Genomic DNA, 62107 nt, shown 5'->3' on the forward strand with positions numbered 1-62107 from the left:
GTGTGTGTGTGTGTGTGTGTGTGTGTGTGTGTGTGTGTGTGTGTGTGTGTTTTAGTACATTTCAATGCCACAGGCGTTGCAATGTATATTTGTTAACGGCTAGCTCAGGTTACAATATTCAACCACGGATTTAAACACAGAAGCAGTTGGAGGGTTGATGATGGAGGTGGGCAGGTGATTTCATTATTTGGCTGTCTACGACATGAAATAATCGGAAAAGAAGTTCACTTCAAAATTATGATGGTGACTAGTACGATCAGACAAATGAGAAGAGTTCGTTATTGAGGTGTGGATGATGAAAAATCATATAAAGTAATGATAACCAGGACACTTTGCAGAGGAGAGAAAAATTAGGAAGTTGCAGAGTGTGTTTCATGATGACACACTCAAACAGCGGGAATAATTAGATAAAATGAAACGCATCCTACGGTTTTGAACCAATTAGAATTGGTTAATAAGGAATTGTTAAGTTGGACCCCCTAAAGCACAGTCAAATGCAAGCTTATACCTTACGATAGATGATGGCGGTCAGTCTCAGTTGATGACGTGCTGATGAAATGTACGGGCAATTTATATAATAATGATAATAATTGTTGTGGTCTAACGTTTCAAAATTACTATATTATTACTGGAGCGGTCTCAGGCGTCAGATCTGAGGCGTCTGCAGACCCGCACATTTGACAATCGCCGACACCTGCATAGACTGTGTCCCTCGCTCCACCCGTCACCCGGCTGTCCGTGGTGCGGGCACGACACAGCCGACATGGCACATATATTTTGGGAGTGTGAGTGCAGAGTTCGCCGCCACTACTCGGACGAGTACCCCAGGACGACTGGCTGACCGGTGGCGAGCCGCCCTTCTCAGTCCACGTGCAGTGGACCAAATCTGGGCTGTCCAGGGCTATCGCCGAGGACAGCACACGATGCTCCGCGCACGACGGCTCCTGGAGGCTCGTCCGGGCCAGTGATTCCTCATTGGATCCTAATAAGAGAGAGAGAATAAAATGACGGAAAGGCAGGGAGGTTAACCAGAAAATGGAGCATCCGGTTTGCTACCCTGCACCAGGGGAAGGGGGAATGGGGAAGAAAGATAGGAAAGAAAGTGAAGAGGGAAATATACGCGCGCAAAAAAAAAGGGGGGGGGGTGGGAGGCTGGGGGGCTATAGTCTATACAATAGGCCACTGCCACGCAAAAAGTTCAGTAAGGCCTTCACTGATTTTCTGTGAGCACACAAATCATGTCGCCTTTCAAGCACTGATTGTTCAGACAAAGGTCTGTCGTCAAGGCGAGCTAACGCAGCAGCTAGTTGCCGTCTTTGCACGCTGTAACGAGGGCTCCGAAAATTTTGACCACCCGGTGCTCTTTAACGGGCGCCTAAATCTAAGTATATGGGCCTCAAGCATTTTCACCTTAATCGCAAGTGCAGCCGCCACTGCCGGGATTTGACCCCGTGACGTGTGGTTCAGCAGTCAAGCGCCGTAACCAATGGACAATCATGACGGCTTGATGATTACCATAAGCAAGATAATTATCTCGGGAGACTTACGTCGAATGCATGCTTTTGATATATTGTTTTGTCGTAAACGTCATTGCACTTTTATTCATGTACCTGACGGTACATTACAAGCTGCAGTGACGATTGACTCTATGTTTTTTTTTTTGCATATATCTGTTGCTATTCCATATTACATGTAAGGTTGCTGTGTGTTCGTCCTGATTCTCACAAACTCAAACAAAACGTCTCATCTCTGGAAATTAGAAAAATATGTAATTGTCAATGTAAATTCACCTTTACAACTGTGAATTCATTCGTCTTTATAATTATTTTAGGCTATTCTTATTGGGCATAGATTTCCATCATGCCAAATACTTAAAGTATTTTGCCTTTCTTAAATATCACCCCTCCCCAGTTAGCCGGCGTGTGTGTCGCACACATTTGTAGCGACGCAAACAACGCAACCTCGCACGCCTCAATGTTTACGATGTTTTCTGGCAGAGGCAGACCGTCATGGACTGAGTAACGAGCCGAAATCAAGTTAGTTATTAGCAGCAAAGTCTCAATTAAGCATGCCGAAATGCTGACTTATCGCTTGTAATGATGATACCACGGCACTGTCTGTCGCGTCCTCGTCAATTCCGAAAATGCAGTCCGCTCTCAGCGCCCTTGACCCGCTGCCTTAGCCAAAAAGCGCCTTTTGCCTCACTTGACGCTTTGTTGCCCCCAAGTTACCCCGAGCTTCAAGCAACTACATCCAGCATCAATTCGATGGTTGCAACATTCCTCCACTACCTGCACGCAAATTAGCCAACGCCTCCTCTAAACAATGCCTGGGGAATGGCTCGCGCTCCCAAAGGAGCTGGCCTGCCTTCAGTTTTGAGCAAGCGCCGCGCGGTGGCGCTCGCGACCGAGACCTTTTTTCTGCGTCGGGCTGTCAAGGTGGATGGACGTGTTTTTTGAGCGCTCCTGATCGACTGCGCAGATAAGTGTTTTTGCATGTTTTGAGCTTGTCTTTATAATTATAAGGCAGCGGTTGAAATCTTCGTAGCGCTTATTTTATGGTACGGCTTTTTCGGGGGCCAGACACCAGGTATTTATTAGTTAGTGCGGGTGTGTGTGTTTGAAACTTTTTTGTTGTTTTTTTTTCTTTTGCCACCCCGTTGGGGAGGTGCGCGTACATTGAACACGCAAATTTTTGTAGTAGAGCATAGACTTTCTTTTTTTTCGAAGTGCAGGGCTCGAGTTTAGTAATTATCGAGTATAGGGACAATTGGTGTCAGAAAGGCATGGTTAAAAAGACTGTAAAGTGTTCAGGATGTGGAGTGGGTTTGAAAGTGGACCCAAGCGTAGAAGCGGATGGAGAAGAGGCTGACGCGAAGTGTAGGCAATATGAGGTCGAGGAAAAAATGGAGAAAATGATGGTTGCCCAGAGTGAACTGCTGGTGAGAATCGCCGAGCTCGAGACTGCGTTGGCGACAGAGCAAGAGAAAACGAGGGCAATGGGAGAACGACTGAAGTCCGCCGAGGAAGCGCTAGCGAAGCTGAACAAAGAAGCGACCTACCGAGAGAACAGTAGGGAACCGGCAAACAGAACGGTGGAGAAGGAAAAGCAAGCAAGTTTGGAAAAAACAGGTTTAGCCGGTTCAACTGTCGCAAGGCCCAGCTTCAGCGAGGTAGTGGTGGGGCAGGGAGGGAACAAAGCAGCCAGCGTCACAGGTGCAAGTAGCCCCCAGGTGCAGAACGATCCAGCTGAAAAGTCACAGCATGTGATAATCGCCGGGGACTCGAATTTAAATCGATGCACAGAAGCCATCAAAGAGAGGGTAAGAGGTGACAAGAGGGTTGCAGTAGGGGCGTTCCCAGGACGCAAGCTGGAAGCAGTCATGAGGCAAGCGAGCGCAAAGCTCAAAACGACAGCTGATAGACGAAACCTCGTGATAATTTCAGGCGGTTTAAACGATGTCCTCAATGAAGATGCAGCAGGACTAGCAGCCACACTGGCGAAAGGCGTCGATGACATGCGCGCCACTTCTCCTAAGGTACAGGTAGTGATATGCACGATACCAGAGGTACCGGTGCGTGATAGCAACCTTCAAAGAGCGGTGGTCAACGCAAACCAAGAGATATGGCGGATGAGTCGAGAGAAAGGTTTTGAGGTGGTGGAAATAAACAGAGAGGTGCATAGGTGGGAGGGGTTTTCAACGAGACAGAATTCACTTCGATGGGCGGCTAGGTCATGAGGTGGGTTGGCGACTTGCAGGACGCGCAGTAGCTTTTTTGGGGGGCAAGCGAGCCCTTCGGGGTGCAGGATAGCTAGTAACGAGGAAAACAACCAGGGAGACTCTTCGACAGGTGGTATGGACAGATACGATTCCAAAGTGGCACCAATATCTAAGAAAGGTAGAGTCCGGGGCATAAATAGACGTAGCCACGAGCGCCGAGCCAATTCAGACATAGAGTATATTAACATGCAGGGTGGTAGGAACAGGCTGAAGTGGGAAGAGATAGAAGAACAGCTAAGAGAAGAGAGGCCGATGGTATACGGTTTTGTAGAAACACATCTCAGGGACATAAAACAACCTCCGAATAATCCGGACTACGCGTGGGAATATTGTAATAGAACAGAAGGCAGCAGAAAGGGGGGTGGTATTGGGGCATTCATTCATAAAAGTACAGACTGGTAAAGGGTCAAGCAGGAGTGCAAGGAACATTTATGGCTAAAAGGGAAAGTGGCAGGTCAAATGACACTCCTTGGTTTCGTGTACTTGTGGACGGGAGCAAAGGCCAGAGAGGAAAACCAGGCAATGGTAGAGTGTATATCAAAGGACATTCAGGAGTTAGGAAGAGAGTGCGAGATAATTATACTAGGAGACATGAATGCGCACATAGAAGATATAGATGGGTATACCGACCCGACAGGCAAAATGATCATGGGTATGTGTGAAAGGCTTGATTTGATCATTTGCAACAGTACCGAGAAGTGCGAAGGGCAAATAACATGGGAGGTAGGAAGGCTTCAGTCGACGATATATTATGCACTGATGTCACATAGGATGTATGATAAGCTCAGGGGAATGCACATAGATGAAGGGGGCTCCAGAAGTCTGGGTAGCGATCACAAACGTATCAAGCTAAGTTTTGGAAGAGCAGTGAAAGTTGGAAGGAGACAAGATGAGCAACTACAGGAAAATTTTTATTGAGAAATGCAAATTGAAATAGCCACTAAACAAATTGAGAAAGTAATCACGGAGGATAATAAGACAGTGTGGACATACACGAATCTAATTAGACTCTTTGAGTTAGAGCTTGCTAAGACGCGTGAGAAGTCACCCCGGAAAAGAAGACACAAACCCAAAAGTTGGTGGGATGAGGAAGTTAAGAGAGCCATAGCAAAACGTCAGGAAGCCTCTAGGGAACACAGACATGCTAAGCAGCGGGGTGAACCGACAGATGAAGTTGAAAGAAAATGGGCAACCTTTCTAAGCTGTAGAAGGGATGCATCCCTTCTGATCAATGAAAAGATTAGAAGGAAGGGAGCTCAGTGGCTGGCAGAAGTACATAAAAAAGATAGAAAGGCAGCTGCGAAATTTTGGAACCATCTAAACTCCCTAAAAAATGAGACGAGCCTAGAGCAGAGTTTTATAACTGCAGCCCAAGGTGCTAGGCTAGAAGGGGACGAAGCTATTGAATATATAAGAACAAGGGTGACAGAAAAATTTCAACAAAGTACTTTATGCATCACAATAGACAAGGACGAATCAAGTGGTGCAATGGCTCCATTTTCACAACAAGAGTGGGAAAGGGCTGAGAAAAGGGTCCCTAGTAGTACATCAACAGGCCCAGATGGCATTCTAATTAGGCTGATAAACACATTAGGTCCGAAGTCTAAGCAGGCTTTGAGAGTAGTACATCAACAGGCCCAGACGGCATTCCAATTATGCTGATAAAGACATTAGGTCCGAAGTCTAAGCAAGCTTTGAGAGAGGCAGTGAGCAAAATAATAATAGATGGTTGAAGTCCCTGATGGATGGAAACTTAGCAGGATGAGCATGATTCATAAAGAAAAGGGGGACAAAGATGACATAAACAACTACCGTCCTATAACAGTGACATCAGTGGTCTACAGGCTGGCGATGCAGATTATAAAGGAAAGACTGCAGGCGTGGATAGATGATTAGGGTGTGCTGGGGGAACTGCAGAATGGGTTTCGGAAACACAGGAGGTTGGAAGACAATCTGTTCTCACTGACGCAGTGCATCGAAATAGCAGAAAAGGAACACAGGCCTCTGTGGCTAGCATTTTTGGATATCAAGGGAGCGTATGATAGCGTGGTTCAAGAGGAATTGGGGGGAATACTGGACACACTAGGCGTGGAACATGTAGTCACTAATCTTTTAAAGGGTATCTATAAAGGTAACAAGGTAGTTATAAAGTGGGAAAAACAGGTATCCAAGCCTGCAGAGGTAAAACGGGGGCTTAGGCAGGGGTGCCCCCTGTCACCCTTAATATTCATGATGTACCTACAAGGATTAGAAGCAAAATTAGAGGGAAGTGGGCTGGGCTTCAACCTCTCTTTAGTCAAAAAAGGAAAACTTATTGATCAGGCACTACCAGCATTAATGTACGCAGATGATATAGTGCTAATGGCCAACAACAAGGAAGATTTGCAGAGATTGATGGACATCTGCGGTAATGAGGGAGATATGTTAGATTTTAGATTCAGTAAGGAAAAATCAGCAGTCATGATTTTCAATGACAACGAAGGTAGTGAGCTTAGAATACAGGAGGTCACGCTAGAGATAACACATAAATACAAATATCTTGGCGTATGGATAAGCAATGGGACCGAGTATCTGAGGGAACACGAAATATACGTGACGACTAAAAGTAACAGGAATGCAGCAGTCATGAAAAGTAGGGCACTGTGGAATTACAATAGGTATGATGTTGTGAGAGGAATATGAAAAGGGGTCATGGTTCCTGGGCTGACGTTCGGCAATGCGGTCTTGTGCATGAGATCAGAAGTTCAAGCAAGATTAGAAATTAAGCAACGGGGAATAGGTAGGCTTGCTTTAGGAGCTCACGGGAATACACCAAATCAGGGAGTACAAGGTGATATGGGATGGACATCATTTGAGGGCAGGGAAGCTAGCAGCAAGATAAAATTTGAGAAACGATTGAGAGAAATGGGGGAAGAGCGTTGGGCTAGGAAGGTTTTCAGCTACTTGTACATGAAGAATGTCGATACGAAATGGAGGAAGCGAACCAGGAAGTTGACTGGTAAATACTTGGAAAACAGCAGGTGGCCAGACCAAAAAGAACTATCGGTTAAGAAGAAAGTGGAGGAAACTGAGACTGACATGTGGAGAATGGGCATGATTAAGAAGTCCGCACTAGAGACCTATCGAACCTTTAAGCAGGAAATTGCCAGGGAAAGGATCTATGATAATACTCGGGGTAGTTCTCTACTGTTTGAGGCCCGGACGGGAGTACTGCGAACCAAGACATATCGGGCCAAATACGAAGGGTAGACACAGTATGCAGTGCGTGTGGAGAGGAAGAAGAAACTGCCGAACACTTGATAATGTTCTGTAAAGGGCTTCACCCTATAGTTCAGGATGATGGCGCTGCGTTTTTCAAAGCACTGGGGTTTAGGGACCGGGAGGGCAAAATAGACTTTAAGCGGGTAGACTTAACTAGAAGGAGGTTATCTGATTGGTGGCTAAAGTCGAGGCACGAGTGAGAATTGAACTCTTCACTGCAAAGTACGAATCCTCAAACTCACTTTTTAAGAAAAAATAAATAAATATGGTTTTTGGTTCATTAGGTATTGCGGCTTGGTGGCGCTGGCCGCCGCCCGATCTAAAGGGTACAGCCATATCCATCCATCCATTCATTATCACGCAGCGGGCGGTACCAGCTAAGCGTTCTTCATCTGCGGCCCATAGGGGCGCGGCAGTCGAAAGTTATTCGAGACCTGCAACTGTGCATTACTGTTTTGGAGGCTATGCAAAGTGTTGCGTTGTTGCACCGTCCGCCACAAGTGACGCTAGCAACTGAGAACATTCTAAAATAAAGGAGAAAAGGGGTTTGGCAGCTGTTTTTTTTTTTTCATGCGGCAGGCATCTTCTAGAGGAGTCGTTGAATTAGCACAGCCTTTGAGAGTATTGAGCAGATGGTAATCTTGAAGGCTTGTTTTGGTCGCATGGTGACGCGGTCAGTTCACCACATAAAAATGATTTTGTTTCTAGCAAGTCTTTACAAAATATAGATATTTGTCCTCGCTAATAACTTTTATGCTGAATTATGGCACATTTTTTATTGAATGCCACTCACCCTCGGCCGGGACGTAGCAGACGACAGTGCGTTTTGACGACGCCATTTTTTCTTCTCCTTGTCTGTGTCGATGGTCGATGTGAGAGGCGCTTGCTGTAACTCGTTTCATAAAGTTCAGTCATGAGCGCAAACAGCATCACAGCTCCAGGAAGGCCTCCATACACAAAGGTTCCCAATGTCACACCCTCGTCTTCGTCCCTGAACTTGAACTCAATATTTGACACCAGCAGCAGGAGCGGGTGAGTTTTCTGGAAGTCACTATTCAGGTGTTCTTCTTATTTGTGTATAGATTTTAGTAATGTAGTCTGCGGCACTCAGATGATGCCTCAGTAGCCACGAAACACTGCGACCTACTCAAGCTTGTCTGAAGCGTGATGAAGCACTGGCTTTCGCAGCAGCACACGACCTTTAATACATTTTGTGTAAGCATAAGTGTCCCAAAACATATGCGCATTGTGGAACATGTCGACACGAGCCTTCATGAGAACAAAGCGCGAGATGTTAATTACGCAAATTCAATAAATGTAATTTCACGCTGAGACAAAATACCATGAAAAGCGTGAAAGCGTCAAAGTCACGCACATCGCTGGAGGGCCTCGAGCATGGCCTTCGAGATTACATTCGCTAGTGCGGCACGCTGCCAAAGCTAATCTTAAAGGCCACCCTCGCGCGTAGAGTTTTATGCTAATACAAAATCGGGTGCTGTGATGGTTCAACCATCATTGTTTACAACTAACGTTACTAAGTCATTGTCTACGGCCTCAGAGAATTTTTGTTTCTTTGTTGGGCAACATCTTCATTAAATGTTGTAATCTATGACATGCTATGACCTCTGACCTCTTCACATATATTGAGGTTGCCGTGGCAGAAAAGCGTGAGGTGGCGCGACGAACACCTACGTAATTAGTATTTAACTTTAGGGCTAGGTGGCGTGAGCCGCCGCCCGATCTAAATGCACAGCCTGACACATTCATCCACCTATTCTGACTATTCATCCGATTTACTGCGCGACCACTTTGAGAAACTGTGGGTAGCAGTGTGGGTTTAGACCCCTTACTTCTTTATGTGTAGTGACGGGACTCTCTTATTGTGCGTTATCAATTGATAGCCTTGTTTAATGAAAAGTATCGATGTGGCGCACAATGCGTTTTGTGGACTAGCGAGCAACACATGAAAGGAAGTTTCAAACTTGCCGCCATTTTTAAGACTTCCTCAGACACGCTGTTTTCGGATTTGGGATCTTTGTGCAGCTATCTCTGGGGTTCGTCAGGTGTGCGGGGTAGACTGTTGTTGGTGTCGCGCGCCTGCACCGCTTCATCGTGATTTCGCGCAAAGATACCTGAAGCATCGGAGCAAGCCCGAAGTGCTTTGACAGGCTGAACAGCGTTGAGACTGCATTTGACGGGGTACAATTCCTTTCAATTTCCTTTTAAGTGCTTGCAGAAACGTCCAGTTTCCGTCGTCTTCTTTGCTGTGTTTAGCAATCGCATTCGATGAAGTATTGTAACGGTACCTATCATTTGCTCTCTCTGTGAAAGCATTTGTTTGTGGCCCTGCATGTTCTTGTGGTTACATTTGCCTGAGCATCTTTGTACAGCTGACACATTAATAAGGTTATCAACCAATGTTCACGTGAGGACCCAGATAATCATGCCTTTCATTGCCCAAGCCTTCGTATTGGCTTGTTTGTTTGGTTTGTTTGTTTGTTTGTTTGTTTTCGGTATGATGTGCTTCCCGAAGCTACTTACTTGGAATTTTCGATGGAGTGGTTGCGATACACAAACCATTCGAAGTATTGGTAACACAGGAATTTTAGGGAATATAGATCTTGCCTGAGCAGGTTTTTTAATTATTTTTATTAATAGTAGTACACATCTTGACGAGAGTGCATAACCTGTCAAAAACAAGTCTCCATGAACCTGTTGGATGTTTGGCATGTCTGTCATTTCAAAATAGTTGTGCAGTCTTGAAGCACCATGTGTCTTTTTTCTATTGAGACTTGCTCACTTCATTCAAGTTTCTGGGTCACAATGCAAAACCTGCATGCAACTCTGGAGGGTGTACCCTTTTAACTCATCGGCTATTGACTTGCTGTCATGATGGCCTGGTACAGATGGCTTCAAATGGCATCGTTGCATTGCAAGCTCAATGTAGGACCGGCAACTGTGTTATTATGGTACAACACCATTCTTAAAAATTATTTTCCTATCACGTCGGCACAAAGTTGCTACAACAGAAACACTGAGATGCTGCAAATGTACTTTCCTGTCACTTCTGTACACAGCAAAATATGGCAGTCACAGCGCCGATATGTTAAGTGACATAGTAGCCAAAGCCCTTTTTGTGCAATATTATTGTGGCTTGACTAATGCCCACTTTCCTATCCTTTGCTTGGTACAGGATAATTCAATAAGCTCACAAGTTACTATATATACACTCTTTTCGTTTATTAAAAGTTTACAGTTCCAGGGCTTCTCTTGGACAAGTTGGTGCTTAGACTCCTTAGGTATGCTTGATTGCAGTGCAAGATATATTTTATGAAAATGGAAATAGAAAAGGGAGAAGTTAAGTGAAGTACCATCTTTCTTCTCTTTTCTATTCCCATCTTTATAAAATGTACATTTCACCACACTCAAATATACCCAAGTTTACAGTTGTTAGCTAAGTACTTTCCTATCTGTTCAGCGAACTGGGAGCGCGGGAGGAACACAGACAGAAAGCAACGAGGATGCACAAAGCATGAGCGCTCCTGCTGTGTGCCTCTTCTTTGCTTCGTGTCTTTGTTCCTCCCGTGCTACCAGTTCGCAGAACAATCATGAATTACCAACTTGCCCACCTTTCCATCCTATTGCAATATTTTCCTGTCTTCCTTTGTTTACCTTTTAAGTCTGAGTTGGCTTGCTGCAAGACTCGCTCGAACACAAACCTAAACCAACTAACCTGTCCAGCCATCCCATATCACTGTCTAGCTCTGTCTAGGTTCTGCCTTCAATCACACATTTCCTTTGTTTCCAAAGTGGTTCTCGTGCAGCCCTGGTTACACCTGCACCGCCGAGACGCCCCCTCTACAATGGGCGAACCACAAACTCGTCTTCGGCTGCCAGGCACAGGCCAACGCCCGGCACAGCCAGCACGGACCCGCTCTCCAAATCCATGGTTGTCGGTGAGCCCTTGTCTTGTCGTGGCTGATGTGTGCACAAACACACAGAATGCTTAATCTCCATTTTTTGTCCCTTTTCTTGCCTCTACTGCCTGTGTCAACAGCAGCCAGCCTCATAGTTGTGCATTTACTTCATTTTTCAGCTGAACTTGTGATGAGATCATAACAGTCAATTTTGGAGGCATTGTTGTCTGCCAGTAATGTCCGTACCTGATGTCATACAACATGAGAAAATACGGTCTAGGATCGAGGGGTATTCGAGCCCAGGCCTGGCAGTCGAGTATTCCATCACAGAGGCATGCCAGTGCTTGAAAAACTCTTGACAAAAGGTCATATACAGGCAGTATGCCTTGCAAGAAACCATGTCAATAGTGGAGTGAAAGTGTAAAATGACAGCAAGCTTCACAAGATGTGAATTGGGCCACGAGCGGGCGATTTAAAGCATCCCACGCATTACAAAGAGCTCGGCTATTATTCTTCATTGTCATCAGTCACAGCATCATCTGAGTGCTCACAATGCCTTGCAAATGTGTAGCAGGTACCCAGCTTCCCTGCCGAGTAATGATTAATGGCATGGAGGTTACTTCTCTACATTACAAAATTATAATTCATGGCATAGTAGGTACTCTGCATCTGTACTTGCAGTAGTCAATTCAAGAAAGTTTACAATGGGGTCTCGAAAGGCCACTCATTCAGCTTTCGCTGTGACTTTGTTGTAGGCATTGCGCAGACCTGGCGTTTTTTTTTTTAACTATTATGAATATTAACAATCATCTCGCTCAAATGTGTGGCTCTGCGACACTTTCAGCGCTCGTCGAGGGACGCGGACAGGCCAGAGGCGAGATCGGCATGGCATCGTTCGACATCAGGAATCCAGAGTTGGTCTTGGCACAGTTCCCGGACAACAAGATGTACAACAACACCCTCGTGAAGCTTAAAGTGCTCGATCCCCACGAGGTATTGTACTGAACGGAATGGTCATTCGGCCATGTCACTTTGTTCTTAATGATGCATGCTCTGAAAGCCTGATACTGTGTCTCATGAACCATAATATGATTAGTTAAATGTTACGGGTTTGACTCCTGGCTGCTATCATTCATTATAAAAGCAATCTATGAGCTTTGGGGCATAGAATGTCTTTAGCGTGTGTAGGTGAGAATTTGAGAACACAAGGTGTCGCTGGAGCTGGCGTTTCGACAAGCGGACTCGTCGAAACATCTGGTCCAGCAACACCTTGTATATTCTCATGTTCTCATTTCTTCAAGCATCCATCTTCTTCTGAACACTTGCATTCTGTTTTGGATTTAGAGTGTGCAGTCACACAACACATTTATAATGATAATATGCCACAGGTATTTTCCTGCAACGATTATACATTATATAGCTTGCTTGTGTTGGCATTGTTTGTACTGAAAGCATGTCACTGTTGTGACATATGAGGACAAACACAGTAAAATCACTGAAGTCCGACAATTTTTTATTGTATTGTTTTTTTTTTTCTTCTTGGACAGAATCTTCAGTGTCTTATTTCACACCCTTTGTGTGATGTGGTATGAGGTTGTTCACGATATTCCTTACTAAAAGTGAAGTGTTGACCCAGCTGTGCTAATACAGCCTAAATGTGTGTCGCCAGAAGTCATGTGGCTGTCCAGAAGTTGTATAACCCTAGTGAGAGATGATCCATATGTCGCGTAATGCGAGCGAAGCGGGACATCATTAGTGAGAAATCTAGTGTCATCTTCAGTCAACTTCAATCTTCCTTCCTTCCGAATTTCCTTCCACTCTTCCAAGACATTCTTGTTCGCATTCTTCCACGTTGCAATATCACCCTCTCTCACCTCCAGATTCTCCTTCCCAAGACACTATTCGAGGCCAACTCAATGCCCCAGCTCGTAAGCTATCTGAAGCAGTTCATGCCATCCACTACCATCACCAGACTACCACGCAAGCTCTTTAATGAGAACCTGGGCATCCAGTACGTCCGGCAGCTTTGTGTTCCTGAGTACAGCTCGGTGGAGACCGAAGTCGTCAATAAGTGAGTCAGCACGTGAGAACTGTGCTGTATTTTTGCTCTTCTAGTTGTTTTCATACAAGTGACTGTAATGATTCCTTTTTTTCATGCTGTTAATGTTATTTAGGACTAGAAGAAGACAGTCTTTAAAATAAATGTCAAGGCTAAAACTCGTAAACCAGTTAGCATTCACAAACTGTGCTGGTTGTGCTTCTTCAGCTGTTCCATTGCTTTCAACTGCCAAGCAGCCGTGCTAACCACAACTTCAGGAGAAAAGTAGTAGGCAGTAGCAAGAACTATGGCTTAGTTGGCATCGGAAGCATACCTATTTTTCCAAATCAAATGCCGACATTTGTATGACCAGCCTTCATGAGCTTCCAGGTATGATTTCATGCAAGGTTACATTTTGATATGCGTGAACATTACGTCGCACCTTCTCCCTAATGCCAAAATGAGCTGAAAGTGCACATGTAGACCAAATCGTATAAATATCAGTGGGCTGGGTGTGTTTTGTGTGGGTGTGTGTGTGTTTTTCTTTTCTTTGGCATTCACACTTAACGTTGCACTTAGCTACTGTGGTTGCAAACTGGGCAACCATAACACTTTTCTGTTACTTAAACATGGTTTAAAAATTAATGAAAGGCAAAGTGTAAGTGACATCTGTATTTGCCATTCTGCTCTTTTTGTTTCGGCCAAGAGGAGTAGAGATTCCACCATCAACGCACAACCGGGATAGAGTGGAAACAAAGTGTGGGCTTTACAAAAACACCTGTAGCTTAGAACCTATTCCTGAGAACTGACTTGTAGCTATTGTTACCTCCATAACTTTTCTTTGTGATTGATTGGGGTAAAGTACTGTCACTCTCGGTGAGTTCTGAAAGTTATGTACTTGCACATTTTTTAATGGCTGGCACGAATTGACGAAATCACGCAGGTACTATGCCCTGTCTGCCACAGCCGCGCTGGTCCACTACGTGGAGGTGATGCAAAATGTCACTTGCACGGGTCACTCCATCAAGGTCATCTTTAGCACCGGCGAGGGAGTTGCTCGGATCGGTAGATCCACGGCGGGTTTTCCTTCTTTTAGTGCATAGTTGATAAGCTCATGACATGATGAAGTCATATCTAAGGGACAGGTACCTTTGTTCTGTATCTGATAGTTGTCGTAAATGTGTAATATACATGTATACAGTTATATTGTGGGCGTTCGTTATTTACATCGTTCTCGTCCCTGCATAATCATGATCACCATCATTCGCTTCTCTCTTTGTCCTCATGGCCACTCTGTGTCACCATCATCGTCTGTGTGCAGACTCTGCCCGTTGGTATTGCGAGATCTTCCCTCGAGTAAACGCTGTCGCAACCAAGATGTCACACGTGATGGAGGTGGATTTTCGGTCCTCTATCCTCTTGCAGCCCGCTCTACTACCTGGAGCTTCTTTCAGGCCGCCGCTTGCACCCACTGTCCAGCAGCATGTCGCAGGTCGAGCCTGCCGGCGTTGATGTCATCAACCACGCACCGCCGCAAGCCGCCCCTCCTGTTTTTATAACCAGTCTTCGTGGAGAAGACGTAGAAGACTGGCTTGATTACTATATATGACCGAGTAAGGGTCGCCAATCGGTAGGACGAGGCCGCCAATCGGTAGGACGAGGCCGCCAAACTGCGTTACATCCCTTTTTGTCTGACCGGAGTCGCGAAGACACGGTATTTCAACCACGTCAGGGACTTACCCGACTGGGCAACCTTCCAGCAGCAGCTGCGACACCTTTTTGGGACACCTACCATATGATTCGCCGTTGCAAAGAGGACCCTCAATACTCGCCGACAACATCCCGGCAAATCATACACTTCCTACATCGAGAATGTCCTCGCACACTGCCGGCGTGTCGATTCATTCATGCTGGAATCGGACAAAGTACACCACATTTTGAAAGGCATTGGACCTGTTGCTTTTAATGCCCTCGCTGTGCAATACCTAGCTACCATCACTGATGTCGTCGCGACATGCCAGCACCTTGATGCGCTACACTCTGTTCGTCTCTAACTGGACATTGGCGACCACTACTTTACGTCTCATGACCACCTGCGTGATCTCATCCAGGACATTATACGCGAAGAATTGCGGTCTATGGGCTTCACGCATCCTTCACCGCGTCACACATCCTTCACCGTGACATCATCAGTGAGGATTTTACATCCCTCACCGGCCCTGCGCCAGTACAGCCACATGCTTCTTGCCCCATATCCCTCTAAGCTCAAGTTACTGCCGTGCCTCCCAGCGATGTACACACAACATTGCCGCTACCATCTTACGCGTCGGTTGCTGCCACTCCCCCTAGTGAACTACCGTTCGATGCCCCCTGACCATTCTTCGGCTCACCTCACCGTGCTATTTCTATGTGCCCCGATTGCCTTCTACTCCCCACCCTAGCGCTCATCCCACCCTGTCTGCTATTACTGCCGCTATCGTGGCCACATAACTCGTTTCTGCCAAAAGCGCCAGCAAGATGAGCATCGTAACAACATGCGCGAATGGGATTTGTCTAGTGGGGCCTCTTGACAAAGTCGGCGTTATTCGTCTTCTCTGCACCGGTCTCCATCTCCTCCAGCATTGAATGCTGCGGACCAGCCGAAACACGAGACACCTGTCGACCCTTTGCCCTTCCGCCGTTCTACTTCTCCACTTCGGCCCACCTCATTCTCCTCTGATAGTCATACGGAAAACTCAATGATGCAGTTTGTGGAGAAAAAACTGCATTCGGAATTAGAACTGAAATTCCTCCATCAGGTCCGTGTAACATGGTTTCTGTGGAAGTGCAAGGAGTGCGTGTCGACGCTTTGGTGGACACGGGTGCGACATTGTCTGTTATACGTGCTGATTTGTGAGAACATCTAAAGAAAGTGATGACATCTTCCGATGGTCCCACGTTAATTGCTGCCCAGGGGAACATTATTCGCCCTTCCGCGTTTTGTACTGTATCGTACACCGCCAACTCTATCACGTGTCTCTAGCTGAAAGGAAGATTATAGAATAAAACGTTGCTGACATGCTTAAACGGGAAGTCATCTGTCTGTCATCTAGCCCTTGGTTGTCTCCTATTGTTTTGATCCACAAAAAAGGATGGCTCTGTGCGTTATTGCGTAAACTATCGGGCACTCGATAAAATCACGTGCAAGGACGTGTACCCTATGCCACGCATTGACGAGGCCCTTGATTTTCTACAAGGTGCAGAATTCTTTTCAAGCATCGACTTGCGTTCTGGGTACTGGCAGATTCCCATGCATGAAGACGATAAGAAAAAAACAGCGTTCGCAACCCCCGATGGGCTATACAAATTTAATGTGATGCCTTTCAAGCTCTGCAATGCGCCCGCGACTTTTGAGCGCATGATGTACACCGTGCTGCGGAGCCTGAAATGGAAAAGTTGCCTTTGCTACCTGGACGACATTGTCATCTTTTTGTCAACATTTCCTGAACACCTAGAATGATTGGATCAAGTTTTGACGTGCCTTGCCGGTGCCGGTCTCCAAATAAACACTAAAAAATGCTCTTTAGTTGCAAATCTATCAAGGTCTTAGGACACGTTGTTAGCAAAGATGGAATTCGGCCCGACCCTGACAAGATTTCTGCAGTCCTTCACTTTCCGCGTCCTGAAAAACCGAAGGAGCTTTGCAGTTTCCTTGGCCTCGCCTCCTATTTTTGCCGGTTTATCAAGAACTTCGCCTCCATAGCTACTCCGTTACACCAGCTACTTGCTTCCAGTGTCCCCTTTCTTTGGTCTCAAGCATGTCAAACAGCATTCGACCTGTTAAACGGTTCCCTCACGTCTGAACCTGTGCTCTGCCACTTTGACGAAGCCGCACCGACTATCCTCCATACCGTTGCTAGCGGCCTTCGTATAGGAGCCGTCCTTCTGCCGCGTCACAAGTCTTCCCTAGAGAAAGTTGTTGTGTATGCCAGTCGCGTTCTCACCGCCGCCGAAAAGAACTACACGATAACTGAGCAAGAGTGTTTGGCTGTGGATTGGTCGGTGCAGAAGTTCCGTCCTTATCTCTTTTAGGCCGTCACTTCACAATCGTTACGGATCACCACATCTTATGCTGGCTTTCTACCCTGAAAAACTTGTCCGGACGCTTGGGTCAGTGGATACTACACTTGCAGGAGTACGACTTTGACATAACTTACAAGTCTGATTGAAAACATCAAGACGCCGACGCTTTATCTCATTGCCCACTTCCTTCTCCCCATATCAGCATTGCTGAGAACTCGACCGCCGCATCTGCCGCAGTTCATACGCTCGCATCAATAGGCCAACCCTTTTAGGACGACGAGCCAATATTTATCTCCTGCCAGCAGTCCGATTCATACCACAAACGCATTATGGACCACCTTTCGGGAGCTTTTCATCCACCTGATGCGCGACTTTGTCGTCAACTCCGGCACATTAAGCTGCACAATGGGGTTCTCTACCGCCACATTTACCATCCTGACGGTCAGCGCTGGGTTCTTGTGCTGCCACGCTCTCTTCGACTTCAGGTGCTCGAAGCCTTCCACGATGACTTGACTGCTGGCCACCTTGGTTTTCAAAAAACTTTTGACTGCATTTGGTGTCGTTATTACTGGCTTGGCCTTTCTTCTAGCTTAGCACGGTACCTCGGTTCCTGCTTCTCCCCATGCCATTGTCATAAACTCCCGACGTCTGCACTTGCTGAACCTCTAAAGCCAATTTCGTGCGCTTCAATGCCATTTGAGGTTGTAGGTGTCGACCTTTACGGGCCTTTCCCTGTCACATCTGCCAGCAAACGATGGATAGTGACCGCCGTGGATCACCTGACACTCTACGTTAAGATGTCCTCTGTCATTAGAGGCTCAGCTGCGGAAGTTGCTGACTTTATTCTTCACGCCATAATTCTGTGCCATGGGGCTCTTCGTGTACTGCTTAGTGACCGTGGCAAAGTGTTCCTGTCACAAATAATAAATGAAGTACTGCACGCTTCTGGAACTACTCACAAGACAGCTTAAAGCTACCACCCTCAGACAAATAGTCTCTCAGAAAGATTTTATCAAACCCTTGCTGACATGATAGCCGTTTACATCCAATCCGACCACAAAAACTGGGATACTCTTCTACCATTCCTGGCCTTCACCTACAACACCGCCGTTCAGCGAACAACTGGCTACTCACCGTTTTACCTCGTTTGGGACGTACCTCTACTACCTTTCTCAACGTCTCTTTCTTTAACAGCACTGGCAATTCACGTCAGTCTTCTAGCGATGAATACATTTCCCGCATGGCTCAGTCTTCCCATCAGGCTCGCATCAATACTGAAGCGAGACAGCACGAGCGGAAGATCATCAATGGCACATCCCATCGCGTTGTGTCCTTCCGACCTGGAGACGAGCTGCTGCTTTTGACATTTATTCGCACTCCTGGTCTCTGTGAGACAAATTCCAGTTGCGCTTCATCGGGCTATACATAGTTTTAGAACAGAATTCGCCGGTCGATTATCGTGTGACACCACTTGTTGCCCCGACAGACTGCCGTTATTGCAACACCGAGATTGTCCACATTTCTCGGATGATACATTTCATGCGACGTTCCTCGTCACTTTGACTTGCGGCGGCCAGGGTGTCCACTTCCAAGGGGGGGAATTAGTGTGGGCATTTGTTATTTACATCGTTCTCATCCCTGCATAATCATAATCACCATCATTTGCTTGTCTCTTTGTCCTCATGGCCACTCTGCGTCGTCGTCATCGTCATCGTCTGTGTGCAGGTTCTGCCCGTTAATTTTGCGAGGTCTTCCCTCGTATAGACGCTGTCGCAACCAAGATGTCATAATATGTATATTAGGTCTATTTGTCAAGCCTAAATGTGTATATTAGGTCTATTTGTCAAGCTTAAATGTGTATATTAGGTCTATTTGTCAAGCTTAAATAGAAAAAAACTCTAAAAATTATAGTGAACAGTTTTGATGGGGCAGATTGAATTAGTACACTCAAACCTCATAATAAAGTTGCATCTTACTGCAAAATAAGTTTGTTATATCCAAAATTTGTTGTAAAGGTTTATTTCTAACACTATATCTAGACTACTTTTATTTATTTCGTTATAACCAATATTTCTTTATATCCGGGTTGGTTATATCAAAGTTTGAGTTGCATATATAGTATAGGTAAGTTGTCAGCATCAAAACTTGTAGAAAGTGCATTTTGGAAAATATTTTTTGAAATGATAGCAATTGAATTGAAGTGCAGTAGTGTCAAAGAATGCAATGATAGCATAGAAGCATCTTCGGTGGGCAAATGTAGACCAGCAAGTGATAAAAGAAGGAGTGTATCATATCTGCAGTTAAGGATATTACTTGTGTACGTTTTGTGATGCACTTTGCGTAAACTGTGCAGAAACTATTTAAACTAGTACTACCAACTATACAGAAGATATATTCAGCAAAGTATGGCAGCTACAGGTATGACTCTGCAAAAAGACAAAACAGTGAAAAACAAGCATGGCACTATACCACTCTTATCTTATACTGCCTGTATTTCATTATTAAAGGGGCACAAATTGGTACATCAAATCAGGTTACATCGATAAATCATTTGATAGCACTAATGCCATTAATTTTGCAACTGTAGGTTTATTGTTGTAAGGGAAAAGAAAAGCGAGAGTGCCGTTTCTGGATTTTACAGCAAAACCATAACAGCAGTACCATGTCATGTATTTCAATTTATTTGTTGTACTTTGGCTGCATTGACTAAATAATAGATCCTGAAAATTGCTTTGTTAACTCTGTGACTTCTTCAGAACACAATGTAGTCAATTTTCACCAATGAATAGTCATATAAGCTCTGGCAGACACCATTACAATCAGAAACATTTGGTTAAACCAATGCACGAACTTCAAGGCGATGCTGGCACCGGCATTCTCGCATGTTTTCTGGCTTGTAAACTGTAGTTTGCCGATAAAAGTGACACCCTTTTTTTTCTGTAGCGTCTTTTTGATAATAGCATGATAAGCACGGATGGAATTGAAAAACATACAACACAAAAATGCAGAGTGCCAATTTTGCCTGTTTCACACTGTGATAGTATACTGACCATTTCCTCGCTAGGTCCAGATATCGCATCCTTCATTAACAAAAGTGCACTTGTCTGACCAACAACGTTTTTTTTTTTATTGAATTTTATTGGTCACACTTTTTACAAAAAATTTTTTTTGCATACACTGCGTGGACCCATGGCCATAGGCTAGTTCGGGTCCAAAAAAGAAAGATTTTATAAAGACACTTTGAAAAAGTGTAACTAAGAAAGTTATACAATATCAATAATGAATAACTATAAAGTTTTTACAATCTAATGTAATAAAGAATCGGCAAAGAAACATTACATTGCATGAAATAACCGCACTAAACCGTTACAATGCACGAGAGAACGAAAACGGAATAAACACCTACCTACATATTGAAATCTAGACAGTCATGAGACGAATTATGACAGGACATTGATAAATCAGTACATTCTTCTGAATAGTGTTTTTCTAGTGCCTTAGTGAAATTGGAACACATATTTATTTCAAAAGGAATAACATTCCAGATTTTAATACCAACAAACTGTAAAAGCCGTTCGTCATATACGTTGTTAGTTCGTGGAATATTCCATTTACCAAAGGTTAGTTGTCTAGTAGAACGAGAAGTGGCGGAAAACATCGACACATGAAAAGGGTGGTTGTAACTAATAAATGTGTGTACGCATCTGGCTAGTTTTAATTTCTATAGCTTGTCGAATGGCAAAATAAGTAATCTGGAAAACAAAGGTTTGCTGGGGTCGTTATACTTGGAATGAGTAATGATTCTTACAGCCCGTTTTTGAAGTCGTCTAACCTGGTCCAGGTAAGCTGTGTACGTGCCGCCCCAAGACTTAATGCAATATGAGATATGACAATGAATGAAAGCATAATAAAGCATTCATAGAGTAGTGGTATTGACGAGCCTGAGTAAGTGCATGACACCCTGAGGCTAATTTGGAACACACATTTTGAATCTGCATCTGCCAATGTAAGTTGTTATCTATAGTGACACCGAGATATTTAATTGTGGTTACTTGCTCGATCACGGAATCGTCAATTTTTATGTGTATGTCATTAGCATTAATGAATCTTAACTGAGAGCGAAATGTGATGCATTTAGTCTTATCGGTATTTATAGATAATTTATTATTCGATAACCAATGAGCGACCTTTTCTAGTTCTATATTGGACTTCGATTCAAGATCAGTTAGATTTTTACCTGTTACTATGACACAAGTATCGTCAGCATACATCAGTATGTTAGAAGGCTGTAATATCTGCGGAAGGTCATTAATATACAAGGAGAAGAGCAATGGTCCCAGCACCGAGCCCTGGGGAACACTAGTACTCAAGTGGCTCATAGAAGACATGAAATCATTAATTACTACAGCCTGTTGACGATCTTTCAGGTAATCTGAAAGAAGTTGATATATGGTTCCACGTAAACCATAATGTGGTAATTTACTTAGCAGTATGCTATGATCTACGGTGTCAAAGGCTTTTTTGAGGTCCAGAAAGATAACTGTTACTAATTTATTTTCATTCAATGTAGTGTTTATTGCTTGAGTAAGGGTCATAACGGCGGCGGAGGTAGAATAATTTGGTCTAAATCCGTGTTGCTGATGGGAGAGCAAGTTATATTTTGTAACGAATTTATAGAAACGATTGGCAAGAATTTTTTCGAAGATATTGTTAATTATACCCAAAACTGAGATTGGTCGGTAGTTTGACGGTTGAGAGTGATCGCCACTTTTATGTATCGGAATAAATTTTGCAATTTTTAATCAAGAAGGGTACATGGTTGCTCTCACAGAATGGTTAAGTAGTCGACATAAAACCGGTCCGAGGACGTCTAAGTGTTCTTTCAGAAGCCTTACAGTTATCCCATCTAGGCCTGCCGATTTATTCATTGGCATTCCTGACACAATTGATATGATTTCCTCAACGATGATGTCATTCATGACAAAAGAATTAGGATTGGAATCTGCGAGACCATGTTCTTGGTTGGGTTCCTTGAATTTTTTAGCTAGTGTTGGACCAATGGAGGCAAAATAAGTGTTAAACGATTCAACCGTATTGGAGTCGATGACATCAGGAAACACCTTAGAAGCGAGAGGGTTTCCGACAACGTCATTTATAATTTGCCAAAGTTTTACCGAATTACCGTTCGCCTGCTCTATTTGTCGTGCATAATAATCCTTTTTACTCATCCTCATCAAGGCAACTGATTTATTACGCATTGTTTTAAACTGGCGCAAATAAAACTCGTTATGCTTGCGCCGTTTCCATTTGTCATGCCAGTAATCTTTGCTTCTTATGACTTCCAAGATTTCTTTATCTTTTTCTGCTATCATCTTCTTTTTTCCAAAAACTTGACGCAGACTCGACCACAATGCACGACCTGGAGCTACTGACCAACACTGCAGATCCCAGGAGCTCGGTGTCGCTTTTTGGTGTCCTGAACCACGCCAAGACACCCGGCGGCTCACGGCTCCTGCGTGTAAACATGCTTCAGCCTCCGTGCGACCTAGAGACCATCGTGCTGCGTCAGAATGCTGTGCAGCAGATCCTTGACAGCGAAGAGTGTTTCTACAGTTTTCAGGTTTGTGATTTTTTTCTGCATGCTGAACATGATACTTGTGATCACACTGTGACTGTGTGTTTATTAGATTAAATTGGCTACAGTAACAGACAATCACTCTCCTTTAATTAATCGAAGAGTCACTCCATCAGTTAATCAAAATCTGTGGCAATTTCACTCTGGCCTTCAGGACGTATACTTTATTACATCGCCCTTTTGGCAGTCATCTCTGAGCCTTTTACTACATGCCTGCTGTGGTGTTCTAGTAGTTATAGGGCTCGACTGCTGACTAGAAATCTGTGGAATCAAATGCCACCCACTGCAGCCACACTTTGGTGGAGGCAGAATATTAGAGTCTTGTGTGCTTAGATTTAGGCGTACGCTAAGGAACCCCTGGTGGTTAAACTTCCCATAGTTCTCCACAAAGGCATTCCTCGTAATCATATTGTTGTTCTGCGGACATGATACCCCTAACAGTTATACCCCCAATCAGTATATCAATCAGTCACCAGTTGACTGAGACCTCTTGGTGGTCAACCATTCAACTGGGCCACTGGATCTGTTAGCTGGCCTCTGAAACAGTTTTAGGGTCAAAGCACCTTAAAGGAGCACTGACATCCAATTTACTCATGTCAAGATTTTTGCGTCAAGGAGTAGCTATCGACCCCCTAGTCGCGATTTGTGACCTAAAATGCATCTGAGGTATGAATGAATATCTGTAATATTGATTAATATATCCACTATCAAACATGGTTCAAAATGGGTCGAAAGCCCGCCAAATTGTAGTGCTCTCAGTGCTACCTCATGGCCACGTCGAGGCCGCTGCGCAGCCGATGCTCCTCTCACAAAAAATAGTGACATCACGCACACTGGCATTTCATCTGCTAGGAGCGCACGTGCAGTCAGTTAATCTGTATCTCTGATGATGTAGACAAAAGCCCCCCCCATGAGTTTTCCGCCGGCTAGGTTAAATAGCGCCAATTCGTTCTTACCCTCTCCCTTTAGTCCCAGCCTCTGGAAGGGGCCTCGTACTGCCAGTGCAACCCAACTCGTTCGCCAACACAGGATTTACCCTGCAGCAGCTCAGTGCAAAGTGAAGCGAGCAAATGCGGCTGTTCTTCTTAGACGTCCAGTCCCTCTGTTCATCGGCGCATGCGAAGTCAACACAGTGACTGCGTTGAGGTTCGTGGCTTGGAAAAGCATGAAACTCCACGCACTTTCCGCTTTTTCCACGCCTCGACATGCAGGTTCTCACTGCGCAGCGGTTCTCTGTCATTCTGGCACGTATTGTCACTCTGAATGTGTAGTCACGCTGTGGAGCACATGTCAAATCAGTCGATGCGACACGATGAATCGCACGCACGCTTCAACACAGCAAGTAGAACCGTTAGGGAGAGCATGGCCGGGAGTCGGCTACAAACAACACTCAGATTGTCGACGTCATTGTTATTAGCGTATCGTCACTCAGGATGGTATTTGTGGAATGTATCACACCGAACACGTAGCACTAGTGTCGATGTTGCAGGGTTGTCTATTTTCAGTTTTTTCTCCTTACCTTTTCTGCGTTGTTGGACATCGAATTAAAATACAGTAAAAGCTCATTCATTTGAAGTCACTCGGACCAAGAAAAATCTTCAAATTAAGCAGGTTTTTGAATTAACAGAACATATAAAATGTGGATTGCAAGGAACTTGAAATTATTCAAATTAATCAGGGGTAGTCATTTGCTGTGCCGGCTAGTTTGTGGCTCTAATGGTCATGTTTTCCAGCAATACCTGGTCACAAATTCACCGCAAACAAGGGGTAATTCCATGCCTAACTGCTGTCACCGAAAAAAAAAAAAAGAAAAAACGTGACCAACTGAAGTTTGCGTTTGCGAAAAACAACACATCTTCACTGCAACACAGTAGTGACAAGCGGGCAGCATGTTGCCTGCTCCTCGCTGCGTCAGCACGTCATGATGCGACCATTCGCCCGTTTTTTCTTGTAAAATGAATAATTTAATAATGGATATTGTGACGAAATTCGCGGTGGGTTTCTTTAACCCACCGCGAATTTCTTTAAATTCCCAGAAAAAAATGGATAAATCGTCATGCGCTGACGTTGCAAAAAACATGCGACATGCTGCCCGCACGTCACTAGTGTATTGCAGTGAAGCACGTCTTCTTTTCTACAAGCACATAGTTTAGTTGATCACGAGATCGTTATTTGTTTTATATAATTTTATTTTATTCTAATAAGCTACCGCTCATTAGTATCGCTAAAGTTTATTGCCTAGTGGCTCTTGAGGTCCGTCGTTTTTGCGGATTTGCGGCGAAATCGGAATCAGGTATGGGCACACTGCAGCCAAAGTTTTCGAATTAACCAGACTTGTGCTGACCGCCGCTTCAAATTATCCGCTCAAACTAACATTGTGAAATACGGGCCCGTGGAAATACTTCCAATTAAGTGAAATTTTGAAATAATCGAGTTCGAATTAATTAGGTTTTGCTGCAACTTCGACGCGATGGATGCCATTCAAATTTGGCCAATAAGACCTATTCATAGCAAGCGATCGAGTGATGGGCACATCTCAATATTTAAATTAGATGTTAGTGCTCCTTTAAGATCACGCAATGTCTCTCCATTCATAAACTACTGTAGGGTGTCTACAACAGACAGGTGCATGTAAACAAACCGTAAAATCTGTGAACAACAAAAAGGTTAACAAAAGGCTGTTAACAAGAACAAACAAAATAAAAGCCCCAACAGGATAAAAACATAGGCATTTGACCACCTGTCATTCAAAGCATATGACAGAAATTCAAAGCATATGACAGAACAAAAGGTTAACAAAAACAAAATAGAAGGCTCTTCACCAGAACAAAATAGAAGGCCGCAACATCATAAAAGCGGCAAAGCAACAACACCAACAACAAGCTATCCTGGAATTGAAGGTGCAGCAAGCGACTGCTTGATTAATGCCAGAAACGTTGTCTACAGGAGGCGAAGGCTCATCTACATGCTCAAGTGGGTAATTTACAATAACACCGAATGATCCCCAGTGCCTTGCTCACTCGTTATGATTCACTTCGTGGAGATGGGTGGATTTTTTTTTATTAGCAGTAATAAATTCACTTCAGCTATCAACTAGTCAATAAGTTGTTTGGTTGCTCATTTTCTTTAAGTTGAGAGTCATTTTTCCGACAGTCAATCAGTCATTCAGACAGTTAGTTTCTCATTTAGTCTCCAGCAAGATAATTCGGCTAATAAATTCATTTATCAGACAATCGATCAGTCAAGCAGCCAACCTACTGATCGACCGATCCACCTATCAGACATTCGAACTTTGTCACAGTGCTTCTGCCTCGAAGGTCAGTGTCGGCTGTCCTTCTGTGCAGTTCCTACTGGCCAAGTTTGCAGACATGGAGGCCCTCCTGGCGGCACTGGTGCAGGTGCCGCGCGTTGAGACCCTGCGCACCATGGAGGCAGCCGTGCACAACTGCGTCTGCCTCAAGCACATACTCGAGCACGTCGAGCCACTGCGCATTGTGCTCAACAAGTGCGAGGACTCCTTACTGGGGTCGTACGCGTCGGTGAGCAGACAAGTAACGCTGAGTTGACATGGCCGAGAGAAAGGGAAAAAAGATAAGAATGAGAGAAAGAATAAAAGCAAAGGTAGCGAAAGAAACTCCGAAGAGAGAGAATGAAAAAAAATAAATCAAGAGTGAGAGAAACAGAAGGGGAAAGAAAGCATATAGCATCACATACACAACAGTATAGCAAGGGAGCAGGAAAATAAAGTGAGGTTGAAGAGGAGAGAATAGAAAAGGGGAAGGGCACCAGCTACACTGTTTGCTTAGTCCTTGCACCACTAACGTATAGCTTTTTTCTTTCATTTATTTTGTCATACCAAGCTCCAAACCATAAACTAAAATAGAATTTCAGTTAGGCTAAATCTGCTATGGGCTTCAGTATTTATGTATGGGTAACCCCAGGGACTCTAGGCATGCTACACAAGCTCAAGTTAGGAAATTGTAGATAAGATAGAGCGCACACTGTCTCTTTCCTGAGATCGAGAAGCTGATGTATAGGCACGCCTATCACAAGCACCATCCGCAGGCGTCCAACACCAATCTTTCAACGTAATCATCGCAAGGTGCCCACAGTGTAACTGTAAAACATACGCTACTTTTTTATGAAATGCAATGGTTATTTTTCTACGGAAGAAAATCATTGTACTGCTCATGCCTCGGCTTTTGCCTCTTTTTCTTTTTGCGTAATGCAGCATATCACAGATTCCCGGTACAGTGAAATGCACAAGGGCATATGCACAGTGGTAAGGGAAGACGTTGTTTACCAGAAAGGAGTGTGGAACCGTGTCTTGCAGCTCTGCTTCAGCATAAAGGTTGGTGTAACTATGTTGTAAACCCCTGAACAGGACTGATTGGTGTAGGTTCTTCAATGTATTGCACTTTTAAGGGACTGACTACCAATTTCAATGGCACCTAGCGCAACAAAAAGTAATGCAGAAAATGTTGCGAAACATTAAAAATAAAATTTTCTCATCTATGCAAGATGTTTAAGTCACATGCTATTGTACCATAATTTCCACATCTGATAAGTGTGGCGTTAGGGATATTGGTCTAACTTTTTTTTATATTTAAGCCAAATTGGCTTAAGGGGGGACACGGGTCTTAGAAGGCCGAAAATCGCAAAAAAATTGACTTTTTCAAGCTGACATTTTCGGAATCTATATCTATTTTTGCACAAATCTGCTAAGTTTCTAGCTTATATTGTCATTATTTTCGCCGTAAAATCAATTTGTAACACCAATATGAGGTGTGTATGAGCGCAAATTGACGCTAAAATCGCGTTTTTTCCGTGCCGAACCGTTGCCGGTACACAAGGGCTATCGTGGCCATCTCGATCTCGTTTGGAAGAGCCGTTCTTCATCTTCAATTTCCCGCCACCACAAGCTCGCTTTGCTCATTGGTTTTCTAGCAAAAGCGCGTCATCGAGAGGTACAAGCGCGCGATTCTATTGGCTGCTTGGGGCACGTGACAAAATTTAGGCATCCGATTGGCCAAGCGGCGTTTCTGGCGTCTGCTTCACCGCAGAGACGCGCGTGAGCGTGCGCCATTTTGCCTTGGTGTTGTCAACTGCCTACAGCTATGGGTCGTGCCATCAAGAAGTTCCGCACCAAACACAAATTTGGAAAGCGGGTGAGGCGATCGCTAGCCGAGAACTTCAGGAAGCGCCCCGCAACGACCCAGGACAACGAGGATGGCGAACTCGCAGCGGCCAGCGGAGCGGTCGTCGACGCCAGCGCGGCAGGCCTAACGGACACTAGTCCTACGAGCCCGTCAGTTGCCGACAACGTCGCGGAAAGCGGCCGTGTGCGTCACGACACGCAAATTCTGCAGCCACAACAGATATAGGATAAAAAGAAGAAGGCAGAAGAGAAGGTGCGAGAGATTTCATCTGTTGCGGCGACGGAGCGGAAGCGCAGCCTTATCGCTAAACGTGCCGACGCTGTGGGTCCCCCACCCGATGAAACGACTTTCACCATCCTGGACTTGGAGGCGGTAAATGCTTTGATAATATTGCATTTAAAGTGCAAAATTTGCAACGGAGACGCGGAGATCAGGAGAGGCGAGCGGGAATACGGCCTTGCCGTCAAGCTTGAGCTAGTGTGTGTGAACTGCGGTGACGGGTCGTCAAAGTGGAGTTCGCCGCGCGTCGACGGACAGCAGAAAATAAATCCATTCACAGTGAACGTGCTCGCCACCCGCGCAATGCAGGCAACTGGCAACAGGCAGACTGCTTTTAACGACATATTTGCAATGATGAACATATCGCGTCGCGGCCTCCACACGAAAACGTGGCAGGCGTACGTGAAGAAGAAGCTAACACCTGCCGCTACTCTTGCTGCCTCGAAACTTATGAGTGAGTGCGCGAGTTCGGTTCGCGACATCTACGCGGAACTCAATGTGGACAACCCGGGAAACATCGCCGTGTCATACGACGGATCGTGGATGACGCGCGGACACTCGTCGCATATTGGCGTCGGTACCGTCATTGAACTGATAAGCGGCCTCGTTCTTGACTACGTTGTCCTGAGCAACTTTTGTGCCGGGTGTGAGTCGGGCCCGAAGGAGGGGGACCCCGCTTACGAAGAGTGGAAAGAGAACCATGTGTGCCAGCGAAACACAACAAAGAAAGCTGGGGAAATGGAGGTGGAGGCTGGCCTCATTTTATTCAAAAGGTCACTAGAGCGGCATAGTGTCAGGTACACAACCGTGCTTTCAGATGGCGATAGCCGGACGTACCTGGCGCTACAAGAAGAGAACGTGTATGGGTACATTCCCATCACCAAGGAAGACTGCGTGAATCACGTGAAGAAGCGGATGGGTACAGCCTTGCGCAATTTGGTGGACAAGCACAAGAAAAGCACTGGCCTGGAGAGCCTTTCCGGAAAAGGCCGGTTGACTGGGGATCTCATCAACAAGTTGAGTTCATATTATGGATGGGCCCTGAAATCTCATGACGATGTGGATGCCATGCAAAGGGCAGTGATGGCCACTTATTACCATGTGACATCAAACGATGAAGTGGCCAACCACACATTTTGCCCAACAGGGACCAACTCATGGTGTCGGCAAAATGCTGCAGACGCTAAGGGCGAGCCTGCACCCAAGCATCCGCGCAGCTTGCCTCCTCATGTCTGTGAGGCATTATTGCCTATTTATCAGAGGCTTTCTGACAAGAAGCTACTGCAACGATGCCAACGGGGCAAAACACAAAACAGCAACGAGTGCTTACACTCCATGATATGGGCACTTGCGCCGAAGGACCGACATGCTTCATTGTTCACTGTTGAAGCAGCAGTAGCCGAAGCAGTCATGAAGTTTAACGCTGGTAATGAGAGAAGCTCTGCAGGCATACTGAAAGAGCTTGGCCTCAACCCTGGCATCCACAGTTCCAAGCGCATGGCCGAAAAGGATTGCCGTCGTTCCGTGGCGTCAGCAAGCAAACGCTCGTCGGCTGACAACTTACAGCGGAACTTGAAAAAAAGGCATGCTCATGCTAACAATCCATCTGATTATATGCCTGGTGCATATTAACTCGCTAAAATTATGTCTGCCTGTGATGTTTTACATTCTGTAACGCTAAATAAAGTTTTAACCTGTTTTGCTCATTTTCTCAGAACATGGATTTTGGCCACTTCCCTTGTTTGCTTCTTCTCTAAAAGTCGACCCAGGACAGCTAGAGCTACAATTCTTTTTGCACAATGTAGCTAAATGTGCATAGAAAGCAACGCTGCAAGCAAATTTTCAATCTGCAGTTCAAAATTTTTTTTATATTAATTTAAAATTTTTTTGTTTTTGGCTAGGTGTAGACCATGAACTCATTAGTGCTGTAAATTGAGAAGTAGTTGTTCAATTTCCAATCAGCTTGCAGCGTTGCTCTCCTTCGGCTTTCTTGTATCCATATATGTGTTTAAAATGATGTTATGTTGCATAGATAATACTTTATTGTTTCGGCAAACAATAGAATGAGAGTACTAATTACCTCTGGAAATAATTGACCTGTGTAAAATATAACTGGATAGTTAAATAAAGCTAAAGAAACTGAACAAAGCAGTGCAGTTTCATCTACTTTGGCCAAGAAATAACCTATGTTATCTCTAAAAACCATGTCCCCCCTTAATAGGGCTTTCTGAAACATGTCTTAGTAAGTGGCAGCCTTAGGCCACAGGGCAGTTCAATTTTACTATCGATAAATAATTGTGTAGGGCCGCACAGAAGTCGTCAAAATCTATCGCAGCATGCCAAGTTGAAACAGGTAGTACTTACAACAGGCGTCAGCATCTGTATTTTCTTTTTGTAATTCTTCTGTTTGTCAATCATCTTACCGTGTTGGAAATGGTACTATTGTCACCGTGAAGTGGTTAGTTTATTTTGTACGAAAGAAATCATATTTTTTTGTTTAGCAACATTGAGGCGAATTTCACGTCAGCTGCCACATCACTGCTGCTTTTTACTTCAGCCTGAAGTCAACGGCCTTCTGGACATTGCCCGAAGAACGTACGCAGAAGTGCAAGATGACATTCACGGTGGGTGTGTGCTTCATTCACGTTTTTATTGTAAATGGGACCTTCATAGTTTTTGCCACATTTATTCGTGTCGACCATTTCAACTTCTTGTTCACATAAAATAGGAATTTCGGACAGACATTTTGTCAGGAGCAGGATACAGTATTTGATGAACACAGTAGTTCATAGCCATAATACCATTGGCTACTACGTATAGTCACAACTGCCACTAACAGCCGTGAGGGCTGCTGAGAAATAGTTTTAACTCCCTTTCACAAAATGTTTATGCAAAAAATGTCTTGGGCAATAAAGAGGGACAGTCTGACATAGTTGAATGGATAACAAAATAATGTTACACGTTTTTGCTGCAATGTGTTTCTGGCGGCCTGTCAGTCGATCATAACGCGGCACATCGTTTGCTGCATTCTGCGACAGATTATTAATTACTGGATCGGCATTACCGGTCAGTTTCAGTTTGAAAGAGCTCAAAAAACGACAAGCCACCGGGTGCAATCTTCACCACCTAGCGGGTGCAACTCTCAGCTACGTCAGCACACACAAGTTTGAAGCACTTCCGCATGGTCCACAAGTCTTCTTGAACAGGAAACAGGAAAGCAGTGTCGCCAAAAACAAAACATTCGACGGGTACACCACGGACTCCCGAGCAGCCTCCGCAAAGTAGTCTGCTGATGTAAAGTAGTCTGCTGGTGAAAAGCAATCTGCTGGTGCAAGCACAGCAAAAGAGAAATGGTGACCATGATGTCGTCATAGCTTTTTGTACCGGTGGCAGCATGGTGGCTTCAGGGAAGTAAGAAGGTAACCGTCAAGTCACTCTAAGTTGTGCCAATGCTGCGAGGTGTAGTGTGTACCACTGGATTGCGCATACAAACTTCAAAATTCATATAGAATATCTTCCAAGCCTTATTCGTTGTTTATATTTTGCAGATGATATATGCATGTTCTCAAGAATTGATCCCACAGGCTATCTCACCCGTGAAATTTTGTGTCAGTACCCCTTTAATTATTTGTGCAAGTAAGAGACATATCCAAATCTCATAACTAGTGTCAATTTCAGATGGAATGTTAGACGGCAGAGGTATAAGCAGGTTTCTTTTAGGGAAAACTGTCAAGCATCATGAAGTTTTTGCTTCAGGGTAGAGTCTATAAAAGACATTCAAACTGATATGTCAGATGCACTAGGAGTAAAGTGTCCTGGCCCTCTCCTTTCAATACATGATATTTTACCATCGAATATGAACCGCACAGTGGTTGCCCAACAATTTCGAGTGACCCAACAACAAGTTATGCTGTCCACAAGCTGATTCCTAATGCTATGCAAATATTTGCCAGATAGACAGCCCAGTTTTTAGGAACCTGCTGGAAATGTCAGTTCTATTCGCACCAATATCCTGCAGATGCGCAAGCTTTAAGCAAAGTAGGTAACGAAATATTGTAACAGTGAACAATGAGCATTCACACACGTTCGAAGTTGTGGCTGCCAAAGGGAAGACCCTGGGTCTCCAATTAGCCCGCCATCGCTTTTGCTCACTTCATCCGGTCACCTGGCCCTTTCGAGCTACCACCTGTTTTCTAACACGAAGAAAAACTTGAAGGGGCATCATGACATGTATGATATCCAACATACCACTGAAAGCAGGTTTGACGACCTATCGCATGCTGTTATTTAATGCTCTTAAAAAAATGAAACAACAGCGCATCTACTTGAGGACGGATTATGTTGAATAATTGTTTAATTGCAAACCTGTGACTGTACGCTACTTCTGGAATGCCAGGGACTTTTCAGCACCCCCTCATATTTGTGGCCTCTTCAACGCAGAGATGGTCGAGAAGGACTTGGCGCTGGAGTGTGCACTGCCGCTCAAGGTGGCCTTCTCCCAGCTTCGGGGCTTCTACATCCAAATGAACTACACGGGCTGCATTCCCGACCTTCCCGACAAGTTCATCAAGGTTTCTGTCACCAAGACAACCATCTCGTTCACCACCGACAGCCTGGTGGGTATTTGAAAACACACTTGGTGCAGTGGTCGTTTAATATGAAGTGTATAGGGTATCGTGACTTCACTCCTTGACGGGGGCCATACAATATCTGAGGTCTGCCTTAGTGGTATATTCTACAAGGCAGGTGGCGTGCAAACACAGGCACGAGGAAGAAGTGAAGACACCGCAAACACCGACTAACAACTAAAGAGGTGCACAGCGGCAGAAAAAAAAAAGAAAAAAGCACAAAAACTTGTATGCATATGTCCGTGTAATAGGCGAACCTGTCAATCTGGCACACATGGAGGTCTACGTGATAGATAACTTCGATTTCTTCTTCGTGCAAGTTAATCGAAGGTTGACTCGTGCATGCGCCACCAATACTTTCTATATAACAGTAGGTGTACAACAGTATTAGTGGTGGTACAACAGCGGTACAATTGAAGAACACCGGGTGGTCAAAATTTCCGGAGTACTTCGCTAGGGCATCTCTCATAACCATATCGTGGTTTTGGGATGTAAAACCCTACTTATTAACAGTGGTACAGTGGTTACAGTGCTCTGCTACTGACCCCAAAGTCATGGGTTTGATACCAGCTGCAACAATCACATTTCAATGGGGTGAAATTCTAGAGTCTCACTTATACTGTGCGAGGTCAGCGCGCTGGTTGAAATTTTTGGGGCCCTCTGCCAAGTTGTCCCTCGTAGTCATACTATGTTTTTGGCACATAAAATCCCAGATGTTACTAAGTGACACCCAAGTGTTGCATTTGACACAAGAATATCTTTTTTAGTATATATTTTGTGTGTTGCAAGCATATGTTCATTGCACATCGATGCTTGTGGGAAATGTGTTACTTAGAGTAACCATATAGGCGTGGGAGGGCTGCATTTTTAATGCAGAAATTTTGGTCTGTCTGTCACACGATTTAGCCACCCGACCACAGTTTAACACTAGCTGAACGACTAGCCATGTTGAACTGGTGGCTGCATTCGTACTTGGGAACATTGTTGATCAAAAGGCAAATATTATGCATATCTGAGGTGCAACATCAATACGTGAGTATTAGGTGGAGTGTTCCTTTGATAGAAAATCGTAGATACGTAATTCTAAAGACCCTAGTGTTTCTTAGGTTGCGCTGAAAATGCAATGCTATGCACGAAAATGCCCTCTGCAGATGATACGGTGCTGCCACCTAGCAGTGGTCCTGAGTTCTGCACAAGCTCGTGTTTCCTAATGCCACTGCTAGCTAGCATTCATATCTCACGCAGTGCCATATCTCACGTGAATGAGACCAGGACTCGTGTAGCACGTTGTAGTGACATGTATCCCGAAGGAGTACGGCCACTAGCATGGGTCCGGTCTTAGCGAGCCGCAGGACACGCATTAACCGTTACCATGGGGAGAACACTCAAGGTCGCAACACTTCATTGTCTGCGGCAACACCAAAAACGCAGTACAGAGTCCGTTGCAAAGATCCACGCCACGGGCGAGAAGTACCTACTACACAGGGGTGCCGCGAGCACGTCCCTGTAGTAAAGGTGATTCACAGAGACAGCGGAACAAAGGCCCGGTTGCTCGAGCGAGGGCAAAGGCGCTCGCGTTGGCTTCGGAGAGGTACGGGTAGGCGCAGCCTGGCCACGCACTGGGACACCGCTTCGCTCCTTGGCCTAGCTTTCTAAAGGGGGGCGACATTAGGTAAGCGTTCGCCGCGGGTGTAAGGCGCTCTTGGCGAAGTCCGAACGAGCCCCAAAGGGAGCCGACGGACGGAAAAAAACAAGGTGCTTGCCCCCATGTCATCCCCGGAAAGATCTCTCTCACTTCTGACGCGCGCCCGCGAGACCTCTCGAGAAACTCTGCGTGCGGCGCCGCAATCGACATGTGCTACCAGGTGAGAGGGGTTAAGCGTCACTCCTCGCTCTCCCAGCACGGCAGACCATGGAGGAGGTGAGTCATGTCGGGACATGAGAGCAGAGAAAGAGGCGGCGAAGCCCGCACAAAGGCGGCGGGCTAGCCTCGATTCCCACATGGTATGGCAGAAGGCTATCATCTTTCGATGACATTTGCAGTGAAGCACATAGATACGTGCCCCCCCCCCCCTTTTTCTGCTTAATCTCGATAGAGTGCAGTGCTTGGTCAAACTTTTCTGACTAGTACAAGTATGGAATGCACAGTAATCTGCCAAAACCGTCTTGTGATAATGCACCACCAAAAAAATTTATCCAGTCCTTCCCATAAAGCATTTATATTCAGATGTTACATGTCATAGCAGCCGCTGCTACTGCTGCTTACGCCTGATTTGCCGGAAAATTTGGGAATCGCATCATTTTCCATTCCTCACGTGTAGTGGGGGAGATTCTTAGCTTAAAGTTCCTTCCAGTTACATAGAGTTTCAAGAATAAAATGTATGTTTACATGATTTGGATGGTGTTTTTTATTTTTTATTTTTATGAATGTGACAGAAAGCTAACTTCACCAGTATTTCATTTACTTTCTTTTCTTTTTATCTCGTAATTGCTACACTTCAATCAAACAACTACAAATGGCATTCCCCATGCTTATATTTAGGGTCATTATGTGTTGGATTGGTACAATTGTGTCAAACAAAAAAAACTGGCTCCTCAGTCCATACCCCTTCCTTCATTATGCTGGCCTTATGATAGACGTTGGCAGAACAGGTGAACTTGTGCGCCCGCCAACTTTTTTTCTTTCTTTTTTTTTTCTTTTCATGTATTGCTGTTGCTGCATTTTCCGGGGGGCCCAGATTAAAATGAACGGTAAGAATGAAAGTACTTTTGTTTGATCGCACACATGCTCCTAGAAAGTATTCCTATTGTTCAATAAACGTGTGCTTCTTTTTTCTTGCTCTTTTTTTCCCATATTCGCAGATAGAGCCAGAGAAGCCATGCACGAAATCGCTCGCCTAAGCTGGAGGTATGCAGTTTACTTTACGCTGATAGAGATCGAAGTGCCTGAAAGCAGCGCCTAGCTGTGAAGTTTGCTGCAAGTTCACAGTGATGTTGTAACATGTAAGATACAGCTCACCTAGTTTTACAGGGACATTGGTAGCTGAGCTTTGTTCCTCTTTCATTTTTCTATTGTGTGCCTTTGTGTGAACAATTTTTTTTTACGCTAGTCTAAAACTCTTTGTTCATTATGTATGTTTACGTTGTCTGTAAATGTATTTGTATGCTGCCTTGAGTATAGGACTTCATGCACCTTCAAGCTACCTTTGGCTGCTTCTTGCTAAGGGTGACTCCCCAACTTTTTTGTTGGAAATAAACTTTTTTCATTAATTTATTGGATAATTGGAATAAGCATAAGCTGCTGTAAATATATGGCAGCTTTTATCTCGCATTTGTATGCTTGTACACCTGGCAACAAAAATTTATATGTCATAGACTCTATCGCATATGTAAATTTTGCTTATCTATTAATGCACGACAAATATTACTTAATATAGGCGACAAGATCTGCTGTAGGCTAAGTGTGTCATTATCTTCCTTGCAAATCTTGTGTCTTTCAAAGTTTTGCTGCTGGGTGTATGTATGTGCACAGTGTTCAATGAAATGCGCTATTAAGTAACAATGTAGGCGTTAGCTTGTGCGATGCACAATTTGGTGAGCAGTTTCTGTGAGGTCACATGCTGTCACAATATGTTGCAAAGCTCTCACTTTCACTGTACAATACAGTGCGTCAGCATTGCATTGTCAGTGACCATTGTATTCAAAAATGCAGCGACAGCCGCTAAATGCCTTAAACCTCAACTTTCAAAGTGGATGATTGGGCCAGTTGGTGATTCACGATCGATGAGTACTGCGCAGTGGAGAACGTGGACGACAAGCAGACAAGGACTGCGCTTGTCCTTGTCTGCTTGTCGTCCACGCTTCTTACCGTGCTGTATACGTTGCTCAACTTTCGATCAAGCGCCGTACTCGTTTGTACATATGCACGCGAACGTGACTTTCCGCGCTGGTCGACTTCGCAGCGTCTTGACCTCTGTCCTCCACGACATTGTCGCAAGCATCGGCTGCCTCTACAAGCTCGCCGAAGTGGTCTCCAACATCGACTTCCTTCTTTCACTGGCAGAGGTTTGCACCCTCTCCGATTATGGTGAGCACTTCTGTGTCATGAATTTCAAGATGAGGTTACATTTCATTGGCTCACAGGTCAACAGCTTACTTACTTTTGATTAAAACACATAAGAGGCAAAGGTAGGCAGAGGCACTATCTGTTTGTCGTTTTGTGCAGTTTTTGAGACCGCTTGCGGTATCCAGTCAACGGACAACTGCTGCGAAAACCCGTGTATTGCTCGGACATGCATATAGTCCTTGGTGTACTTTGGGGATAGTGAACGGAAGAAAAAAAACGTTTTTACCTGAATATAGCCCTGGGAAAACAGAAACCGAACACATTTATTTACACACTTGTTGTCTGACGCACACTGTTCGAAAATTCCTTTGTCAGAGACATCCTGCCACAGCACCTCATCTTCGGTGCCATCAAGGGCATTCGAAATCGAGCAGTTCTTGAAGGCATGACAAACAAGCACCTTGGAAATGCAAGTCTAAGCCTCGGTAATCCATGTGCACAGAATCGTTGGCAGAGCCCGTTTCAGCCGTCCAGCAGGGGTCACTTGCGGCTCTCCAAACCTCATACACTCGGTATATGAGTGCTTGGTGTGGTTCTTAAACGATTTATTTTGGCACACATCAAGTGGATGCAGCTGGATTCTGCATGGGCATTGTGCAGCAGTTTCCTCCTTGAAGGCCACAGTGTAGCATGTGTTGACTACAAGTATCAATGGGAGCCCGAGCAGTGCTCCTTTGCTCATGAATGAAGTCTGGCGATTCTGTTGCAACATTGGCAGGCGCTTCATTTTTTGACCCCTGTAAACTTCTCAGGCTGCTGCACACAACAAGCACAGACTACCCCGCAGCACAGTTTCTGATTGTTTGAGCATTCCGATAGTTTCAGAAGCTTAGATCACCTTTCTTTTGAAGGCAGCTGAATACTGCTTTCGCAGTCCTGACCTAGCGTAAAATGACGGCTGCTGCTGTGAAGTGTATGAAGTGGTTGCAATGGTGACTGTTGCAAGTAGGAAAAAGGCTACTCAAGACAAAAGCTTGATGATGATGACAGGGCCACACAATGCCAAAATGAAAACTACGAATTTGAGCTAAAAATTCTTGGGATTCGCATATATTATGGGGCAGGAATTTTGTATCATAAAAACTAGAAAAAAGTCTTAGACTAATCATGTGTTTTTAGGGTATTTCCCGTAGACATAGCATTACAAACAAATGTTGTCAGTACCACACATGCTAATGACCAAAATTGAAAAGATGCATGCTTACTTCATACAACTTGATTTTTTTTTCATATTATACTGATAACTTTGCTCTTTTTTCGTTTGATTGTCAGAACAAATATGTGTTGAGAGAAATCTGTGTTGTGGTAGAGCTATATTTATCACAACAAGGCTTTATGTTACCAATCTTTCTGGCGCCTCTGTATAGAGGGTTGTACTCACTAAAGCATAGCTGTTTTTGATTGAAATAGTAGCTGACATACCTACATGTGACTCTTGGGAGACTGAGGAGATCACGGAACACATTATGAATTTTCACTCATGATGTAACCGAGCGGGTCCCGCCCCGGTGGTCTAGTGGCTAAGGTACTCGGCTGCTGACCCGCAGGTCGCGGGATCAAATCCTGGCTGTGGCGGCTGCATTTCCGATGGAGGCGGAAATGTTGTAGGCCCGTGTACTCAGATTTGGGTGCATGTTAAAGAACCCCAGGTGGTCAAAATTTCCGGAGCCCTCCACTACGGCGTCTCTCATAATCAAATAGTGGTTTTGGGACGTTAAACCCCACAAAATCAATCAAATGTAACCGAGCGGTGCCCACTCTGGATGGCAATGGCCCAACTTGGGTAAAGACTCTTCCTAACCAAGATTGTCAATCTAGGGTGGTATGTGTCAGTGCCACCGAACGCAACAAATGCACTGATGGTTTAGCTAAGATTGACTGGCCTCTGCAACTACCGTTGAACTTCGTATGCTCCTCAGTGGGTGCAAGATTAATTTCTCATTACGATCACACAATCGGCTGTCACTCACTGTAAGCACCCACCACAAAGAAGATTCTTATCCTTTCTTTAATGAAGGTTTTTTTTTTTTTTCATTCCTTCTTGCATCATGCTACTCTTTGCGTGGCCATTGATTCTTGCTATTTCAAAGGTCACCGCTTGGCAAGGTCAGTTTACCAGCTACATTTATAATTAAGCCATCCGCCGTGTCATCTATGGCATAGGAGCTGCCTTTCGTGTTACTCGTAGTGTCAGTTTTGTTCACAATTACTTGAAATTGTTCTTTGCTACCTTTCCTTAAGTCGTCATCTCTGTTGATTTCCTAATGTTGGGCTGCCATACATGGGGTTCCACTATTAATTGAGTTTATTACATAGTATTCATTCCAGGCACACTTTCCAGTTTTTTTTGTTTTTTTTTTTCACATGGTTTCTCTAGATTTTTTTAACCCTTAGTAGTGTGAGTGCAACAGCTGAAAGGAATGAGTATTGAAACAACGCAGTGTATACGAGCACATTTGGTTTGTCGTACACAGTTCGTCCAGAGTTCACCGACACCCTGTGCATCGTCGAAGGCCGTCACCCCGTCCTGGAAAAAGTGGGCATGCGCACTTTCATCCCGAACGACACCGTAAGAGTGTTTCGTCATTTCCCTGCTAAACAGCAAGCCTCAGGCTTGTCTCAGCTTTGTTTCGGCCAAAAACATTGGCTAGCTCAATGCAAGTATCCGCCTGCTGGGCGGTTGAAAATGTTTTTTATGGTTTTCAAGTTCTACCAGCAAATTTTTCGAAATTTCGAAAAACAAATTAAGTATTATTCTGTTTACAGGGGCACATGAGTAGAATATTTATAAGAAATACTAAGTATCGTTCGAGTATTTTTCTAATAGTAAGCACCAAGCACCAATGAAAACAAAAACTGGAATGAACAAAACATTGGAACAGGGAAGGGCAACACTTCTTGTTTTATTTGTCAAATTAACAAAATGCATGCAGCCCATGTATTATGGGCATAGAGTTTCCTGAATATACACTAGAGGGAACTCTGGCGCTAGTGTCTACAGGAGCTGCAACGCATAGCGCTTCGATGAGCGTGGGAATCATGGGTACGACATGAATTGGCCTAGTCTTCGTACTTTACGTTCGTTCTGGCTTCGTGTGGCTCGAAGCTGCTTTGTCGCAAAATAACAATCGGCAAATGTTCGGCGGTTACGCTTCACCACCTTAATCTTTTAGGCTTACCACTTTGAATCCGATCACGAAGTGAAAAACGATATGTTCTTTTTTTTCGAAACAAAACCAAAACACAGCATTAAACAATGCCAAAAGTGTGTTCGCCGCCCGCAAGCACGAAGACAAGGCAAATCCACGTCATACCCATCACTGCCATGGTTGCTGAACGATCGTAGCGCCAGTGTCCCCTCAAGTTAATTTAAGGAAACTCAATGCTTACGGGACTATTCAAGTGTACTGAAGCTTATGCACCGATGTGTATGCGCCTTCGGAAGAGGTACTGTAATTGATACCCAGCACCTCCACCGAATGCAATGATGTTTATTGAATCAGAGAAGTCGCAACGAGGTCGCAACGGAAAAGAGCCGTACGGCAAGGCTGGCAAAAGCGGCACAGGTTCTCGTGCTATAAGAGCGCGGGGATTTTAGTCCTCTTCCGAAGGTGCATGTATATGTTGGTGCATATGCTCCACTACACATGCTATAATAGCTACTGATGCTATATTACGATGTTCTGTAGACTCGCCAATGTTGTATTTCTTTCTTCTGATGCTGAGATAATGTTATTATTATTAAGATTATTATTGTTATTATTGATTGTTGTTGTTGTTGTTTCATATCTATCATAGGATGGAGGCTTTTAGGCTTAAATTTTCAGTTTTGCCATAGTGTCAGAATTGTCAATGTACTATACTTATCACGAAATTCATCATTAGATTGACCTACATGAATATTATTTAATATTTAAATATGAACTTTACTAAAAAGCTATTGACAAAGCACACCTTGAATACTCTAGCCACTCGTGTATCCCCTTCAGTCACGAATTAAGATGGACTGTCAAAAATGTGTAAAATTCGCGTCGCATAATGCCAAGGCACTCAGCATTGCATTCCAAGAGAGAAAGCCTGCAGTTACAAAGCATTTCTAAGGCTTAAATGCTGCCATACACAAGCCTGCCCTATTTTTCCCGACAGTGTTTTTTTTTTCTTATTAAAAGTTCTCAGAATGTTTTCTTATTACACGATCCATCAAAACTTTTACCATATACAGCTTTTTTGTATATGGCTAGGTTCTCTTAAAGCTAGTGAGTATTTGTTTTAAATAAAATGTCGTGTAATTTTGGGGCTGTTTCGAAGATAGTCACATTACAATTTTATGGCAGCTTTGAAAATGGTTGCCTTACTTAATGTCCCAAACTACAAACTATTCAAAGAGTATTTGATTCATAATCAGTTCGCTTCTAAAACTCACTATTTGCACACCCCTAGCAAAAAGTACCTCTCGCTTTAATTTGCATTTCTTCTAGTTCGCAAGCTCGCACCACAACTGCAACATCATCACTGGTCCGAACATGGTGAGTTCCGAAAACACAGTTCCGAACACACGTTGATATTTACAACCATTCGTTCACTCTCGTCCACAATCGTAGCAAAAACCGATAAGTGGAACATTCACCGTTCATGCACAACCTCATTTGCAAGGGTTCCTGATTGTATGTACAATCTTCATGCACTGCTCACTGTGAACTTTCTGACATACTCTCTTGTGCGATGCCACAGCCATTGTAATCGGCGTTGCAAGGATGCCTTCATTCTTGACCGACGACCAATCTCATTGCTGAGAACCGTATTCATTAATTTATTACACCCCTACGCATGTATCAGTTTCTGTTACTTCTATGACCCTGCTCTTATCTCTCATGCTGTTTTTCGCTGAACATTTGTCGTGGTAATCCTCTTTCATACAAACTCCAGAATCACAGGGCAAGATAGCTTGCATCAGCTAATCTTGTCCTGTGTCTGAAAAACTTCTTCACCTCATGAATTCACCAAAGCTTACTTTATCATTGGCTACATTTTACTTCCATTGACATTCATTCCACTTATCTCTAATTCACCTGTCACTATTCCACTCGTGCCAGCTTTCATGATTTTCATTGTAGAATGGTCGGTATTTTAGGGATCATTTATGATTGTCTTATGGACACGAATAATTTTTTTAATTTTTTGCATACATCTTATTGAAAGCGAAAAATGCGCAAAAAAAAATTCTACAACAACCCTAATGTTTGACTTAGGTGTCTGCTAGCGGCATTTGCAAGTTGGTGTTTATGTGTCCTGGTGAATTTCTTATGTCAGCTGTGTTTTTCGTGCTGCTGAAGCAGATCTCTGAGGCTGCGTAGAATTAAATGTGTGGTTGAGACCTGCTCCACCAGGTACCGTAAAAATCCCAGTTGTGAACTCAATCAATGAATTTTCATTACTTATCATGGTACTCAATTGGCCTTTATCTTAAGTAGGCTTTTGCTCTGGTATCACATATATCCAAACCACAACCATCAGTTTTAATTTTTTAAAATACTACTCTTTATAAGCATTCTTAAAACCGCAAGTTCCCCCACTGGATTTGCATGGAAGAGAAACAGTAGTGTCACTCGGTGCTTGTGACACTAAAAAAAAAGTTAAACAATCTCATTCCCACCCACTATTGCAGAGCGGCAAGTCCACCTACTTGAAGCAGGTGGCAGCGCTACAGGTGATGGCTCAGCTGGGTTGCTTCGTGCCAGCCAAGTACGCGTCATTCCGCATCGCCGACCAGATCTTCGCGCGCACGGGACACCGTGACGACATCGAGACCAACTGCTCCACTTTCCTCATGGAGGTATCCGTGCTGTTATATTATTTTGTTGCATGCTTGGATATTGAAACAACCGCCCCTGATATCAATTAACATGCATAGGTTGAATCATAGTGTGTATCGAAGTAGTTGTAACCACTTGCCGACCTCCACATGAAACTACAGGCGGCCAATATAAACCAAACTCAGTGAGACCAACTCACAAAATGTATAGTTTTTTAACGTAAAACGTTGTGCAAAAAAAAAACAAAGAAACATGAAGACTAAAGGAAACAGATGAGCGCAAGACATTTGCTCTTCTGTAGTGAGCGTTCCTTCTAGCACTCATGTTCCTTGCGTGATGTTTTACCTCCTAGTATGCCACACCACTTGCTCACACCAAGCTCCATCTGTATACTTCTTTTTACGGCTCACTTAGATTCATTCCCACCAAGTCTATCCTCAGCTGAACTCGCTCCAACTCATTGCTTGGTGAGAGTCAAACAAGTTTTCTAACCTATGCACGTAATCTAAATCATGCTGAAAACCATCTTTCGACGTCATGGTGGCTTCAACGGGAGATTCGGGTTTATCACAATGAAGTTTGATTGTAGCGCTGGCACCACTTGTGACGTTTTTTTTTGGCCTCCTGGGCATGCTCCATCGCAAACTGAGCACGCAGCTCTAGTGTTGCCGGGACCCTAAAAAAATCTTCACAAAATCATTGACGGGGCAATGTGTAGAGCATGTGTTTGTCGTAAGCATGCGTTGTTTGCAACAGGTCCCGAAAAAAAGATTTTTGGCCAGCAACCAGACTTTAATCGGATTATTGCTGTTAGGAAGCTGTTGCTCCGTGCAAGAGGCTTTTGCTCAATCTAAAATTTCCTGAATGTCACTGGCGCATCCCTGACCATATAAAATTGCACTTTCAATGTGAGTGTTGCTATGGGTTCTCCGATAAGCTTGAGCACTAGCATTACCCTGGAATTAGTACAATGCACACCTGTGTGTATATTTTTGCAGTTAATACGTACTGCTATATGTACATAAATGTACTATGATACATGCACTTTGAGCTTGTGTAATGATTTCGCTCACCACTGTTGGATTTCAATTGTCGTGTATCTTTCAAGCACAAGTCCAAGCTTCAACTTTCCTTTACTCAGAGTTGTTACAAAGTTTTGTTCTTCACTGATAGTACAGTGTGACAGTACTTTCTGTGTGTAAACTGTGCCATTGCTGACGACCTTCCACTGTTGTTTTACTCACTCTCCAGATGCGGGAGATCAACTACATCCTGCAGAATTTCACTGACAGCTCACTCATCATCATTGACGAACTTGGGCGAGGTCAGTTTACAGTCCTGCATTACAGCCATGCACCATGGCTACAGCATCGCACTATGGCATCAGCCACATGCAATCCCAGCAAGTTGATGTAACCGTTTGATTTCGCTGCACGTTTCTATTATTTTTTCTTATGGTGGACTCAGTCATGAACACTCTGAAATTTCGCACTAAAAACGAGAAAAAAAAGATGTAGGGGGAAAACAACACAGCTGAAGGTTTATTTCTGAAGAGCGACATGTCATTCTTGAAAGAAAAGCAACAAATACCATACGTTAGAGGGAATGCACTTGAGGTAAAGGTTGATTTTTTTTTATTATTGTTTTGTATTGTTTGTCTGGTTAGGTTTTTTTAACTACATGATGCGCTCTTCCTTCATTACTGTCATGCTTTAGCACCTAATCTATTACATGAATCAATGCCAACTAGCTTGGTTCACCCTTCCTATTTACATGAACATGTGTTCTTGGAAGTGTATTCTTCACACAAAACGTTTTCAATGTTCATACATAACATATATCAATTAGCTCCTCATCTGGAACATTCAGGGATTTAAGTAGTAAAAAAAAAACAGAGAAAAACAAGCCGAGCACTTTTACTAGATCTAAATGTGCTGGAGGAAACTACATTTTTGATTTACAGGTAAATTAGTGTTTTGTGGCACAAGAAACAAATTGTGTCTAGGGAATGTGTATTAGGCCACACAAAACTCGGAGAACATAATGTAGGTGACGTTGTTACCTTGTAGTTTTCTGACCAGCCCACTGGGATACCAAAGATCTGTTGGTATCCACCCAGACGTACTTCACTTCTTGGCCTGCTAAATAAGTGACAACACAATCTAATGAGGCCAGACGTGAACTTGAGGGAGTTTAAGCATTAGCAAGTATCAGTAAACATGAGCAGGAACACATCCCAGACGAAAAGGTTCTATTTACTGCTGAGTCATTGAACGGTAGATCTTCGCAGCTGAAGAGATGGTTTGATAATCATTTTGAAAACAGATAAGTATCTAGCTGGAACTTTATCAGTGTCCGGCTAGAATTCGGCCCTATTGCAGCTGGATATTTATTGCCTTTGAGCTGAATTATGGTTCTATGTAGCTGGCCTACTGAAACTGAAATCTTTCCACCTGGAGAGGTTAAATACAGCTGCAAGTGGAACTTTTTTATCTGGAATGTTAGTGCCAGTGTGTATCTATAGTACTGCACACAATCGAGTGAGTAGATTTATATAAGCTGCAGAAACATTGAGGAATAAATGTCAACTTATTCCATCAGCCTACATGGAATTCTCCCTTATCTAGCGAACAATATGTCGAAATATATGATGCAATGTCCTTTTTTTTAGTTCGCAAACCTCGTTTCTACATTTAGGTTAAGTTGTGTTAGGCCGAGTACAATACAATTTTGCACTTGTTTGTCGTTTCGTCCTTAGGTACAAGCGAAGAGGAAGGTTCTGCAATGTGTGTGGCAATCACTGAGAAACTTATCAACTCGGACGTAAGTTTAAACTGATTTAATTGTGCACATCAGCAAACAGTCGGATTGCAATCAATTTCACTCTAGGTGTGTTACCTCACAAAACTTGATAAGTGACCATGTGTGTTTGTATGAGAGCTGAAAGTCGAAGGCACAGCTTGGAAGAGCTTCATGGTTTGCCGTATGTGCAACCAATAGCTCATATTCATTAACACGACTGAGCTTTCTTTATCAATTATCAGCACATGATAAGAAAGTCCTCCTAATTTACTTCAGTGCTAACGGCTCTACAGTGAATGACACGAGACACGAAGTTTAGCTAATGGCATTGCAAAAGTTTTCAATGTCTGCTCTGAAATTTCGCCACGAAATACATAAGTGTTCCTGTTACCTCTTGGGTGAAAGGTGCAGAGAGATGGTTCCTAAACAATTGTAACAACATTCCATTTTTACTACGACTTACTAAACTTGTTCGATGTGGTTTCGGCAGCTTCGTTTTGTGAGTTGTGATATACGCGCTATAGTAGCTAGACGAAAAGTGAACCAGCGAACTTTTTCCAACTGTCTATTACACATTTCGATTGGAGACATAGGTGCGTTTCACCTCTCTGAATAATCAAGCTGTGCGAGCAAAGTTGCGCTACGTGTTACCGTGAACGTTTAAAATTTCTCTTAGCTACTATAACATGAAATGTAGCGCACCCTCTTTCGCTCACTGGTGCAAAGTGTACCATACCTCTCCCCATTTCTGCAGGCTTTTGTGATCGTCGCCACTCACTTCGACCTGATGACGCAGCTGGAATCTATGTACCCCAACGTGATAAAGCGAGTACCGCCGTTCTTTTAGTCTCTCCTATCCGCTAACCTGCTCTCGTAATACTGTGCACACGAGCTACACTACGACTTCTCGGCATGAACTGTAGTGCTTGATCAAGGAAGTTAGTAATGGAAAGACATTGATGCTATAAACACAAAGTATTTATATCGTGGAGCAGCTGTGCCGTGATGACATCTTGTGGCACAATGGAATGAACCACAATGTGCGGTGTTCCGCAGCTTCTTTCCCAGAAGACCAGGACCGAAGGCTGGCCATTGTGAGCAGCATGTCATCGCTCCATTCTCATATTTGCATTCGTTGCAAAGCCTGAGTTTTTAAAGACGATAGTCTTTCTTGGGACCTTCAATGCCAAAATTATAGTCTGTCTGTCTTTCTGTCTGTCTGTACATTTGTCTGTTTGTCTGCGGTAACAATTCCCTTTATGGCACCAAAGTGACCAAACGATACCTCAAACGGCCAACCCCATCCGTAGCGCCCAGCAATATTTCTCAAGTTTCAGCGTTTGTACTTGTGCAATTGTTAATTAAAATGCAATTATTGCACATATCTGAGACACTATAACAACACGTCGATGTTTTGTATGTGTTTTGTAGAGAAGGCACACACACAAGGAATTCTAAAGACCGTAGCGTTTATCAATCTGCGCTGACAGTGCAACGCGATGCTCAAAAAAGCAAGTGTTTCCAATGCTTTGCTTATACGATACGGTGGTGGCACCTGCCCGTCGCTTTGCGTTGTACTCCTTATCGCCTCCGAAACAGGCACATGAAGATAACTGCCAGATGGCGCTCGTGTATAACGTGCCTCGATGGACTCGTTAGCCTTCGCTGCACGGATCGAGACTCCCTAATGCAGCGCTTCCAGAATACAATTTTCTCGTGCAAAACATCAAATAAACGTTTTGTTCACTCTCTCTACATACATGAATATCGTCTTTCGACGACATTTGCAGTGAAACATGCAGATACGGGGCCAATTTTTTTTTTCTATACATTAGTCCAATGGAAAGGGGAGGAGGACCACTCTTGGTGTCATAGCTATCAGACGCGTTACCCAAAGGTTGTGGGTTTGGATCCCACAGAGAAAAAGGGTTATTTTATGTCAACTTTGATTCTTCTCAATTTATGTCATTGTTACCTCATCTCAGTTAAAGACAGAAATTAATGTCCCCCACACTTTCCCTGGCCTAGTTGTCCATCAGATTAATTTGGTTGTGTGTAAGAAAGAAACGAGCTTTTGGAAGAAGGAAAAAAACGGCACTAAAATTTTTTGACAGACACACAGGAAGACGAACGACGACAAGCACTGTGTGTTTGCCAGAAAATTTTGCCACTGTTTTTCTCTTCTTTGCCCTATGTACCAACCCGCCCAAGCCTTAACCTTAGCAGGCTCTCGAAGAGATTTTCCTTCTGTCGTTCAGACACTTGGAACGGTAGGCCCGAGACGCATATACCTGTAGACTAGGTGCCCAGCCAGATTTAAAGTTTTTATCCCGCAGCTACCACATGGAAGTGGAGACTGAGGACGAAGGCGACGACAGGCCCAACGACAGTCCTGATGGTAGCAGCACCAGACTACGCTACACGCACAGGCTCGCCAGAGGGACATGCTCCGAGCTTAACTACGGTAAGTGCGCAGTCAGGCTTTGAGTATGGCCCCAACTGCAGTGTCCTTTCTGAAAATAAATTGCATTTATCCTCCTAGCTGCAAATATCACCGTATGCTTCTTTCACGTTGAACCTGTAGGTTTGACATTGCTTGCACTGTCGTTACATACAAATCACTTCAGTTGCAAGTCGGTTGCAACATTCTTGTACAAATTACAGCAAAAATATTTTACCAATCGTAATATTAATCACTTCTTTAAAATGAGTACAATGGAACTGATTACAGTAGCCTATTACAGCTCTGAGAAATCAAGTGAGAATTCACTGAAAACGGATGAAAAGTTAACTTGCCTCAGGCGGGGACCGAAACTGCGACCTCCGAATTCGAAGTTGGCATATTGGTCCCTGCCAGTGGCAGGATGTCTTTTCATTCGGCGTACTTTCTTAGCATTTACATCACCATCACTACAAAATAACATCTACTATACTTTCTTTAGCTTTCTCATCTGTTAGTCCTAACTAATGTTGTGCTTTAAAAGTAAAAAAATGGCAGCATATTCACGGAGTGAATGATGGAGAGTGGGCGAAGCATCCGTCCGTCCATTCGTTCTTGCTTCCGTCCGTCCATGCGTGCATCTGTGTGGCCGCCCGTGCGTCCATCCGCCCGTCCGTGCATCTGTTTGTGCGTCTGCACGTCCATCTGTGCGTTTGTACCCGCGTTTGTCCATTGCATCTGCTCCTGCATCCGTTTGTGCAGCCATCCGTGCGTCTGTGCATCTGTCTGCGTGTCCGTTCGTCCACCTATTTAACACTCCAAGTACCACCATCTCGCATCTTTTCATCGTATATTCCTCATATAGAAGCACCGCCATCCAGCGGACATTCCAAGGACTGAACGAGAGGAGGCACACTCACACTTTCTTACGGCTTGCGCTTCGTGTCTACTTCCCACCTTTAACCACCTCGAGTTCATGGTATATACTAGTTCACTGTATTCATGGCACTGCGGCCCAACGCTCGCTAAACCTTTCTAAAACCAAATAGGTTACGCCCAGCGAGTATAACGTAGCAACCCTTTCTTGTCAGATAGTGCTCAATGTACATGCCAATGGCTGCTAATGGGGAATGAGAGACAGAAGAATTCGGCTTTTAGTTAACGCGCACGCTTCGAATTTTTTATTGTTCAACAATGCATAGAAGAAGTCTCCCACCGGCACCACCTTGGAGGTCAAAATGTGAGACTGGTTACACACTACTACTACGACTGTGAGGGACGAACGGGTGCCGCTATAAGGAGCTTTGCCCCTAAAACAAGTTCTTAAAATTCCTGTTTATGGTCCACTGGCATCAATCAGTTATAAGCACCATGCTCTCTATTTTTATAAGTAGCATACACCCAGCTTTCTCGAGATCGGTGACAGGCTGCTTTTTTTTACTGACTTCTCATAAAAGCATGAGCATAGCTTGACTAAAAAGCAAAACAATAAAACATTTAATCAGAAACCATGACACATTTATTTAGTCAGGGTTGGTAGTATGGCACTCAGTTTTCGACAGTTGGCATTAACATTGGAAATGGCATATCTTACTTTTTTTATTTGCATCTTCACATACTTGTAAATCAGTATTACTGCTTCAGTGTTTATACACTTTACAGCGAGAACAGTCATAAGATAGCAAGAACAGTCAATCTAGGTGGCGTAACTGCCCACATCTATGGCAGTTGCCGTGTTGGGCAACGAATTGTGTTAACGAATGTAGTATAGCATGGCAGAAGAGTAAAGTAACAACCAGGCGTCACACAACATGAATTGCGTAACAAGTGAGCGGTTTGAGGTTTCCCACTCATTACAATGGGCTCAGCCATTATTCATCATCTTCATCAGCAAAGTGCACGTAGTGCCCAACTGATGCATGATGGGTACCTGGCTTTTCCACGGAACTAATGAATAATGATGTAATTGGTAACGTTCCTTCTTTGCAAAATCATTATAGTTCGTGGAATAGTCTCTTGCAACTGTACTTGTACTACTCACCCCCGGATAGTTAAAAACTGACTCTAGAAAGGCCGCTCCTCCAGGTTTTGCTATGATCGTGCTGTGTTCCGCACAGGCCTGGCATTGTTTTTTTTGTGTGTGTGTGGTGCGTAATGATATCAATTATCGAAATAAAAATTATTTGTGCTTTAGTTGAACCCTGAGAAAAATTATTTGCACTTAAGTTGAACATCAGCCCTCGTGCCCATGTTTACACTGTCCAGCATTTTGAACTCGCATATACAATAATAAGACCAACTACCAAACCTCTCTACTACAGACACATGCAGATTTATGAAGCACACTTACTATGCTGGCCTTTTTTATTTATTTGTTGCTTTGCTATTTCTGTGTTTCTTTTTCAGGTCTGAAACTGGCTGAAGTGTCACACATACCTGCTGATGTCCTGAGGAGGGCGTACGAAGTGTCAAACCTAATTGCGGATGGACTCTTTGAAAACGAAAATGTAATTATGCTCTATATGCTCTACACACATGCCGTTTATGGTGCATGTAATTGCACCCCCCCCCCCCCCTCCTTGGCCTTTCCTTCTGGCATGAATAATTTCATACCCAGAAGCATCAGGGATCTTGGATTTTCCTTCATGCCTGTAGTGTGCAAGTTGCCTGTCAATCAGTAACACGATCACATCAGTGCAACTAATTTAACCGCATTTGCTATTTCACTTGTCAGGTGCAACACCTTGAAATAAGAATTCTCCCATAACGCCGTGGAAGTTACGGAAGAATTTCAGTCGGCAAAATGTACACTTGGATTTTGTCGTAAACGTGACCCCTATGATTGGCTGCGGCTATGCGCTAGTGGAACTAATCGCAGAGGCTGCGATAGAAAATAAGGCAGACATCAAGTGATTCAGAAGAACTTGTTTACAACCATATAAATAATGGAGCTTGTTTATTTCTAAGTCATTAAGTACCTTAGTTTATTATTCAGTTTAAAAACGACAAATATTATGGGGTCTACGCACTAGCGGTGCCAGACCTAAAGAAAGTAACAGAGCTTGGTGGCCTTTTTTTTCTTTAATTTTTTAACTTCCTTCTTTTTTGTTCTGTTTCTTGTATCTTTTCTTTTTTTTTTGTACCTGTTTGTTTCCGCTTATTTTTTTTTCTTCTCTCTCTCTTTTTCTCTGCTTCTTTCTATCGCTTTCATTGTTTCTCTTTATTTCTCAGTTCCTGTTTTTTTTTTTCTATCGCTCTTTCATGCCTGTTTCTTTCTATCTTTCTTTGTCTTTCTATCTTTTTTATTTCTCTATTTTTCTTTTTCTATGGCTTTCTATCTCTCACTCTCTATTTTATTTCTTTCTATGTCTCCCTTTCTCTCTCTTTCACGTGCTCCACTTCACCAAGCCGAGCTTTAATTTAGCGCTCGCTCGTGCTGTGCACGATAGTGGGGCCTGCATAATTTCCAAGGCGCATACCTAGTTGTGGAGTTTGGCACGATGGCGCACAAGTTACCGATAGCCTCTGTTAAAAAAAGTGTATGGCGTGTGTTGATCTCATTTAACTATTTTCCGGTCCGAACACACGTACTGCAAGGAGTCTGGATAGCTTCCATTGTGTCCTGCCTGATGTATGAAACGGATTATAGGTTTCTGCCTTTTTGTCAGCAGCTTTAACGCATGCATATGCACGTGCTGCAAGCTTCTGTTTCGAATAAAATGTGACTTGCACGTCGGCACTTGGCATGCGCATTTATTCTTTCATTCCTGTTTCTGTGAGCCCTGCATGATGTAGAATAAATTCACAACAAACAGCTCAGTTTGAGAATTTTAATGAGGTCACATGACTACTTTAAACTCAGAGCCCGCTCTTCTATATTGATGTGGAGAGGAAGCTGCGCAGAGCTGAGGTTGAACTCGCCGGCACACTGCGAGTCATCGCACTTCACTCGAAGATGGAAGGTGAAGAGCTGAGACTCAGACTGCTTGAGGAGCAGGAGAAGGCGCGGGGTCTGATGGACGTGCACCGGTCCCTCGCCCAAGTGGACCAAGAATGACTTGCTACTTTTAAATGTCAGCCACATCTACTTCAACTGTTACGCAGCTGCCCCAATAAATCTTGTGGTACGCGCTATTATGGCAGAGAAGTGTCCGCCTGGGCCCAAACTGGTTACCAGGGTACATTCGACTCTCACTTCTTCGTGTTTAGCTTGTACACATGACCAGCGTGTTGGACATGTTGCATCATTGCATTACTGTGACATGTTGGCCGTGTGTCACTATGACATGTGACACATGGCCCACACATTGATAATGTGTCAAAGTTAGGCAGCTACTACAAAAGGTGGCTCTATTGTCTTGTTGCAAGTGCCCTGTCCATCAAGGACATAATTGAAATGGGTGATAGCATTTCTGTTGGGTTGCGAATGACCTTTTATTTTAGTGGCTTGAACATGAAGTGAAACATTTTTTTTCCTCTTCCAACTACTTTCAGTCACACTTGCAGTTTTTCGAATATTCGAAAAATTCTTGTAAAAAATGAAACTGGTACTAAATTAACGATTTCGGTCCAAGATGAGAGTTATGTTTGATATGCATGGCATCGGACCATAAGCTAACTTAAGCACTAATTAACTGTATGGATAATTAATTACAATTAATTTAGTGAGTTCATTGATAGAACACACTTTTTTTTTGTGAGCATGTGGGATCGCTGCGGCATCTGGCAGAGCTAATCTCAACCCTACACTCCCTTCTACATGGCCTCAGAGATCCTCTTCAACAATGCGACGAAACACAGTTAACCCAAGGAATACACCAGGGCACACGAATGTCGGTGTGCAAGTGTTGCTACCAGACACAACTGCCTCAACAAGCCAAGGAATATGGTCACCTTCAATTATAAAGAAATTTTATCACCTTCGGTCACTAACCCTTAGACTGGACTAGAGAAAACTGTAGCCATTGAAATTAGATAAGATTGCATTTCAAATTAAAGCATCTTTTTAATTTGTGTAGCACTCTTTAACAAATTTCTTGAGTGCTAAAAAGTGTATAAATATGCCGTAATGTGTTATAAAAGGCTATTAAACTCCAGACTAACGAATATTAGAACAAAAAAAGAATTTGTGGCTAGTTTTTGTGGAGGGCACACCGTTCCAATAGTAGCAAAAGCTTGTCAGGTGTGCTACTATTTCTGGCACTTACACCAGAAAGCTATAACACGCTGTGCTCTCCGAGGCACTAGTCTAAGTGCTAAAGAAGGGATATTGCTTTAGTGGTTTGTTTCTTTGTTAGACACAACCAAGTGAAACCAACCAAGGAAATCAAGCCAAGGAAACTGCTATAGCCAGGAGGTAGCTCAACGAACCCGTGCCCCTTTCCCTGAAGTTTTTTTTCACCACAGCACAAAATGACCATTTGCCGGCCTGGTCAATGCCTCAGATCAAAGCGTTGCCCCCCCACCCCACACCATCATCATCATCATCAGCCTGGTTACGTCCACTGCAGGACAAAGGCCTCTCCCATGTTCCGCCAGTTAACCCGGTCCTGTGCTTGCTGCTGCCAATTTATACCTACAAACTTCTTAATTTTATCTGCCCACCTGACCTTCTGTCTCCCCCTAACTCGCTTGCCCTCTCTGGGAATCCAGTTAGTTACCCTTAATGACCAGCGGTTATCCTGTCTACGCGCTACGTGCCCGGCCCATGTCCATTTTCTCTTCTTGATTTCAACGATGATATCCTTAACCCCCGTTTGTTTCCTAATCCACTCTGCTTCTCATCTTGTCTCTTAAGGTTACACCTACCATTTTTCTTTCCATTGCTCGCTGCGTCGTCCTCAATTTAAGCTGAACCCTCTTTGTAAGTCTCCAGGTTTCTGCTCCGTAGCTAAGTACCGGCAAGATACAGCTGTTATATACCTTCCTCTTGAGGTATAGTGGCAATCTACCTGTCATAATTTGAGAGTCATAATTTGAGTCATAATTTGAGAGTCATAATCTACCTGTCATAATTTGAGAGTGCTTGCCAAATGTGCTCCACCCCATTCTTATGTTACTTCAATCTCGTGGTTCGGCTCTGCGGTTATTACCTGCCCTAAGTAGACATAGTCTTTTACAACTTGAAGTGCAATATTACCTATCTCGAAGCGCTGCTCTCTTCTGAGGTTGTTGTACATTACTTTCGTTTTCTGCAGATTAACTTTAAGACCAACCTTCCTGCTCTCCTTTTCCACCCCACACACACACAAAAAAGTTTCTGCCTACACCCCTGCACCAAAGTGATCGTCTACAGTCATACCCAGCGCACTGAGGTTAAATTAGCACTTGTGCGCTATGCAGAAGGCCGTCGTTTACTCTATGCTCAATGTACCTTACGCTTTCTTGGTCATTATAGCCCAGAGAACCGGCAAGTACAATGTCCACATATGCTGATAGTGCGCATAAACGGGTTAGCTTGGCGAGGGTAGTGTGCAACATATGCAGGAGGGGTGATGGGATATAAAATGCGCAGCAGGGTGATGGGAGGGTGAGGCAAGCACGGAAAGTTGGGGCAAAGCCAGAATTTTTTTCGTGGGGGGGGGGTCACTTCCTTGAAATGGTTATTTCTTGCTCTGGTATTCCATGGCGATAAAAATCACCGCCATACCCACAAAGTGAATTACATTAGAAGAGCTTGCTTTCAGATGATCGGGTTAACCGTGGAATCTCCGTACACGTCCCCTACCATCATATATAGACGTGACAACGTTATGTGTCCCGGGCTGTAACCGCAGGGTCTTAGCGGTGAGCCCGAGCTGCTGCATTGCGAGCCTACTGCCCTGCTGTCTTGGCTTCTGAGGTGTTCATGCGGCCGAGCAGTAATGAAAAGTGTTCATTACGTGAGCTCCCGGTGAAGACAAAGGATGGATGGATGGATGGACGTGGCTGTACCCTTTAGATCGGGCTGCGGCTAAAGCCACCTAGCCGTAATACTTAGTGAACTAACCACTAGATTTATCTTTTTTTTCCTTTAAATTGTGAGGTTGAGGATTCGTACTTTGCAGTGAAGGGTTTAATTTTCACTCATGCCTTGACTTTAGCCACCAATCGGATAACCTCCTCCTAGTTAATTCTACTTGCTTAAAGTCTATTTTGCCGTCCCTGTCCCTAAACCCCAGTGCTTTGAAAAACTCTGCGCCATCATCCTGTACTATAGGGTGAAGCCCTTTACAGAACATTATCAAGTGTTCGGCAGTTTCTTCTTCCTCTCCACACGCACTGCATACTGTGTCCACCCCTTCGTATTTGACCCGATATGTCATGGTTCGCAATACTCCCGTCCTGGCCTCAAACAGTAGAGAACTACCCCGAGTATTATCATAGATCCTTTCCTTGGCAATTTCCTGCTTAAAAGTTCGATAGATTTCTAGTGCGGACTTCTTAATCATGCCAATTCTCCACATGTCAGTCTCCGTTTCCTTCACTTTCTTCTTAACCGATAGTTCTTTTTGGTTTGGCCACCTGCTGTTTTCTAAGTATTTACCAGTCAGTTTCCTGGTTCGCTTTCTCCATTTTGTATCAACATTCTTCATGTACAAGTAGCTGAAAACCTTCCCAGCCCAACGCTCCTCCCCCATTTATCGCAATCGCTTCTCAAATTTTATCTTGCTGCTAGCTTCCCTGCCCTCAAATGATGTCCATCCCATATCACCTTGTACTCCCTTTAGGAGCTCATGGGAGTGAGCTCCTAAAGCAAGCCTAGCTATTCCATGATGCATAATTTTTAATCTTACTTGACTTTCTGATCTCATGCACGAGACCGCATTGCCGAACGTCAGCCCAGGAACCATGACCCCTTTCCATATTCCTCTCACAACATCATACCAATTGTAATTCCACAGTGCCCTATTTTTCATCACTGCTGCATTCCTGTTACCTTAAGTCGTCACGTATATTTCGTGTTCCCTTAAGTACTCGGTCCCATTGCTTATCCATACGCCCAGATATTTGTATTTATCTGTTATCTCTAGCGTGACCTCCTGTATTCTAAGCTCACTACCTTCGTTATTATTAAAAATCATGACTGCTGATTTTTCCTTACCGAATCTAAAATCTAACCTATCTCCCTCATTACCACAGATGTCCATCAGTCTCTGCAAATCTTCCTTGTTTTCGGCCATTAGCACTATATCACCTGCGTACATTAATGCTGGTAGTGCCTGACCAATGAGTTTTCCTTGTTTGAATAAAGAGAGATTGAAGACAAGTCCACTTCCCTCTAATTTGGCCTCTAATCCTTGTAGATACATATGAATAACAAGGGTGACAGTGGACACCCCTGCCTAAGTCCCCGTTTCACCTCTGTGGGCTTGGATACCTGTTTTTCCCACTTTATAACTACCTTGTTACTTTTATAGATTTCCTTTAAAATATTAGTGACTACATCTTCCACACCCAGTGTGTCTAGTATTCCCCACAAGTCCTCTTGAACCACGCTATCATACATTCCCTTGATGTCCAAAAATGCTAGCCACAGGGGCCTGAGTTCCTTTTCTGCTATTTCGATGCACTGCGTCAGTGAGAACAGATTTTCTTCCAACCCATTTTTTGGGGGAACTGCAGAATGGGTTTCCGAAACCCATTCTGCAGTTCCCCCAGCACCCCCTCATTCTCTATCCATGCCTGCAGTCTTTCCTTTATAATCTGCATCACCAGCCTGTAGACCAGTGATGTCACTGTTATAGGACGGTAGTTGTTTATGTCATCTTTGTCCCCCTTTCCTTTATAGATCATGCTCATCCTGCTAAGTTTCCATCCATCAGGGACTTCAACATCGATTATTGTTCTGCTCACTGCCTCTCTCAAAGTCTGTTTAGACTTCGGACCCAATGGCTTTATCAGCATAATTGGAATGCCATCCGGGCCTGTTGATGTACTACTTGGAACCCTCTTCTCAGGCCTTCCCCACTCTCGTTGTGAAAATGGAGCCATTGGGCCACTTAATCCATCCCTGTCTATTTGCTGCATAAGGCACTTCTTTGTTGAAATTTTTCTGTCACCCTTGTTCTTATATATTCAATAGCTTCGTCCCCTTCTAGCCTAGCAACTTGAGCTATAGTTATAAACCTCTGCTCTAGGTTTGTTTCATTTCTTAGGGAGTTTAGATGGTTCCGAAATTTCGCAGCTGCCTTTCTGTCCTTTTCATGTACTTTTGCCAGCCACTGAACACCCTTTCTTCTAATCTTTTCATTGATCAGGAGGGATGCTTTCCTTCTAGAGCTTAGAAAGATTTCCCATTTTCTTTCAATATCATCTGTCGGTTCACCCCGTTGCTTAGCATGTCTGTATCCCCTAGAGGCTTCCTGACGTTTTGCTATGGCTCTCTTAACTTCCTCATCCCACCAACTCTGGCTTGTGTCTTTTCTTTCGAGGCGACTTGTTTGGGCTAGAGCAAGCTCTAGCCCAAACAGCCTAATTAGATTTGTGTATGTCCACACATATTTATTATCCTCAGTGATTACTTGCTCAATTTGTTTAGTAGCAATTTTTATTTGCCTTTCTGAATGAAAGTTTTCCTGTAGTTGCTCATCTTGTCTCCTTCCCACTTTCGCTGCTCTTCCAAAACTTAGCTTGATACATCTGTGATCACTACCCGGACTTCTGGAGCCACCTTCATCTATGTGCATTCCCCTGAGCTTATCGTACATCCTATGTGACATCAGTGCGTAATCTATGGTTGACTGCAGCCTTCCTATCTGCCATGTTATTTGCCCTTCACACTTCTCGGTACTGTTGCAAATGATCAAATCATGCCTTTCGCACTTATCCATGATCATTTTGCCTGTTGAATCAGTATACCCATCTATATCTTCTATGTGGGCATTCATATATATATGTTTATATGAAAATAACACTAAAGAAAAATCCTTTATGTTATCAGTACGGCACAAATAGCGTCAATCTTACAGAAGTTGTAGAATACAAGTACCTTGGAGTATGGATAACTAATGATCTAAACTGGAACAAACACGTCGATATAACTACAGGTAAATGTCTACGGAAACTTTTTTTTCTAAAGCGATCCTTAAAATATTCTACCCCGTCTGTGCGCATGTTGGCATATAAAACACTCATTCGTCCAATGTTGGAATATGCTGTAATAATATGGGATCCATTCACTAAACGTAACATTAATCAATTAGAAAAAGTGCAGAACAAGGGCTTACGTTTTATTTATAACTCCTACGGTAGAACATCCGTATCTGAATTATTGGTAAAAAGCGGTCTGCAACCCGTTGTGGACAGAAACCGCACTTGCCGGCTTAAGTTTTTCTATCAATTAATAAATGGTCATTTAAATGTTGACAATGCAGGCATTCTTCGGTATTCTTCCGGTTACGCAACTCGCAAGCGACATAGTAAAACGATAACTCCTTTACCTTCACGGATTAACTGCCACAAGTATTCGTTCTTCCCTAGAACTATTAATGACTGGAATAGCCTGACAAATGATGTCGTTTTACAGAAGAAACTGTCATTGTTTGAAAACAGCATCGCCTAAACCATCACTACACATTGCATTGTATTATTTGTTTTATTGTAATTATTGTGTTAGTCTATAACCCGTATTCTACGTGTTACGTTATTATGTGTTATGTTACTCGAAAAATTTGTTGAAATAAGCGTTTGTGAACCTTCGCCTTGTATATTCAAATCGTACGATTTATTGTGTTTTCATTATTTTTTTGTATGTACCGATTCTCGAACATTTTTTTTTCCCACCCTGCCATGATCTTTCAGCTGAAGGATCGCAGTATTTATAAATAAATAAATAAATAAATAAATATCTCCTAGTATAATTATCTCGCACTCTCCTCCTAACTCCTGAATGTCATTCGATATACACTCTACCATTGCGTGGTATTCCTCTCTGGTATTTGCTCCCATCCACAAGTACACGAAACCACGGAGTGTCATTTGCCCTGCCACTTTCCCTTTTAGCCATAAATGTTCCTTGCATCCCTGCTTGACTCTTTGCCAACACATGCTCTTATGTATAAATGCACCAACAAAGCGCATGTGCGCCGCCATCTAGTGAGCAATCTTGAAATCATTGGAATATAACAGACTAATGAGTTGATTGATATGTGGGGTTTAACGTCCCAAAACCACCATGTGATTATGAGAGACGCCGTAGTGGAGTGCTCCGAAAATTTATACCACCTGGGGTTCTTTAACGTGCACAGTCGGAGCACATCATGCACATGGGCCTACAGCATTGCCGCCTCCATCGGAAATGAATATAACAGACTGTAATAAAAATATTATTCTTTATCGGGCTAAGGTTCGTCAACGCTTGTTTTGCGTGTCGTACGAGGAGAAATGGACTTGGAGACGACGCGGTAACAACACACACGACGTTTATGACAGAGCACGAAAGATAGAAATAGAACATAGAACCAGACAAACCACGAAGGCGAATAAGTAACAAACTGTTTGATCAAATGAGAAAACTATAGAACGCCTGTTCAAGGCGGAAAGTTCCAAAACCTCACGATGAGATAGGGGCCCCGACGAACGCCGAGGTGAAGTGCAGAAGGCGGTGACAGGCGATTCGAAAGCGGGGTGCGTCTCGATGTGTGACGCTATGGCGACGATGACGCTTGGCGGAGTGGGTGCGTGGGTACGACTACGGAGCAGTCAACCCGCATCGGAGACGCGATGCTCCATGCGTGCAAATGGCCAGCCCGTCCAGCGAACAGCTTGCGTCGAGACGCGAGGCTCGGCGCTACCGTGACCATTAGCCAGGCCACGTACGTCGCTGTGCCAAACGTCTGACCACGGAGACGCCTCGCCGAGATCCGCGATGCCCTCGGCAAAGAGAACAGCAGGCCAGGACGCGCCCCGAGATTCAGTACTCGTGCCTAAGGTCCCTAAAACAAAAACTTGTTTCATCTAGGGACCTTACTCGTGCCGGCAATGCCGCCCCAGCTGGTGGTGGGACGGCAGCAGCGGGGACGGCCGCGTTCCCTGGCCGGAACCTGGATCGTCTGCGTCCGACGGTCTTCGGCCCGCTGTCTTGCGTCTGACGCTGCTTCGGCTCGTCCCCAGCAACGAAGCTTACCGCCACGTAATGGTCGCACGTGGCCCAATTGTGGCATGCCACCTCTATGGGCCACCACAGGTAATCAGCTGATTGGCTGACCTCACGTGCACAGTTGGCTCGCGCCTTGCCCCGCACTTCCGTCATTGTCGTCGTTTTCTTCACTTATCACACAGAATATATTAACCCTATGGCTCTGTGGCATTTCTGAAATCACCGGACTTCTATACGCCGCCGCCGTGTACAAGTATAAGTGTACACGCTGCCGCCGCCGCACTGCACGGCGTGGCAGGGTCGTTTCCGAGCGCAGCATCGATCGGAGGACATGGCGTAAAAGACGGGGCTGTGCACTTGCAAGGCAACGTCGCCGCGTGTGCCAAGCCGCCAGAATTAGTAATACCTTTTTTTTTTTTTTCAGAGAAGGGGCGCGATGCAATGCATTTGCTCACGCCTCTTTGAGCTGTTCGTAAAAACAGCGCTGTAAAACGGTGATATGTCTCTACTCGCCTGCGGGTGCTGCGCGTGACCCCATGCTGTCGTTTATTGGCGAAGGGTTGTTTAGGTACCTAATACGAAGATTTGTGCGGATGTCCAATGCTTAATGTAGTTTTTTTTTTTGTTTTTTTTTGCGAGCAGTGCCTCAACCGATCATATGCATGTTCGTGCGCGTGTTTGTGTGTGTGTGTGCAAACTTAAAAAATTCTTGTGGAGGGCGGCAAACCCCCCTCCCAACCCTACTTGGCTACGTCGGTGATCCAATGCATTGCTGTAGCGGTTCTGCCGTTAGGGCGAAAGAGGACACCCAAGTTTGGCTCTTTAAGTTTAGCGCCAAAAATCTCCGCCTTGTCCTCTCATGATCCTTTTTTTTATGTGACGTCACGTTTGCAATGAAAGCTTCAGAAATTGTGTGCTTAGCTATTGGTTCCTTCACCACACAGTAATTTTTTTGTTTATTGTCTTTACGGACAGATTGTTAGTTATATAAGCCAGATCAAAAGAGCCAAAATTTATGACGTCATGGTGAGAGTTGCAGCGGGAGTTTCAAAAAGGCGTCGCCAGTGATTTTTAAACTTTTTGTGGGTCGCATAACATCTCCTATTTGGCGCGATATAAAGCTAGCTTTTTTTTTTCAACAAGTGAGATCTTAAGTCAAACTTGCACTATTTATACGGCAGAAATTCTAAAAAATTATGAGCATAGAAAGAATATGTCAACAGCACAACTGATTTGGCGGCTCCTTCTCGAGTCAAGAAAGTACTTTTATTTCTTTTAGATGCAACGTGTCAGCCATCAATACCTTTAGTTCTTTTCTTTTTCTCGAGGCAATATAAGGGATAAAAAATTAAGACACATCCGCGCCGCGGTGGGTGTTAGATATCGTGCTGGTTTCTACGCTCTAAAACGGGGTTTCGATTCCGGCGGCTGCACTTCGATCAAATGAAGTACGAAAAAAATTCCGCCATATCCACGAAGTGAATGATGATGAGTGGGCGAAGCTCCGGAGGTAAACCTGGTAAACCATGAATCCTCTGTACATTTTGCCCACTCGATTTTATTACATCGCTCCCCCTAGCGTACGTCGCCGCACTAAATCGAACGATTGCCTTCAACCAATGACACGCGCCATATGTGACATCATTCCTATTTTATAAGATCTCGCGTCTTTCATCAACTTCAAGTACCGCTTTCTAGTTTATAACATCTTGCATCTTTTCATCATCAGCTACAAGTACCACCATCTAGTAAACACTACAAAAACTAAACGAGAGGTGGCTACATACAGAAGACGGTACCGCCATCTAGTGAACACTGCAAGAACTAAACTAGAGGTGGCTACATGGATGGATGGATGGATGCTATGAGCGTCCCCTTTATAACGGGGTGGTGACAAGTATGCCACCAGGCTCAACAAAAAAAAAAATCCTTTTTTCTTTTTTTTTTATGTTGGCCTAATGCCTCTACTTCGATAAATTCTATCTTAATGGAAAAAAAGGTAAATTTTCAGCTTAAGTTCTCTGCCATTTACGGCACACTGTCCATATTTTATTTTTCCAATATTTATTTTTGTCCTTTCTCTCTAA

The 62107-nt window shown here is 44.0% G+C and overlaps 2 protein-coding genes across 7 annotated transcripts; both read left to right on the plus strand.

Moving 5' to 3' along the window:
- Nucleotides 1–7866: 7866 nt before the first annotated feature.
- LOC119164963 (mutS protein homolog 4) lies at nucleotides 7867–39374 on the plus strand. Of its 6 annotated transcripts, XR_012886046.1 has the most exons (13): nucleotides 7867–8074; nucleotides 10853–10998; nucleotides 11804–11952; nucleotides 12840–13030; nucleotides 13941–14062; nucleotides 22459–22679; nucleotides 26039–26233; nucleotides 26926–27045; nucleotides 30690–30756; nucleotides 32573–32748; nucleotides 35623–35763; nucleotides 36723–36847; nucleotides 39361–39374. XR_012886046.1 is itself a non-coding variant. In XM_075873408.1 (12 exons), the coding sequence occupies exons 1-11, from the start codon at nucleotides 7956–7958 to the stop codon at nucleotides 35659–35661; spliced, it is 1545 nt and encodes a 514-aa protein (XP_075729523.1). In that variant the 5' UTR covers nucleotides 7867–7955; the 3' UTR covers nucleotides 35662–35668; nucleotides 36723–36847. The 6 variants fall into 6 exon arrangements, 3 of the variants coding, with proteins under 3 accessions (XP_075729523.1, XP_075729524.1, XP_075729525.1); XM_075873408.1 differs by lacking the exon at nucleotides 39361–39374 and having other exon boundaries at nucleotides 35623–35668; XM_075873410.1 differs by lacking the exons at nucleotides 7867–8074; nucleotides 39361–39374 and adding an exon at nucleotides 8763–9241 and having other exon boundaries at nucleotides 35623–35668.
- Nucleotides 39375–39697: 323 nt separating this feature from the next.
- LOC142771648 (mutS protein homolog 4-like) lies at nucleotides 39698–52075 on the plus strand. The gene is made up of 9 exons (XM_075873411.1): nucleotides 39698–40617; nucleotides 41365–41412; nucleotides 42552–42719; nucleotides 43951–44023; nucleotides 45458–45522; nucleotides 46256–46326; nucleotides 47838–47965; nucleotides 50348–50448; nucleotides 51804–52075. Exons 2-9 carry the CDS (start codon nucleotides 41410–41412, stop codon nucleotides 51996–51998), a joined length of 804 nt encoding a protein of 267 aa, XP_075729526.1. The 5' UTR covers nucleotides 39698–40617; nucleotides 41365–41409; the 3' UTR covers nucleotides 51999–52075.
- Nucleotides 52076–62107: the final 10032 nt, after the last annotated feature.

Source organism: Rhipicephalus microplus, chromosome 9, assembly GCF_043290135.1.
Source record: "Rhipicephalus microplus isolate Deutch F79 chromosome 9, USDA_Rmic, whole genome shotgun sequence".
NCBI classification, from domain to species: domain Eukaryota; kingdom Metazoa; phylum Arthropoda; class Arachnida; order Ixodida; family Ixodidae; genus Rhipicephalus; species Rhipicephalus microplus.

Coding starts and splice junctions, on each gene's coding strand:
- LOC119164963 (XM_075873408.1), top strand. CDS start 7,956: ATGAGCGCAAACAGCATCACAGCTCCAGGAAGGCCTCCATACACAAAG. Junction 8,075..10,852: donor GACACCAGCAGCAGGAGCGG/GTGAGTTTTCTG, acceptor TTGTTTCCAAAG/TGGTTCTCGTGCAGCCCTGG. Junction 26,234..26,925: donor TACTGGGGTCGTACGCGTCG/GTGAGCAGACAA, acceptor TGCGTAATGCAG/CATATCACAGATTCCCGGTA.
- LOC142771648 (XM_075873411.1), top strand. Junction 46,327..47,837: donor ATGTACCCCAACGTGATAAA/GCGAGTACCGCC, acceptor TTTATCCCGCAG/CTACCACATGGAAGTGGAGA. Junction 47,966..50,347: donor ATGCTCCGAGCTTAACTACG/GTAAGTGCGCAG, acceptor TTTCTTTTTCAG/GTCTGAAACTGGCTGAAGTG.